Source organism: Humulus lupulus, chromosome 6 (assembly GCF_963169125.1).
Source record: "Humulus lupulus chromosome 6, drHumLupu1.1, whole genome shotgun sequence".
NCBI classification, from domain to species: Eukaryota; Viridiplantae; Streptophyta; class Magnoliopsida; order Rosales; family Cannabaceae; genus Humulus; species Humulus lupulus.
This window is the reverse complement of record NC_084798.1, coordinates 87,916,193-87,988,281: the sequence shown is the minus strand read 5'-3', so window position 1 is coordinate 87,988,281 and position 72,089 is coordinate 87,916,193. Positions and strand designations below refer to the sequence as shown.

Here is a 72,089-nt window from a genome sequence, read left to right as displayed (position 1 = left end):
CCTGCCTATTTCTCAATTTAAACCTTAATCAAACTTTCACCAAATCAATCCCAAAATCACAGCCAACATTTCTACAACATCATTATCAACAAAACCCAAGCTTTATAACACTTAAAACCACACCAAATAACCACTTCTAAAATCAAGATTCTCAAACCTTAAACTAACTCAAAAATAGAGCAAAACCAAGAAACTTCAACTGAAAACTTTACCTCAATGGTTGAACATAACCCTAAGCTCACAAGCCTTAATCCTCAAGTTTAGCTTCAAAATCTCAACCCGAGAGAGAGAAAGAGATGATCGAGAGATGGAAATAGAACTCTGTTTTTGCTGCCTAAACCTCTACAGCCTTCCTAACCTTAAGTATATCCCATGGTCAAAAGACCAAAATGCCCCTAGGCCATTTAAAACCTCTCAAGGCTAGCAAGGGTAAGACTGTCATTTCTCGTTTATCCCGTTAATCATAATTAACATCCTCCAATTCCCATTATTTCCAATATCCTCAAATAATTAATAAACCATATCCCATTACCCATTCATTCCCAGTAATGTACTAAGCATCAAATTACCCCAAACTTACCCCGAGCCTGGTAATTAATCCCATTATGACCAAACCGCTAACTTGCAACCTAGGATTGTCTCATGCTGAATAGCTTGAACAAATCCACATAACAATGTGATCTCACCCATAAACCACAAACATGCACATAAATATACAATTATGCTCTTAACAGGTCAAAATTATGAAAATACCCTTCTAATAAGAAGTGGACCCACATGCATGCAATTATCATCATGTAACGACCCAAAATTGCTAATAAGGCTTAGGGCCTTGATTAGCATGCCGGGAGGGCATAATTGGTTTATATATATATATATGTTTAAATGTTTAAATGCATGATTATGTGGCATGCAGGATTAGTATGGCTATATGGATATATTATATGCATGTTTATGAGTATTAGATATGCATGTGGGCCTACAAGTTAGCCTTACCCTATTATGGGTGGTGGCTTAAAAGTATTACTGGTGCCAATGACAAGACAGGAAATGTACAATAATCACCACTGATGAGGTAAGGAGACCCTAGGATTTCAGCGGAGTTATTGCGCAAGGAAAAACCAATGAAATTATAGTAATAAGATAAGATCTTATCGAGTAAGACTGTCACTCTAGTGAGAGTGTTATTGAAGGATAAAATGGTAAAGGACTATACTTTGAGCTTACGATCAGATGTATGGGATTTGTAACCCAAAGTGTTTGAGTGAATTTCGAGGATGAAATTTTAATAAGGAGGGGATAGTTGTAACGACCCAAAATTGCTAATAAGGCTTAGGGCCTTGATTAGCGTGACGGGAGGGCATAATTGGTTTATATATATATATGTTTAAATGGTTAAATGTATGATTATGTGGCATGCATGATTACTATGACTATATGTATATATTATATGCATGTTTATAAGTATTAGATATGCATGTGGACCCTTTATAGCTTATAAGGGCATATTTGTAATTTTGGCCCGTTGAGGGCATAAATGTAATTATATGTGATAAATTGTTGGGACCACATTATTATGTGGATATATTTGCAGTATATGGCTCGAGACACTCCTAGTAAGTAGATTAGCGAAATAGTCACAGCGGGTTTAATACCCGACTCAGGAAGAGCCTAGGGGTATTTTTGGGAGTTAGAGAATATTTTGGGATTTATTTGATATTGAATAAGTAATTGGTAATTAGTTAGACATGATGGGGTTAAGTGGTAAATAGTAGGAACACTTGAGGATTAGCGAGAACTGGGGAAGAAACGACCATGTTACCCCTAAAGTAATTAAATGGCTGGTATTACAAGGGAGGGCATTTTGGACATTGTGTGGATTAGGGGTAAGGTCAACTAGGCTCTAAGGGTACTCATAACTCACTGAACTTACTAGGTAGGCTCTAGATTCTCTCTCTCTCTCTCTCTCTCTCTCTCTCTCTCTCTCTCCCTCTTCTCATATATGATTTCTTCTTCTCCTCTCTTAAGTTTGAAGGGTTCTTGATGAACTAAAGGACTGAGCTAAGGAAAACCAGTTGAGACCTAGGTTGATTCTTGGCTGGGAAGTCTTGAGGAAATTGAAGCATTCATCCAGGAGTTTTAGCTGGGACTTTAGGAGAATTAAGCTCAAGAATTGAAGGTTATGGCTGAGGGTTTAGCAACTAATTGAGGTAAGCTCTAATCATTGAACTTGTTGAAGGATTTTGATTGTTAGGGAAGAGTTAGACTGGTTTTGAGGGATGAATTTCTGCTGACTTGGGGCAATAGTTTCAGTATAATTGTTAGGAATTGTGTGTTTAAAGTATGTAATTTAAGCCTTGAGTTCATAGCTGAGTTTAGTTTGGATTGGGAGATTAATTAAGGTGAAGTTTCTGGGGAATATTGGCTGGGAGAAGCATGTGAAAAACCCATAATTTATGGGCTCGAAGGGGCACGTCGTGTCACGGGCCGCTAACCTATCTCCTCGAATTGACGGAACGTGCGGCACTTGTCAGTACTCTCAGCTAGCAAGTCATCCTAAAATTCACACCTGCGGCAAACAAGCCCAACGGTTAGCCACGATACAAGTCTCACACATGTAAGGGCAATGATGAAGCATGAGCAAGCACAAAGCAAGCCATTTAAAGGCAACATCCCACACAACAACTAAAGCATACAACATAGGCAAGTGGCACGCGATGGCCCAACAAAGGTAACAAATAAGCAACACATAGACCATAAAGGAAGCATGCACAAATGAGCATGGATAAACATCATTTTATTCATATAAGGCCTTGATAGGGCAAGGGAGTACACAGCTTAAGCCCCTATCTGCGGGTGACCATGGTGCTTCTCTAAGTCACCAGGTCACCTCCCCCTAAGGAGCATTCTAAGGAAATAAAGCCTTCCCAGGAACATATATGATTTTCTCGTGGGAGACATATACATAACTACAAAAGTGCCATCCCCTACCCTTGAGGTTACTTGGTGCAAGACTTGACTAATGATCAAGCACCAAGGCATGCTCATACATACAAAATGGCCCCCTGGAGGTGTGTCATGTCGCAATACGTCACACTCTCCCTCGCTTAAATCTTCGACGTCCTCAACGAACCTGCTCCTTACTAATCTTCAATCTTATGCGTAAGCTTGTGCAAGTCCTCCACCCTTTCCCAGCAAATTTCTTCATCTCCGAGCCCTTTCCACTTCACCAAAAACCCTTTATTCTTCTTTCTGTCCACAACCACGATCCTCTCTTCTAGGATTTATTCAGGTTGTCTGCTGCTTCGTGGCTTAACACTGACTCTTTCTCTGGTAGACTGGTTGCGAGCTGGATCTTTAGGATCTTCATGATACAGTTTGAGGTTGCTGACATGCAAGACCGGGTGTATCTTCATCCATTCTAGTAAGTTGACTTTGTAGGAGGTTAGGCCCACTTTCGAGATGACTAGAACAGGACCCTCGTATTTGCGAACGAGTCTGATGTCCTTATTCCCTCAGAATCTCAGTTATTCGGGCCTCAGCTTGATCATCACTAAGTCGCCTGCTTTGAATTCCAGCGATCGTCTTTTCTGATCTGCCCACTTCTTCATTCTCTTTGAAGCCTTCTCTAGATAGGCTCGAGAAATCTCAATGGTTTTCTTCTAGTCTTTCATGAAATTAAAGGCTCTTGGATTTCTTCCTCGATACCCATCCATTGTGTGGGGTAACAATGATTGCTGGCTATTGACAACTTCAAAAGCGCTCTTGTTCCGAGTAATACTTTGACACCGGTATGAATGTTGCATACTTTGAAAATCTGTCCATGATCACTAAGATTGCACTCAAGTCTCCTGTCTTCGGTAGACTAGTAATGAAGTCAAGCGACACACTCTCCCATGGTCGGCTTGGGACTAACAAAAGTTCTAAGAACCCTGGCATCTTGTGTCTCTCCACTTTTTCTTACTGGCAGGTGAGACAGGCCTTGGTGTACTCCACTATATCATCGCGCATTTGTGGCCAGTAGTACCCTTGCTTCTAGAGGGCATGTGTTCTCTGCCACCCTGGATGACCCGCCCACGAGGTGTCGTGACACTCACTCATTAGTGTCCTCTGCAAATTTCCCATCTTTGGAACATATAAGCGGCCACCCTTGGCCCACAAAAGATCATCTTCCACCCAAAACTAGCGAGTCTTTCCCTCTTTTGCGAGATTCATGATGGTCTTCACCACTGGGTCTTTCACTAGGTTCTCCTTAATGCGCTCTCGGATGGGAGTAGTGACCGCGCTAGACGACATATTTGCTAGCAATTTTAGAGCCGCTAACGCAGCTTTGCGACTTAGGGCATCAGCTGCCTGGTTTAGATGGCATGCCTTATGTTCGAAATGAAAGTCGAATTCTGCTATGAACTCTTGCCATCTTGCTTGCTTAAGGGTAAGCTTTGGATGGGTGAGGAAGTGACTCACCGCGGCATTATCTGTTTTCACCACAAACTTTGACCCCAACAAATAGTACCTCCACACTCGTAGACAATGAATTATTGCGAGAAGCTCCTTCTCTTGTGCAGTGTACCGCCTCTCTACCTCCGTAAGTTTGCGGCTTTCATAAGCTATGGGATGGCCCTCTTGTACAAGTACTCCTCCCAAAGCATAATCAGACGCATTTTTCTGCACTTCAAAGAGTTTACTGACAACTGGTAAGGCGAGGACAGGATCTCACATCATGGCTTCCTTCAGACTCTCAAATGCTTCGACACATCTATCGGTCCACGTCCAAGTTACACCCTTCTTCAAAAACTCGGTCAAGGGTGTCGCTCTTCTTGAATAGTCGTCCACAAATGTTCGATTATAATTGGCTAAACCAAGGAAAAAGCATATTTCCTTGAAATTGGTGGGGGTCTTCCATTCTTGAATAGCCTGCACCTTCTCTAGATCCATGCGAATCCGACCACGTTCTACAATGTGGCCTAGGAACTTGATTCTCTCTTATGCGAAGGAGCACTTCTCTTGCTTCACATAGAGTTGGTTCTCTCTCAATTTCTGAAACACTTGAGCTAAGTGTCGTTGATGTTCTTCTATTGTGGAGCTATAAACAACAATGTCATCCAAGTAGACTACCACGAACTTATCTAGGTACTCATGGAAAACTTGGTTCATCAACGTACAGAATGTGGCTGTTGCGTTTTTCAACCCTAACAGCATGACTCGGAACTTGAATGCTCCATACCGAGTCACACATGTTGTCTTCGGCTCATCCCCTTTTGCTTTCCGCACTTGATGGTAGCCCAATCTCAAATCCAGTTTTGTAAAGAATTTCGCTCCACTTAATTGGTCGAACAAGTCTATGATTAAGGGGATGGGGCACGTATTGCGCACTGTCACCTTATTGAGAGCCCGATAATCAATACACAGTCTCAAGCTCCCATCGTGCTTCTTTTGAAATAGTACGAGCAAACCAAATCGTGCCTTCGATGGTCTGATGAAGCCTGCCTCTAGTAATTCCTTCAACTACTTCTTCAGTTCTTCTAGTTTAGGAGGCGCCATCCTATAGGCCACTTTTGCGGGTGGTTTGGCTCCCGACACCAGTTCAATCTTGTGATCAATCCCTCTTCTAGGTGGCAAGGCTTTGGGGAGTTGATCCAGGATAACATCTCCATACTTCTTCAAGAACATTTGAATCTCTGGTGGAATGACTTCATCAACCGTATCCTTGTATACTGTGGGTAGGGCAATATAAGTGGGTTCTTGTCTTTTCACGCCCTTCTTGAATTGCAAGGCTAACAACAACTTCGTTTCTAAGGGCTGCTCCACTTTAGCAGGCACCACTACAGGTGTCTCTCCCATTATGAGTAAACTTCGTATAGCTGGGATGGGAATGGCTCCCTTCTCCGTAAGAAAGTCCATACCCAATATCATATCAAAGTCGTCCATTCGCACGACCACCAAGTTATTTTTCCCCTCCCACGAGCCGATCTTTATGTTCACCTTCTTAGCCACGCCGGTTGTGGCTAAGGCTTCTGAGTTAACCGCTTTAATACGGCCATAGTCCTTCTCCCATTTCAGTCCCAGAAGTTTAGCTTCGATCTCCAAAATGAAGTTGTGAGTGACGCCCATGTCGATCACCACGCTTCCAGCCATTTTACCGTTTAGAGTGGCATCCACATACATGAGTCTTTTTTCGAGTTTCTTCTTCACTTTCGCACCATGTTTCTTGAGAGCATTTAGCATCCCAAGGGCACCCATTTGCGTATATTCATCATCCTCCTCATCGTTGGCTTGTTCCCCTTGGGCAAATGATGCCTGGAGGGCACTCATCTTGGATTTGTGAGGACATTGTGTCGACTTATGCGGTCTGGCACAAATCCAACATGTAAGAGGCTTCTTGAATGGAGGGTTACTACCTTTGTTAGGAGAGTTAGACTCCACACTCCTCTTCTCTCCTCCCCCACTCTTCCTCTGCCAAGACTTTCCCGACTTTCTACCCCCAACGTTGCTTCCACTTGGTGAAGGATTAATCTTCTTCGATTGAATGTTCTCTAATGAGTAATTGGTTAGTCGTTCGGCGGCAGCTTGAGCAGTGGCCAGGTTAGCCACTCACTGTCTCTCAAGCTCTTACTTTGCCCAAGGCTTCAAACCTTCCAAAAATGCAAAGAGCTTGTCCACTTTAGATATGTCTTTGATATCAAGCATCAACCCAGAGAATTTCTTCACGTATTCTCGGATTGTTCCAGTGTGCTTCAGCTCTCTCATTTGGTGTCGAGCTATGTACGCAACATTTTCAGGGAGAAAATGCGTCTTCAATTCTTTCTTTAGATCTTCCCATGTTGCTATGGTGCATCTGCCATTCTGAATGTCATCTTACTTCGTCCTCCATCACACTTTGGCATCCGCAGACAAGTACATTGTTGCATGGCGACCTTGCCATCTTCTGATTCAGCTCTCACGGCTCTGAAGTAATGCTCCATATCAAAGAGGAAGTTCTCTAAGTCCTTTGCATCTCTAGCCCCGCCATAAGGCCTCGGCTCAGGCACCTTTACCCTTCCATATTCCATGCCAATGGGCCCAGTTGCAGGCTAATTCCTGACTGCCCTCATGGTAAGGTTCAGCTTAGTGTTCATCTCCAACATTTCATCCTTCAATGCCTCAACTGACCCCCTACAATTCTCTACAAGGTCATTTAGTGTTTCTTGTAGGTCTTTCATCGCTCATCCCACTGCCTCAATACGTTCCTCCCTCTGAGGACTATTGGATGTACTTGAAAGGTTCTCTTTTCGCTCGATTGCATTTATGCGGGCTAGTAAATTGGTCGTATCTCTCTCCAACACAGCCACGCAGTTTTTTGTGTTGTTCGTCTCCGGTTCTAGCCTAACAGAGCTAAGATCCCTGACCCTCTTGTCCAGGCCATCTAGCTCTCCAACGCGCCTCTCCAGCGCTTCCACCCTTTGAGTGTTGCTCACCATCATGCAGGGTCACGAAGCTTTCTCTAACCTGGCTCTAATACCAACTGTCACTGGCTGCCAACTTGACTCCTCGAATTGACGGAACATGCAGCACTTGTCAGCACTCTCAACTAGCAAGTCAGCCTAAAATTCACACCTGTGGCAAACAAACCCAATGGTTAGCCACGATACAAGTCTCGCACATGTAAGGGCAATGATGAAGCATGAGCAAGCACAAAGCAAGCCATCCAAAGGCAACATCCTACACAATAACTAGAGCATACAACATAGGCAAGTGGCACGCGATGGCCCAACAAAGGTAACAAACAAGCAACACATAGACCATAAAGGAAGCATGCACAAAGGGACATGGATAAACATCGTTTTATTCATATAAGGCCTTGACAGGGCAAGGGAGTACACAACTTAAGCCCCTATCTGTTGGTGGACATGGTGCTTCTCTAAGTCACCAGGTCACCTCCCCTAAGGAGCATTCTAAGGAAATAAAGTCTTCCCAGCGAACATATATGATTTTCTCTTGGAAGACATATACATAACTACAAAATTGTCATCCATTACCCTTGTGGTTACTTGGTGCAAGACTTGACTAATGATCAAGCACCAAGGCATGCCCATACATACAAAATGGCCCCCTGGAGGTGTTTCATGTCGCAGCACGTCACACGCCGCGACCCAGTTCTAGGGCGCCGCGGCGCGTGTGGCCAATTGGCCCTGGAATTCTCTCTGAGATGGGGGCACACCGCGACCCGCGACCTACTAAGCCAAGTCGCGACCCGCCTCCCCTTTGGCTTGGGGTTCTCCTCTCTGACTTGGGGGCAAGCCGCGACCCATTAGGCCAGGTCGTGACCCGCCTCAGGATTTTAGCCTTTTAGTGGTTTCAAGAATTGGTAAGGCTCGGGGGTTCGAACCTAGGTGCTCGAGACAATTTCTACTACCCGGTTTAGTAGAAATTGGGGTCCCGGAGGCTAGTTTTCATCTCCTAAGTTTTTAATTGAATTGGAAGTTGATGATTATCCTTTGGCCACTGTGACTAGGTTTATCGCCAAGGCTCGGGATTAAGGATCATGCTCAGGACCATCTCATTTTCTCCGTTCAGAATTCAAGGTAAGAAATCTGCACCCTTGTGTGGTTGTGTTGGGACTGAGATTCCCTGTATTTGAATACATATATTGTATGACTGTGATAATGCCATGTAAGCATGAAATAAACGACCTAAGAGAGTCGGGGCTTATAATTTGCGCAAAGGATGCGGCTCGGCCACTGTGAGCCAAGGTCAGCTAGATAAATACTGGACTTGGCCTAAGCGAGCCGGAGTCAGTGGAGTAAACAGAGGGCACGGCCTAAGGGCGCCGCCCTTGAATTTTGCATATTGATTGAGATAAATTGTTGAACGTGTATGCTTACTGATATTAGTTTGATGACTATGACTTATTGAATATCTGAATGACTGTCTTATGTTTGATTGGATGCTACTGTTGCTTTTTATTGGGATTGCTGCCTATAATCTATTGTCAGTAGAATCTGGTAATTTATAGCATCTGTCTTTTTACTATTGCTTAGTTATGCTTGTTGTTTTAAGTTTTCTTGCTGGGCTTTGGCTCACGGGTGCTACATGGTGTAGGTAAAGGGGTTGATTGTTGGACCAGCCATGAGTTGGAGAGCTTCACTGGCGGTATGTACATATGCGGCCTACTCGATCGCCACGGTCGGAGTAGCTTAGGAGGAACTAGGGTTAAACCTTGTTTTTGCCGCTTAGGCGACTAAATTGTATATGTTTGTCTTTTATTAATCTGTAAACTGATTTTTGGGATCCCGTGTACGAACTTAATATTTTAATGAAAAATAACCATTTTGTTGACCAAATCTTTTATTACTTAACCTTGACTTAGTTTTAATTACACATTTAAAGTTCAAACAACTTGCTTAATAGGTTAAGTACTATTTTAAACACACAGCGTAACGAACTTGGTTATCCAGGGCGTTACACATCATATCTTAATATAATTCACATAATCATGCATATAATCACATAATTGCATATTAAATTGAATATGGCCCTCCCAGCCCCCTAATCCAGGCATTAAACCATATTAGGGAATTTGGGTCGTTACAAGATGTTCTCTTTCTAGCTGCTCAGGTTGTTGTTGTTGTATGGGCTTGTCAACATTTTGCCCACTGGTCGCATACCTAGCAACCTGAGGATCTGTAACATATCTGTGTCTGGTTGTCTACTTGATCCTAGCCTTATTTGAAAAAGAAAAAAAACAAAAAGCAACAGTTATGGCCTCTTCAACAAATGAAGACCTGCTCGTTGCCCTCCCTCTAGTAAAATTATGACCGGGAATTGACCAATAGAGTTAGGATGTACAATAAAAGTCCAATTATTTGGAAGGAATTTCCTTATTCCCTATTCTAATTGCTCGATCATCCAGTAATATTCCTAATCAAGAACAAAATGAAAATCATATTGAGAGTGTTCACCAGATTTATCATATGGCTTTGGAATATCACGATTGAGGTCAACAACATGATCAAGGGTAATCTAAGACCTAAAATCATTTTACAACTCCTTAAATAGACATTTTCCTATAAAATCAGTGATTTTTGACCTAAAAAATCAAGAACATCAAGAACTCATAGATATGAAATCTCCAAAAGATGCATGGAAGTTATGCGACAAGTAACAAAGAGTCATGCAAATACAAAAAGTGAAGTGAGAAATTTACTGTGATGAAAATTTGGTTGAAAGATTGGGAGAAAAAGAGGATTTTTGGAAGAGGAAATGAAGAGCAAGGTCACTGTTTGAGAGGATTTCAAAGAAAAAGAAAGCTTGGCATATTTTAAAAAGTTAAGAAGAAAAGGTTATGAAAAGAACTATTTATAGGTAATGACTTAGAAGCAAGCAGGTGACGTCATCTCAAAAAATTCATCATGAGTTTCTGGCATGATGTGATGTCATGTGCATGGGTTGGTGAAAAAGTGCCTCATTTTTCACTGAAAGAGGCAATGATGATAGAGTGGGAAAGTGTGCTAGATGCTTAGGAAACCCAAAAGCCATCAGTTGCGTATTCAAGGAGGCGTGGACATTGCATATAAAAGAAAATCTATGACTTGTAAAGTGATATTAAGAAGGTGAATAAACACTTACCTGGTCAAAGATTGGAATTTTATCCAGTGCTGGTCGCCCTTGGATAAACTTGGGGGGGCAAATGTTTAATCCAATTTTGGACTTGATGACATAGCATCTAAGAAAGAGACACGTGACATTACACCACATTAAATTCAGAGAGCTGGCCAGAAGGAGTAGTTGCTCGAGAGGACTACATCAAAATACAAAAGCTTATTCAGCAAAGTTCAAGTAACCTGCTCGATAACGAAGCAGGCTAGTACCATTCCATGAAGTTGCTCGGAGTGCAAGATCTGCTCTATGAGCATGACACTTTTACCCGAAGATCCGAATTTCACGAGATACCAACGAATATCCCAAGATATTCGTGTAACTAATATTTAAATTGTATTATTCTCATGTTATTTTGAATTTGTAACTGAATGTTCTGATCCCATGCCTACACGTGTAGGGCCTAGATTTTCTTGTAAGGGCCCATTGCCCATGAAGACTCTCTATAAATAAGGGGTTTATTCAATCATTAACACTAAGTGAAAAGAGGAGAGAAAGAGCTAGATATTTCTTTTGTAAGAACTTTACAGACAAAACCCTTCGAAGTGTATTCTTTCGTCAGCTTAAGAAACTCGGTTGAACCCTGTTTCTTCTTGATCTTAAGTGTGACGCTTTTTTCGATAAATAAAAGTGCAAGTGGACGTAGGTCATTACTAACTCTTCAGGTCAAACCACTATAAAATTATGTGTTGTTTTCTTGATTTCAGTTCGTTTAATTCTTATTGTGACATATAAAGTGACTCAGTGTCGTTGACCAAAACATTGGTCAGTAGAAGCTGAAATGGAGCTAACTTCACAAAATTTAAGAAGTCTATAAAATACGAACTCAATGGGAGGAACACGCATAAAATTTAAAATTTGTCTTGATCCCGTGGCCCCACATTATTTTATTCACCTGAGGAATCAAAATTATTTGAGAGACTATCCTCTCGGCCTTATATAAAAACTATTGGCATTAACCTCGACCTCCCTCTCCACCACTAGTCCAAAGGAGGGGATGTGGGTTTCAATGACATGATGGCCTTGAGAGGAGGAGCCCGCTACACATTTGCCTTTTTGGTTGCTCATTTTAAAATGGTTAAGTTTGCATGGGTACAAAATAGGGCTAGCTGTTAGAGGCGACCTACGGATGTAACCTAGGAGAAGGATCATGGGAGAACACGACCTAAGAATTGAAAGCTACATTCCTCAAACTAAAACTTCTATGGGCTAAAGCATAATTAAGGCCTTCTTATGTGTATCCACGTATGCCCCTAAGTCACGCACCCTAATATCGAAAAGTACTACCACCTCGGAAATCACATGTCAGAACCTTGGTTTTGAGAGGCAGCTTTAATGCAAAAACTGCCCAGGAAACATGGCTCTTAAGCTACCTAGTTTTAAGACAAGAAACCTACATTTTTTGCTTACATTCTTATTCAAACAACCCTCAAAACCTACTTATTTTTGCCACTTTTTCAAGCATTTGGGTTCTATAAAGGGGTCCTATCTATTTTGGTACACAAACCCAACCAAAGTCACTTACAAAACTGTAAGAAAACAAGAAACTTCACAAATACACAAAGAAATGTGTAAAAGAAGTTTAAGAAAGAAAAAATATGATCTTACAGTTTTTTATCAAAGGAATATGTACCCCTATATATAAATAGTTGGGAAAGAATCAAAGCCACACGATCAAGGCAGTTCGAGATCGAAAGGCTAAGATTAAATGAACCAAACGACGGCAAAAAGTTGACAAGACAACTGTCACTGTACTCAAAATCCAAACAGATGCATGTAAAACACAGACACGAGTCCCACACTCGAGTGGGTAGGTGGGCACGTTCCTCATAGTGAAAGTAGAAAATCCCCTACTGTGCGTGTCAGGGGTGACGTCTTACACGAGCAGAAACTTGGGGGGCCAATGTTGTACCTAAAAAATATGGGCTTAACTGTCTTGTTCGAGGTGCAGTTGGCAAGCAATAAATGAAGATTACTAAGCTCTGGGGATGCTATACTAGCTTCAGGATGAATAGCTCTAGTTTACGTCAACCGAGGTTAGCTATCAAGAGGCTCCCCAGATCGCACTAGATAGGTGTAATGAAGGTTGAATGGAATCATTCCCAGATTACCTTCATCAAGCTATGAGCATCTCTCTCAGGTCAGATCGCCATAACATACAACTTCCAGTTCGAGGGATGCATTTAGATCGTGACAGTCCATAAAGCGTACAAGCTTGAATGCCAACTAACTCTGAGACTTTATATGCGTAATTAATGTATTGCAATCCTTGCTTGATAAATGTGCAATATAAGGCCATCAATGTATTTAAGGAATTTATTTATGATTGGGAAGTTATCCATTCTTGTAACTTACCAAATATTGGTCGATTACAAAAAATTGTCCATCGAATCCCTATAAATAAAGGGGCCATGGATAGTAAACGGGACAGAATTTTGTATGCAAAAACTTTGCATAAATTATCTTAAACAATTTCTCTAGATAGCCTAAATAAAATAACATAGGCTCGTAGGCTAGGTGTATTTTAATCACTTAGATTTCTTAATCTAGTGTTGGCGAAAAACCGCATCAACACATATGTAAGAAGAAAATCCAAATTTCTACTATGCAATGAATTTGGATGAAGAAGGGTCAATGTATTTGAAGAGTTTCAACATTGCATATTATGATTTGAAGGATACATTAAAAAAATGTGTTATAGAGAATAATTCAGTGAAGAACTCCATAAATCCTAACTTTGAGTTGCATGATGATCTTAACAAAGAAAGCGTCGATAGAAATCTAATGCATAATATTTCACTAACCCTATGTTTGGTATGAAGGAAAGAAAATGGGAAGGAAGGAAGGAAAAAATAAAGATGTGAGAAAAAGTGAAGGAAAGAAAATAAATGCATTTTTTTTTTTTTTCTTGTTTGGTATAAAGAAATGAAAGAAAACTATTTTATATCTTTTGTTTGGTATTTGTGTTAAAATTGTGAGGAAAGACATGATTTTGGATATTTATACCCTTATATTAGTATTAGATGCTTATTTGTATATTTATTTTAATTTTAATTTATTACTTATTCTTTAAAAAGTATAATTTTATTATAATTATCATAAATATTTTTTTTTCAAACTTGTTAAGAAAATAAGAGAAATAGTTGGCAATATATATAATAGTAAATATAGTATTGAAAATAGTGAATTGTATGTGTTTTATTATTTATGATTGCAGGCATATTGTTGAGATGCCTCGACATTCATCTAGACTCTGTGGCAGTAGGGCCGAGGATGACAACTAGGGTCAGGACCCTCCACCTGCCCCACAGAATTGGCAACAGATGTTTACTAAAATGGAAGCTAGACTGTATCGAACAGAGGAAGAACTTCGACAGCTGAGGTAACAGTCCCCTCCTTAAGCCATTGGGTTGTCAATTCAGCAGGTTGTGGCACCAGTGCCATTTCAGCTTGTTATGGAGAATAGGTGGGAACCTTTGTATGAGAGGTTCAGGAAGCAGCATCCTCCCACCTTCGAGGGTGGACCAGACCCACTGCGGGCAGAGCAGTGGATGAATATGATTTCCTCTATCTTGGATTTTATGAGGGTGGTAGGAAACGAGAGGGTAGCCTGTGCCAGCTACATGTTCAGAGAGGATGCCCGCATCTGGTGGGATGTAGTGACTCAGAGAAGAAATGTTGCAGTTATGACTTCAGAAGAGTTCAGAAACATCTTTAATGAGAAATATTACACTGTTGCAGTCCGAGCTGCGAAGGTTGACGAGTTTATCAACCTGACTCAAAATCGGTTGACAGTTACTGAGTATGCCTTGAGATTTGACCGGCTGGCAAAGTTCGCACCGAATTTGGTGCCGACTGATGCAGCTAGAAGGGATAGGTTTGTGCGGGGGTTGAATGTTATGATCGCCCGTGATGTTAAGATTACTTTGGATCCAGAGACTACTACATATGCCCAGGTAGTTGACAAGGACCTCACAGCTGAGGGAGCCGAGGATCAGATATGGAGAGAGAGCGTTGTTAGGTGCGATGTCAGAGGATGGTGCCTCCTTTTACTGGATCCAATCGAGGTAGTGGCCCCATTGAACAGAAGAGAAAGGCCCCAGATTCTTTTGTTCCTCCTAGCTCGGATAGGAGGGTACGGGGTGCTTTTAGTGGCCTTCAGGACAGAGGTGACAACTGGAGGAGTTTTCCAGTGTGTCCTCGATCCAGACGACGACATCAGGGAGAGTGCAGGATCAGGGCCTGCTTTATCTGTGGGAGTATCAATCATCTAAAGAAGGATTGCCCATAAGGCAGGAAAGAGGAGTCGAAGTAGGGTGACAGCCTCGCTCCTGCCAAAGTATTCACCTTAACTCAGACTAAGGCAGAGGCTAGCCCCTCGGTCGTGACATGTCAGATTTCTAGTGCTGGTTCTTCTTATACTGCGTTGACAGATTCGAGAGCTACCCATTCATTTGTGCCTGCTAGAGTGATAGATCAGCTATGTAGACCTAGTGATTTGTATGATAGGGGTTTTCAGACTTTGTTGCCAATTGGGGAACTGGTGGTCTCTAGGAGATGGATTAGATCATTGCCAGTAGAGATAGACGGAGGGAATTGTCTGTTGATCTGATTGAGCTAGTAATGGATGACTTCGATATGATTCTAGGGATGGATTGGTTATCAAAGTATGGGGCGAAGATTGACTGCAAGCGCAGGATGGTGACTTTTGACCCAGAAGGGGAGGTACCCTTTGTATTTGTGGGGACAGTCAGTGGACCGTGGGTACCTATGATTTCAGCACTGAAGGCTAGAGACCTGATGCAGGAAGGTTGCATAAGATTCCTAGTGAACATTGTGGATGCCTCTAGGGTTGTGTCGGTTGGACCGAGTGAGACCAGATTGGGATGTGAGTTTCCAGATTTATTTCCAGTGGATTTTCCAGGGTTGCTGCCACAACAAGAGATCGAGTTTGTTATAGAGTTGGCGCCAGGGGCGGAGCCAGTATTTAGGACACCTTACAGAATGGCTCCGGCAAAGTTAAAGGAATTGAAGATTCAGATGCAGGAGTTACTGGATTTGGGGATCATCAGACCGAGCTTCTCGCATTGGGGTGCTCCGATGTTGTTCGTCAAGAAGAAGGATGGATCTCTTAGGATGTGTATTGACTACAGGGAGCTGAACAAGTTGACCATCAAGAACAAGTACCCATTACCTAGAATCGATGATTTATTTGACCAGCTACAGGGAAAGACAGTGTTTTCTAAGATTGATCTCTGGTCAGGTTACCATCAGCTAAGGATTAAAGAGGAGGACATACTAAAAACCGCTTTCCGCACAAGATATGGACATTATGAATTCCTGGTTATGTCCTTTGGATTAACCAACGCCCCAGCAACATTTATGGACATGATGAATAGGGTTTTCAAGGACTATTTGGACAAGTTTGTGATTGTGTTTATTGATGACATACTGGTGTACTCTCAGTCAGAGACAGAGCATGAGCAGTATCTACGTTTGGTATTGCAGTGGTTGAGAGAGCATAGGTTATATGCTAAGTTCAGCAAGTGTTAGTTTTGTCTATCACAAGTCACATTTCTAGGCCATATTGTCAGTAAGGAGGGGATTCTAGTTGACCCAAGTAAGATTGAGGCAGTGAGAGATTGGCCTAGACCGAGCAGTGTTCCTGAAGTTAGGAGTTTTCTGGGATTGGAAGGGTGTTATCGGCGGTTCGTTGAGGGGTTTTCCCGGATAGCCACACCATTGACTGAATTGAAAAGGAAGAAGACAAAGTATGTGTGGATGGACAGGTGTGAAAACAGTTTCAAGGAATTGAAGCAGTGACTGATCACCGCTCCAGTATTGAGTCTGTCGACAAACAATGAGAAGTTTGTGGTTTATTGTGACGCTTCCAGACAGGATTTAGGGTGTGTGCTGATGCAAGCCAGAAAGGTGATAGCTTATGCATCAAGACAATTAAAGGAGTATGAGCAGAGATATCCCACACATGATCTGTAGTTGGCAGCAGTGGTATTTGCACTTAAGGTTTGGAGACACTACTTGTATGGTGAGAAGGGCGAGATATACACCGACCATAAGATTTTGAAGTACTTCTTTACTCAGAAGGATCTGAATATGCGCCAGAGACGGTGACTGGAATTGGTAAAGGATTATGATTGTGATATCCTATACCATCTTGGGAAGACTAATGTAGTGGCTGATGCATTGAGTCAGAAGGGCCCAGGACAACTGTTCAGTTCGAGACAGATATCTGATGAGTTAGCTAAGGAGATGACTAGAGCGGGTATAGAGTTGGTGGTTGGTCGGTTAGCCAACATCACTCTTCAGTCTACACTCCTTGAGAGGATCAAGGAAGCGCAGGGGAAGGATCCCCAGTTGAGAGGGCACAAAGAGAGTGTCTTAGTCGGGGCGGCTAAGGACTTCTCTATCTCGAAGATGGGATTACTGAAGTACAAGGGTCAGATCTATGTTCCGATGGATTCTGGTATCCGGCGAGAGATCTTGGATGAATCTCATGCCACTCCCTATTCTTTACATCCAGGTATGATGAAGATGTATCAAGATTTGAGAACCTTGTATTTGTAGTCAGGAATGAAGAGGGACGTGGTGGATTATGTGGCTAGATGCTCAACTTGTCAGCAGGTAAAGGCTGAACATCAGAGGCTGGCAGGGTTATTACAACCTCTAGGGATTCCAGAGTGGAAGTGGGAGGATATCACCATGGACTTCGTGGTTGGTTTGCCAAAGACCGTGGGACAGCATGACTCAGTGTGGATGATTGTGGATAGGTTTACCAAGTCCGCCCACTTTTTACCTGTTAGGACGACTTATATTGTGGAGCAGTATGCCGAGTTATATGTGAAGTAAATTGTTCGACTTCATGGGGCTCCAAGGTTGATAGTATCCGACAGGGACCCCACCTTCACCTCCAAGTTTTGGGAGAGTCTGCAGAAGGCTATGGGCACGTAGTTGCGATTTAGTACCGCTTATCATCCTCAGACGGACGGACAGTTTGAGAGGACGATTCAGATACTGGAAGATATGCTACGAGCCTGTGTGATGGATTTTGGGGGATCTTGGAGTAAGCTTCTCCTTTGATTGAGTTTTCATACAACAACAGTTATCAGGCGACTATCAGAGTAGCTCCGTATGAGATGCTATATGGGAGGAAGTGCAGATCACCTATTCATTGGGATGAGATGGGTGAGAGGAGGTACTTAGGTCCTGAGATGGTTCAGAGGACCAATGAGGCGATTAAAAAGATTAGAGCTGGAATGCTCACCTCCCAGAGTCGCCAGAAAAGTTACTTAGACTTGAAACGTAGGAGCATAGAGTTTCAAGTCAGTGACCATGTGTTCCTTAGGGTTTCACCTTTGAGAGGAGTGAAACGGTTTGGTCTTCAGGGCAAGCTGAGCCCTAGGTTTGTTGGTCCTTTTGAGACTCTGGAATGGGTTGGAGAGGTAGCTTACAGGTTGGCGATGCCTCCAGCTCTATCAAGGGTTCATGATGTTTTTCACGTGTCCATGCTCCGGAAGTATGTAGATTTGACACATGTATTAAGTTATGAGAACTTGGAGCTAGACCAGGATTTGTCATATGAGGAGAGCCGGTTCAGATTCTTAACAGGATAAAGTCTTGCGGAGCAAGACCATCGCTTTGGTGAAAGTGTTGTGGAGGAACAGCAAGATTGAGGAGGTGACGTGGGAACTTGAATCAGATATGCAGGAGTAGTATCCCGAGTTATTCAGGTAATTTTGAGGACGAAATTTCTGTAAGGAGGGGATAGTTGTAGCATTCCAAATTTGCTAATAAGGCTTTGGGCCTTGATTAGCGTGCCTGGAGGGCAATAAGTGATTTATTATATGAATATATGAATTTGATGAGTAAGTGATTAGAAATGCATGTTTAAGTGAATTAAATATGCATGTGGGTCCCATTTGGTTATTAGGGGCATATTTGTAATTTTAGCCCGTTGAGGGCATAAATGCAATATTTGTGATTATTGTGAATATTGTGATATATTTGTGTTGCACGATCCGAGACAGTCCTAGGGAGCGGTTTCGCTAGAAAGTCACAACGGGGTCGAATACCCGACTTGGGGCGAGTCGGGGGTATCTCGAGCATTAGACATTTTATTGGGTTATTGGGTTATGAAAATAAATATTTGGAGATATATTTGAAGTTAGAACGTTTAGGAGGGATTATCTGGGAAATTTACCATTTTGCCCTCGGGGACGTTTTTGGTACCTCGAGTCTTGGAGGTAACTTAAGAGACCAAAGTTAAGTAAACAAAACTTGGAAGCATTCAGAAACTTAGTGAACCGACCCTCTCCCTATCTTGGAGTTTTCTCTCTCTCTCTTTGGAAGCTTGAAGACTTTGATCTATTAGAGAATTTGGCTTGCTTATCAAGAGAATTGAAGCTGACTGTGATTGAGGATTAGCTCAAGGGCAAAGCTATCAGTTGAGGTAAGGATTCTAGCACTTAATTAACTAAATTATGCTGAGTTTTGTTGGTGTTTCAAAGTTATGCATGTGAGCTAGGTGGTGGATCACTCTTGAGTATCTAGATGAGGTTTGGGGTTAATTCTTGTTAGGTTTTGTTGATGAGATTATAGTAGAACTTTTGTGGTGAATGAATTGGATTGTTAGATTTATTTTGGGGTAAATTGGCTTGGTTTTGGTGGTGAAAATGGATGATTTTTCTGGGTTCGAAGGGTCGGGCCGCGACATTGTTCTTGCTGAGCCGCAGCCCTCTAGAACAATTGGGAGGCCAATAAGAAGGGCGGGTCGCAGCACACCATAGATTGGGCCGCGGCGCGCATGGCCTGTTTTGGGGGTTGGGGTTTCTAGTTGAGGCGGGCCGCAGCATGGGATCTTGGGGTCATGACGCTTAGTGGCTTTTTAGACCCCAAGGAGGTTTTAGGCTCGGGAATCTAAAAGTTAAGGCTTGGGATGGATTTTATCACCCGGATTGATAGAATTCAAGGTCCCAAAGATTAGAATTATAACCCAAACTTATTTAATGGATTAGAACTTGATGGATGGATGTTGTTGATGCGTTGTGACTAGGTTTTCAGTGAGGCTTGGACTAGGGGACAGTGCTCGGGATATCGGTGCTCGGAAAGCTTGGGACACAAGTAAGAAAACTATTATAACCATAGAACAGGGTGTGGCCCTATAGTTTGTATTGCAGGGCACGACCCTATGTGATTATGATGCAGGGTGTAGCCTTATTGTGTATGCTTGTATTTTTTTAAGTGTTTGTTAAGTTTATGTTATGTGTTACATATCTGTAAATGTACAGCGAAGGCCGAGAATGGCAAAGGTCGAGAACGGCCAGGGCCGGGAACGGCAAGGCCGAGTACGACAAGGGGTCGAGAGCAGCGTTAAGCGCGCGGAGTGCGAGTTTCCAGGGTGAGACCCCTATTGGATACCTAGGATATCCTCACGGTGTAGACCGCGAACCCAGGGCCTGGTAAAGCGCCCGGGACGGCATGGCCATATGTGTTTAGCCTATTGGTGGTTTTATTATATGCTAATTGGTAGCTATGCATATGTTGATTGCTTGTGTGGAGTTTTCTTGCTGGGCTTCGGCTCACGGGTGCTCTATGGTGCAGGTAAGGGCAAGGGGAAGATCGACCAACCATGAGTACGGAGAGCGTGAAGTGACGTGTACATGTTTGGCCTAGCTGGTTGCCACGGCCAGGGGTATTTTTGGAAGATGTTTTGTATTGGTCCGAATTTTTTCGTTTAGTCGACTTTAATCATATTTTTGAGTTGTAAATATTTCAAACAGTATTTTGGGGTCCCAAATGTTTAAGGCTTATAATTTTTCAGTGAATGATTACATTTTCAAGTTATATGACTTTTACTACAGTTTAGCTACACTTTTAATCTAAAACCTCAGTTAGCGAGTTAATTGCATGTTTTAAACTCACTTAGTAACGGCTCTAAGGCAGTAGGGCGTTATAATTGAGCTTTATGATGAAATTATTATTAGTCTTTCCAAATCTCGATTGTTGATAGTTGAGCTCTACTCATGTCAGTCGAGCTCTATGCTGGAATATTTATCTATCTTTACAATGCTCGACTATCCTTGGTCGAGCTCTACTCACGCCAGTTGAACTCTATGCTGGAATATTTATCATCTTTACAAAGCTTGACCATCCATGGTCGAGCTTTACTAACATCAGTTAAGCTCTATGATGAAGTTATTACTGGAATATTTAACAATCTTTGCAAAGCTCAACCATCCATGGTCGAGCTCTACTCACATCAGTTGAGCTCTATGATGAAGTTATTATTAGTATTTCCAAATCTCGACCGTTGACGGTCGAGCTCTACTCATGTCAGTCACGTTCTATACTGGAATATTTATCAATCTTTGCAAAGCTCAACCATGTATGATCAAGCTCTACTCATGGAAGTCGAGGTTCATCTCAAGTAAACACAAGAAAATTTAAATTAATTCAAATACAATGATATAAATTAACCATAGTAATTCAAAACAAGCATATGCATCAACAATTACATTTTAGATGTTGTGGCTCGTAAGGGGCATGTTTTTTTGGAGTGACCAAGTTGCCCGCATAAATCACACCTTTTTATCCATTTTTTGCCCTCGCCAACTGATGGGATTCTTTTCAATTTTGCTCTACCACGCTTGATTGGGACATTTGGAGGCAATACCTTCGGCAATAATTCAACTTCATTGATATCCCAATCTTCTTGTTGAGGGACTGGATAAATGGTATCAACATAAGCCAACGACCAAGCTTCCAACTTATAATAATTAAAGCACAAATCATACACTTCTATTCCAGCTTGCTCATATGATGCTAATGCATGCACACATGGAAGTTGATCAAGGTCAAAGACACGACATGATCATTGTCTTTGACCTAAATCAATTATGGCATCATTTTCTTTACCTATAACCTCATACTCAAATCGGTTAAGTTGTTTCACATTCATTTCTGATGCTATCTTGAATCTTTTTCGAATAATATTCTCTGCCTTTGGAGTTAAAGGTGTACACTTTGTATTGATAGATTCCACAATATTGCGGCAATTGTTGAACCACTCAGAGACTTTTTCTTGCATAGCTCCAACAACGCAATGATGGGGTACTTTATAGGTTCCCTCAGTGCTGCATTAATAAATTCTACACCATTCGTAGTCATAATATTGTACCGATAGCCTGTAAAGTGAGATCTCGCCCATTTACTAAGTGTGAGATTTGATTCTTCAAGATACTTCACTGCTATGGGATATTTATTCTTTAATTCATCATAGAGTTTGTTGAAGTCAAAAACTTTATAGGCATTGGCAATTTCTTCGAATAATTTTATGACACCTTTAACTCAGACATGTGCTTTAATATTCTGAGACAGATGCCACCTACAATGCCCATGTTGTGACTTCCTATAAATATTTGACACCCCATTGATGATGCTTTGATTTCTATATGAAATAAAGACTAAATCACTATCATCCGGTATAAGTTCTTGTAACTTTGTAAGGAACCATGACCACGAAGCATCATTCTCTGAGTCAACCACAGCCCAAGCAATAGGATATTGATGAAAATTATCATCTTGTGTTGTTGCAATGAGCATTACACATTTATACTTGGTCTTCAACCAAGTCCCATCCACCGCAATAACCTTTCTCATGCAATGAAATCCTTTGATGCATGCTCCATATGCTAGGAAAACATATTTGAATTTAGAATCTCCATCCACCTCCAAATGCGTGATCGTGCCTGGATTCATCTTTCGAACCATGTATAAGTAAGCTGGAAGATTTTAAAAACTTAATTCAAGTGAACCTCTGAGAAGGTTGTTTGCAATTTTTTTCCCCTTCCAAGCTTTCTAATATGTTATTGGCATGTGGTTGTTCTGCATGATTGTCATTATTGCTTTTGGCTTTGGTGTCTCTTTTTGACCATTGAAACTTAACCTCACAACATTAGCAACTACTGCAGCACTTGCTTGACGATGCTTTCTTTTCCGGCTAATAAGGGAACAAGTGTGAGTGTTACAATAAGTTCGTATTGAGAAACGCTCTGAGTTGGTAACTTTTGCTGCACGCACTACCCAAATGCATGACTTGTCAATGCATTTTGTCACATATAATGACTTGGTAGATTTATTAATTTCCATCTCAAAGCAAGCCTTTATTGCAATATCGTTCAACTTAGTTTTTACCTCTTCTTTGTTCTTGAATTCTTGACCAATTGCCAAATCTGACCCATTTGGGAAACTAAATGCGTCTTCACTAGGGACATAATTTTTTTCATCGTGGTGGTCCAACGAATCATAGTAGTTGGGTGGGTCAATGTGATTTGGAGTTGGAGATGATGATGTTGTCCTTTTGTTAAGAAAGTCCACAGGTTCACAACCCAGATTAACACCACTTTCGTCTGGTGCAGAAGTAGCATCACAAATATTATTTTCAAAGTAATCATCTACTAAAATTTTTTCATTTTCTTTCATGCCGCGTTCAACTTCCATGTCACATATATCTTCTCTCTTAATGAGCTCCACACATAGTGCAACTCTACGATTGTTCTCTCCACAATCCAAAAGATAAGCTGCAAGACATTCATCCCCTCGTAAAATGAGTGGTGGCAAATTTTCTCCCGCAATGATAGGTAAGTAACTTATTTTCAATTCGATATCATTTTGATTCACCCCAATCTTCTTATACAATTTCACCAATAACACCTCAAAAGTAATATTGGAGTCATCAACAATGATAGATATAACTTCCTTATTCTTTGGTGACCATTTATACAACCCTTGCTCATCCTTCCATTCCCCATCATATTGAGCATAGATTACCACTCGAGTCATTCCTGTAACGAGAATAGATTATTAACATTAGAAAATATATTTGATGTTAAAATTATAATTAATAAGTTCAAAATTAAAAATACGAATCTTAACCAAGTCTAGTTAGGCTCTACTAGTATCTCAACCCACTATAGTTGAGCAACAATTGAGCTTTACTAATATCTCAACCAGTTGTAGTTGAGCAATAGTTGAGCTCTACTAGTATCTCAGGCAACTATAGTTGAGCAACAGTTGAGCTCTACTACTAGAATCAACATATCGATTGAATTTATTCTTCTTCTTTTTTTTTTACAAAGAATGTAATCTCTCTTTTTGACAAAAATGTTGATGGAACAATTTTATAGATTAAAAATATAAATCTCAACCAAGTTCAGTTGAGCTCTACTAGTATCTCAACCAACTACAGTAAAACAACAGTTGAACTCTACCATTATCTCGAACGTCTCTACCTAGTTGAGCTTGATTGTTCCAAGGCAAGAATTAAGCAATATCATCTTTTTCATGAGTTTCACTTTGCAAAATCACTATTTTTAACTCAAAACCCACAAAATGGTAATGATATGGGTTGCATTATACTTTAATTGTTATTTTTACCACATATTTATGAAGAAACAAACTTGTAAGCAAACAAAATACAAATATTTAGTTCTAACATTCAAATCAAGAAATATTCAGAATATAAAATACTAATCTCGACCAAGTCCAGTTAACCTCAACTACTCTCTTAACCAGCAATAATTGAGCAACAGTTGAGCTCTACTAGTATCTCAACCATGTTTGGTCGAGCTCTACTGTAACTGTCTTCTCGACTAAACACAGTCGAGCTCAACTGTAAACTGTCGAGATCTGCGCATCATCTTCTTCGCGAGTTTCATTTCAAAAAATCACCATTTTCAACTCAAAAACCACAAAATGGCTATAATATAGCTAACAAGGTACTTTTATAGTTATTTTTATCACATATATATATATATGAAAAAATAAACATTTAAACAAATAAAATACAACGTTCTTTGTTTTCATATTCAAATAAAAAATTTAAAAATTAGGGTTTCTCATGTACTTACCTTAATCTAATCATTTTTTTCTAACAATGTCACTGAAATCAGTATGTAAATGTGTCATAAAATAATATTTTTATACATTTGGAGAGATTTGATAGGATTTGAATAGATTTTGAAAAAGAAATGGTGGATGGAAGAATGATCGAGGGCTGAACACGTTTTTGTTATTAATTTTTTTTTCAAATCTAATTTTTTATTATTTTAATTAAAAATAAAAGGACATTATTTGGATATAAAAGTTTATTTAAAGGAAAAACTTAGTGCGGATAAATTTTGAAAAATGAAAGTTACACAGTTAACATATAAACTCAAAAACACCTTTATTTTTCTTGACGTTGATTTTTTTTAATATTATTTTTGGAACCTTAAACCCTACATCTTTATTCTTAGGGGTTTCCACCAGTTTTTCCCGGCAAACAAACAGTGTTTGCGAGAGAGAAGAACAACTTTCCCTGACACTTTCTCTATCTGTTGACGATATCTCTCCTCCTTTCATCCTTTCTCTTCTTCCTGTTACCTCGCCAGGCTTGCCTCCCTTCTTCTTCTTCTTCTTCTTCTTCTTCTTCCCCTCACCTCTGAGAACACCTCAAGCTTGCTGCTTCTCCACCGTTGTTCATCATCGCGCCCCAAGCAGCCGCTACTCCTAAGCGGATTGTCGACAACAGTGTGCCTCAGTCACCAACTCACCGTTCCTCCACTCAGCTATCACGGTAAATATCTCTTCTCTCTCTTTTCTTTTTTCTGGGGGCTGAATTTCATTCCATTTTATAGCTGTATTTTGATATTGTGTCATAGTGTTTTAGTTGATAAATATAATGTTTGATAAAATGTCTGTGTGAAGAATTGGTTATAGTAAGGGCTAGTGATGAAGCAACTTTTTTGTACTTTGCAAGTGATAAAATGTCTGTGAAGAATCTGCATGAGCTTCTGTCTTTTCTTTTTATATTTTTGAATGTTATGATATTCCAATAAGTAAAAGGATAAGTAAAGTAAAAGATGAGATGATTTGAATTTTTTCAATTAAAATGAACCAAATACACCCCACTTACTCTCTCTAATTGAATATATATCTCTCTGTATGTATACATTTCTGCTCTCAATTGTACTGGTGTGGTTCTGGGCTTGTTGCCTATGAGATGGGACTGCAAATTGTTTGCATCTTCTCTCTTTTTTGTTATCGTACATTCTTGTATGTGTATGGGTTGTGAAGCTATAGCTATGCCACAAGCTAGCTTTGCAAGTAATCGTTTGGAAAGTAATCATGCCAATGGCTATTAATCTTATATATGGGCAGTGCTAAGGAATGGAAATTGTCAAAGCCTGATTGATGTCATCTTTGTTATATGTATAGACATTGATGAAAAATCAACTTGGTTCATGTTATTCTACATTGTGTTTAGAATATTGAAGAAACTTTCTAGTTTCTAAGATGATATAGTATTTGTACATGGACATAATAATATATATGAGTTTATTTGATTTTATCTACAATTTTCTATAATAAAAATTTATGTAAAAATTGTTTAAATAAAGAAATTATTAGAGATGATATTTCATGACAAATGTGGTATGGATTTTAATTAAAAGAAATGTATTAAGTTTAGGTTCCAATTATAAAATAGTTTTTATATTCAATTCTACCAATCACACTCTATTTTTGTTATATTTTCAGATTGTCAATCAATCACAAATTCATTTTTTTTTAAATTAGAAAACAATTGACAAACCATGCAACCAATCATATTTTTAGAAACATGTTTAAAATACACAACAATCGTGTATCGAAGTGCCCAATGGCAAAATTTTAGAGAAACAGAGACAAATTAAGGAAATAAGGGAGACAATCTTTATTGAATATCAGAAATTAACAGCCCAGGATATTCAAGAGACCTGGTTTCTCTCCCAAGAGCTATTGCTCAATTACATAAAAAATCAGACATCCCTCACCTTTCTTTCTCATCCCATTTATTTCCCTAAACATACCAAACATAACAATGAGCAAAATAGAAACAGCAAATAAATAAAATTACTAATTCCCATAAATAACCAATCCCAAATCTGCCCACTAATTACCAGCAGATCACCTAGCATATGTGTAACGTATTGATGGTCTATCAGTTTACAGACACTAAATTTATATTTTCATTTCAAATTCACATTTTTTTTAAATTACACTTTTTCCAATCGCTATCCAATTTGTCCTTAAGAGTCACGAACTGATTTCTGAAATCCCATTGATTCTTTTTTAAGGTAATTTCGGTTTTCGTTCTAATCAGTCGCAGTTTGAACCTATATGGTCTGTTGAGTGGGGTCTAAACATCTTTGGTTCAGTTTTTCATTTCTTATCAAAGAGGGTTCATTTGGTTCTACCTGTGGTTGTATGGTAACAATAAGATAAAATTGTGCCTTTTGATACCTTTTTTTCTACAAAATTTTTTAATTTGTACAGTTTAATGATTTCTGTGGTGATTCTTGCATTTACATTCTCATTTAGAAGTTTTATCATTGATATGATATGCCATTTCAATCTATTAGATTTTGGTCTTAGTATAAAATTTTTAGTTATGTTGATTTTATATCTTAATTTTCTGGCCCTTTTCTGTCTGTAATACATTGAAAATTATGATAATTTATTACGTGTTGTTACTAGTGCATCATTTAGTGATTCTGCAACCAATGATAATTAAGTTCAATTTTCCTGTCTTCAAATTTTCTGCTTGTCAAAAAAGCTGGGATTTTAATTCCGATAGTTTAACTAATGGGGGGAATGAATGTATTGCATTGTATAAATATAAATTGTGGTTCCCAATTCCATTTTATGAACTAATCTTATTGTTTTCTCCTCATATATCTATCTATTTGTAGGACCTTTGAAGTGCTTAAGAGAAACGAGTTGATCTTGTCTTGCTAATCTAAAAGTAAATGGCCATGGCTGCTGCTTCTTCTCTGTTTACATATTCATTTCAAGAGGGCATGTGCTCTCAAAAAACAAAGACATGCTCTAAGAAATTCATGTGCAATTATCAAAATCTTACGCCTAATCAACTGGGTTGCTCTATGTTAATGTATCTCAAACATCCAAGATCTTTGCACAGTGAGAAGTCCTTGATATTGGAAGAAACTGAAAGATTATCAAAACATAATAGAACTCTCTGCCGTGCGCTAGAAATTGAAAATTCACCTTCTTTTACATTGGGAAATAAGTTTCAACTCGATGATGTGATTGAAGCTCAACAATTCGATAGAGATATTCTTAATGCTATATTTGAAGTTGCTCGAGATATGGAGAAAATTGAAAAGAAATCACCAGGAAGCCAAATCCTCAAAGGCTATCTAATGGCTACCCTCTTTTATGAACCCTCTACTAGAACTAGGCTTTCCTTTGAGTCTGCCATGAAACGGTTAGGTGGGGAAGTTTTAACAACTGAAAATGCTCGGGAGTTTTCCTCTGCAGCAAAAGGAGAAACACTTGAAGGTAATCTCTCATTTTGTCTTTACTGAGTCCCTTGATGTGATTTTCCCTAAGTTGCTTGTGATTTTGATCTTGATTTTCAGATTCTATAAGAACTGTTGAGAGTTACTCGGATATAATTGTAATGCGGCACTTTGAAAGTGGTGCTGCTAAAAGAGCTGCTGCCACTGCTGGCATCCCTGTTATCAATGCAGGAGATGGTCCTGGACAACATCCAACTCAAGTATGGAGAAAATTATCCTTGCATTTGACTAGTGAACTAGAAGACTTAATACTTAGGCCACCATAGCATGATCATAACATGTCGATTTAGTAAGGTCACAGTAAGATTAAATCTTGATTGATTTTTCATCTTTTGTTGATGTGCTTCTGTGATTTTTGTATGAACAGGCTCTTTTAGATGTCTATACCGTTGAAAGAGAAATAGGAAAACTGGATGGAATTAAAGTTGGGCTTGTTGGGGATCTTGCTAATGGAAGGACAGTGAGGTCACTTGCTTACTTACTTGCAAAGTATGAAGACGTGAAGATCTACTTTGTCTCTCCCGATGTGGTGAAGATGAAGGTGCTAATAGACTTTTTTACTATGTTTTTGTTCGTTTGAATCTAATACGAGAGTGATCAATCTATGATCCTTTAACACTTTCATTAACTTTTTTTTTTTATTTCAGGATGATATAAAAGATTATTTGACATCCATGAACATTGAATGGGAAGAAAGTGCTGATTTAATGGAAGTAGCTTCCAAATGTGATGTTGTTTATCAAACTCGCATTCAGCGGGAACGATTTGGGGAGAGAACCGATCTTTATGAGGAAGCTCGAGGCAAGTACATTGTTGATCGTCGTGTGTTGGAGGCAATGCCAGAACATGCTGTAGTCATGCACCCTCTACCTAGGCTTGATGAAGTAAGTATATGGATCTGTGATACTTACGAGTGATATGTATAGCTGTTGAAAAAAAATGCTAGTGTTAAAATACCACGTAACACCAGTTGAGCTATCCATATTAGAATGGTAACATGATCAAATAATTGACAACTAACTAAACAGGTGATTTTTAGCTGTATAGGGGGATTTAGCCTAGCATTTTCAGATTACTGTTTTAGACAATTGATCTTTCTTTTTCAATCATTAACCATTTCAGATTACTGTTGATGTTGATTCGGATCCAAGAGCTGCCTATTTCAGACAAGCAAAGAATGGCCTCTATATCAGAATGGCTCTTCTGAAACTCTTGCTAGTTGGTTGGTGAGGCAAGACATTGCCTTTTCATCAAGCTTTTACATCAATGATGAATTTGCTCGAGTTGTTTGAACTTGTTTTGTTAACTGTGAATTTTTGCCTAAGTTAATGCGATGCTCAATTATTAATAAAAGGTTTTTTTTTTTCATTTTTATGAAATCTATACCTGTTAAAACTATGTATGACAGATGCATGAAAAGAAAAAAGGAACTTGTATACCAAAACTGCTTATAACTATTCATACATGTCCAAATATGAAACTAAAAAAATGTAAGCCTTTTTAGTAACATTGTTGTCTATTGACAAGTGCCAATAAGAAGCAAATACACTAATACATAGGCAAGTTTGGATCCACATCCTTGGCCCAACCCTCCAGTCCCCCAATGATATCCTTGGCTGAAGTAAAGCCCAATTTGTGAAGTGACTGAACAGCCCTCTGAGAATCATTACCTCTTCTACACATTACATATAATTGGGCACCTGAACCAGACCTTGTTTTATTACCCACTTCCTCTAAAGCTGAAGAGATTTCAGGCAGTCTGGCCTCCAAATTTCGGAGTGGGATGTTCAGGGACCCTGGAAGAAAAACAATCTTGAAATGGTGTTCTGGACGAACATCGACCAGTACATAAGTTTCACCTTTGACTATTTTCTCCTTTAACTCAAAGGTGCTTATTCTAGAATCTTCCTCAAGTAGGTTTAATTTCAATGGTGACTGCAAAAATTGAACACCCATATTAATGTCAAGCTCATAGATAGTAATTACAACAAAACTTCCCTGTGTTACTATATTGGAATAATTCACATATATAGTCATAAAATTTTTTAGTCCAGACCAATTATAAATAATAATATAACTTCCACATTGTAATAAATTATAATATTTCTTAATCCCGCCTTTCGAAAATATGCCCCGTCTTAATATTAAATATATTTATATATACGGTCTTATATATACTAAAAATTCATGATAAAATTAGTTATCAATTTAAACTTTGCATATTTTCAACATTATATAAATATATACATCAACTTTATGTCATTTTCATTTATCACTATACATTAAATTTGACATGTTTTATCAATTATTATTTAATTTAGATTCAAATGTGTATATTTACAATATTTTTTAGAATAAATAACATTTTTGCCCCCTGATCATTATATGATTGTGTCCTCTAAATGATTTACAATGTTAAAAATTCTCCTGAACTATGCACGTTACTGAAATATGGGACTTCTGTTAAATTTTGTCCTAAGTGGCTAACAGATTGATGATGTGATATTTTGACTGTTTCTGTGGCACTGCCATGTGTAGAATAATTAGCAATTTTGTCCTCAAACTTTGACTGCTACCAAATTGTGCCCATTTTATTAAAACTATTTTTTTTAAAAAAACCCCATTTTTTTTCTTAAAAATAATAATTATATCCTTAAAAATAAATAAAAAATATCATTTTAAAAGATTAAGAAAATAAACAATACTAAAAGTTTCATACTAATTAAATAAGTTTTTAAATACTCAAAAATTAAAAATCTAATTAATAACAAATAATTTTTTTACTTTTTCTTTTCTATTACAATATAAAATAAATATATGTTAAAATAAAAATTAAAAATAAATCCTAAAACAAAGTTTGGTTCCTTCCTCTTAAATTAAAAGTTTTTTTATTTAGCCCTTTGTCATTCGTCATCCTCTTTAATTAAATATTTTTTCTTTGTTTTAGTATTTATTTTAAATTTTCATTATAAAATATATTTATTTTATATTGTAAAAGAAAAGAAAAAATAAAACTAAAAATGAGTTATTTGTTATTAATTAAATTTTTAATATTTTAAGGATTTAATTATTATTTTTAGAAAAAATAAATAAATTTTTTTAACAAAAGTATTATTATTTGGTAGAGGTCAAAGTTCGAGGGGCAAAATTGCTAATTATTTTACACATCCACATCAATAGAAAAAATGTCACATCATCAATCCGTTAAACACTTACGACGAAATCTAACAGAAGTCTTATTTTTAAGTAACGTGCATAATTCGGAAAAAAAATTTAACAACGTGAATCATTCAAGAGGCACGTTCATATAGTGGTCATAGTTCGGGAGGTAAAAATACAATTTATTCTATTTTTTATAGACAATTCTATTAAGTTATAACCTCCTCAAAGTAATAAAATATATTGGTCCCAATATTATTACTATAGAGAGGTTTTACTGTATTTCTTTTTAATAGACAAAAGGGAAAGGTCAATTGTTGTATAAACAAAACATAAAAGAGGGGTCTCAAGTTTAGAAAAAGTACCGGAGACAGTGGAGTCTGAGTGAACTTCTCATAATCAAATTCCTTAAATTGTTGGCTAGTGAATGATGCATTTTCACCACAGACTTCACATTGTAATGACCTTCCTCGGATTGTAACCTACATAGCAAAATACACATCATAAGTTGATAGACCTAAGAAGAGAATCACAGTACTTGAAAGAATTCTTGCAAGGTATCTTATTGATATTCAGAGAGTTACAAAGTGTTCCAAGTATTCAAGACCTTCGATATCTCCACACAAGAGTATTACTCTTCACAAAAACAATAATCAGATGCCTAAACAGTGATCTAGCTAGCTATTTATAGGTTCAGTTCTAACAACCCCTTGACTAATCTTACTTAGTGACCAATCAGATTAAGGGTTTGACACATCAGCTAGCCTAATGACAAAGTAACTAAACATACAACAATTAAAGACTGCTGGCCTCTGTTCCTTTTTATAGGTGGTCTAACATAAGTACATATAACACAAAAGAGAAAGATCTGACAAATGAAGGGATAAATAAAATATGATAAAAGTCAGTTGTTTGATTAGAACATAATGTAGGAGGGAACAAAATGAGGCCACAGCCAAACCAGATCATCCCAACCAAACTTATTTAGCAAAGTTACTCCTATTCAAACAATTCTTTTACAAGAAGCAGTTGCACTTTGTTTAAAATTCAAATTTTACCAAAGAAAAATTTTGTGAGGGAAAAATCATGGCAAAGATGGAGGAAATTATTTTCCTAAAATTTTATAAAACTTTTTGAATATTTTTCTTTTTAAATATATCTATAAAAGTCTAAATTTTATAAAGTGACACCAAATTTAACTCTCAAACTTTTTTTGAAAAAATATAATCATGTATTGTTTTGAATCTTAACAAAAGAAAATAAAATGTCTTGGAATATATTATTTTCCTCCCTAAAATCCAAGTTCCAAGCAAAGAGTTAGCGGTTGCCATTTGTTAAATTCAGCAGCTTATAACAATTAAAAGTTGTATCTTGCCTGGTTTTGCATGTCACGCAAGATATACTCTTTCCTATCATACATGCACTAGATAATCATAGAGATTTTTAACTTAAGAAAAAATTAATAAGCAAGAAAAACATACAATTCTGATACGTGCTGACAATGCATCAAGTAGAAGCATCCTTCCTGAGAGAGGTTCACCAACTGCACTTGCAATCTTAATTGCCTCTAGAGCTTGGAGGCAACCAATTACACCAGGCACTGAAATAAACATAAATGTAAGCTTCCCGGATCTCAAAAAGATTAAAATTAAATTTAACAAAATACACTTGCATGATGTTGAAGCTATTAAAATGTGCCCAATTTCCTTGTCTCAATCACTCATGCACTAATGCAACAAGTTTGGAAACTATGTCATAAATATTTTCCGCTCCTGGTTGGTTATTCATTTCATGAACTCATTTACTTTACAATAGTTTCAAGTTCCAACCTCACTTTATCGGGGACAGAAGATATCAACAATAAATCTGTGAAATAGTGTCCAATGACTCACCAACTCCCAAAACACCACTGTCAGCACATCTTTGGCATGCTGTTGAAGGTGGTGGGGTGGGAAATAAGCATCGGTAGCATGGACCGCCATTGTAATTGTACACAGTGAGCTGCATAATATATATGAAAGAGTTGTTATTGGAAATTTTGAGAAGATTTCATGAATAAATAATTACAATTTAAAGCAGTCCTAGTTTATAAATAATATTTTAAGAGTTTTAGAACAAAATACAAAGCTTGCTGCATCACGTACCTGACCTTCCAGTCCCAGTGCAGCACCAGATACAAGAGGCTGCATCCAAAAAATTTACCAGTTTAATACTCTAGGAAAATAATTAGGACTTAGATTCTTCTCTAATATTAAAAAAAAAAAAAACAGGCTTTAGATAAAGCAATGATGCTAAATTGTACAACAGCATTTGAGTTTCTGCATTTTGGAAGACAAACTTATTTAGTTATTTTAATATTTGCAGCAACAAGGGATATTCAGTTATTCAAGTGTAAAGCTAGGTTTGCTACAAATATTTGTCACATTATCTTCTATATATGTATATGGCCCAAACTACCACAAGTTAAAGATCCCAATAAACTTTGGAGCAGGACCAATGGCACCTCTCTCAGTTACAGGCATTCTGGCCATAGGTCCAAGTGAAGGAAATAAAGCATGGATCTTCATTATCTGTTTATTTAATCCTAGTTGATAATACATATTAGTAAATCAACCAAGGCTTAAAAGATTACAAAAGAATAAAATTTACCTTCCCTAATACCACACAGCAATCACTAATCATGTAACGGCTAGGTGCGTTGTCAGTTGCATCTACTACAATATCATATCTGAGAAATGTCATTGATTAGGGATATCACAACTTTCAGCTGCTTGGGATAACATTTTAAAACAAAGTAACAACTCATAACATGATGGATACTGGCTAAGAATTTCCAAAGCATTGGAGGTGCGTAAAGCTTCTTTGTATTCCACAATTTTAATAGTAGAGTTGACCCTGAGCGAAGACAATGTCAGAAATCATGCAGGAAAAGGCATACCATGAGCTCGAAAAATAAAATTCTGCAACTTAAACATTAAAAGGGAGGGAGGCCATAAAAAAAACATACGATCGACAAGCAGTAGCAGCTGATTTTACTTTTGGCTGACCAATATACTGTTCAGTATGAATAATCTAAAGAAAAACAAAGTAGAAGTTAGCCTTTTACAATCGGTAGCCCAAGGGAATGCAAACAATTCCTTTCATGCTTTAGCAGCATAACGAAATCATGTCACTGTAAAAATAATAATGAATACAAACTCTTCACTTATGTAAAGAGCTAAACAAGAAAGCATTCCCGTATGGATGGAAATTATCACCCTCTCTTCCAAAACACACAAAACAAGTGCAAGTATGAAACATCCCAACAGTTCTGGAGGCTGCCAATTTGTACCTGCCTGTGCATATTATTAAGCTCAACCACATCATGATCGACGATTCCCAATCGGCCTACAAATAACAGCCGAAAGAGAAATGAGTGCTTGATTACTCAGAAAGGTTCAAATTGCAACAATTACAGTGTTAATGAATGCTATTAGATGTATATTACCAAAAGGATCTTCTTTTCTAACTCCCTAGATATAGAAATCTTACCAACACCACAAGCAGCAAGATATAGCAGCGCAGGCGAGCCCAACCCACCAGCTCCCACCACTAATATGGATGACTTTAAGAGATTCGACTGCCCTACAACAAAATTGAGAACTACCCATTAAGACATTGCATTTAAAAAAAAAACTTGCTGATAATTTGTGTTGAATTAGTAATTTATATCAATTATTGGAATTTGAAAGGTTCAATTTTAATCAGTGAAGGTTCATATTGTACAGTGCATACATACACATATATCCATGTGAATTATGTAAATGTAGATTATATGAACAAGAACCTTGGACTCCGAACGAAGGAAGCAAGAGGTGCCGGCTATAACGATAAATCATATCGGATGATAACTCGTGACCGAAACCTGAAACAACAGTCGATATTGGGGGACAAGAGCCATTGGAGACGGCGTCCTTCTCATGACTAAGGTTAATCTCGTGAAGCTGAGCTTCCAGAGCTGATATTCGACTGTCTATGTCAGTTCTAGTGGCTTTGAGAGTTTCTATTTCGCGGAGAATTTGAGAGGCGTCTCCACCGTTGAACTCCATGGACGCACAGAGATGAATGAGCTGAGCCTGAGAAAGACTGTACTGGTGGAGTTTTAAAAAACCCTAACTCAATACGACAGTTTCAACACGCAAGGATTTTTCTACGTTGAGTACTTTTGGTGCAAAAACGTCACTTTTGACCTTTGAAGCTTAGATCGTTGAAACGATTTATGACCATGTAGTTTTCAATTACTTTCAGCTAATTCATTTTGGGCTCCAAATTGAATATTAAAGACATTATACAGCTAAAGAGGTTTTTTCTTTTTTGAAAAAGAGACAGACCCCTTAGTGAGAGACTGACCACCTCTCAATGAGAGCGTCATTTTTGGTTGAGGAATAACGTAGTTACAAAACAATCACAAAAAACAAGCGACCAAAACCCCACAACCTATATCCACCCCCAACTTTAAGGCCAAAAATTGCCCCATTCTCTATAAAGATCCAAAAAAAAAAAGCCCAAAAAACTTGGTTATGTACACCTAAGTTGCAACTCAAAACTTAATTTTATCTCAAATAACATCAACTGAGTTAAAGATGCCTTTGAAAATTCTGCTATTCTTTTCAAGTCATAAGGCCCAAAAATTCATTAGCAAGGTAGTCTGCCACAATCGAGACACCCTTTTGCCAAGAGATTTTTCAAAAATACATTTTTTCAATAATAATAAAAAAAAATGTTTTATATAAGGTAACAAGGAATAAATGTTGTTTTGTGTAAAAATCAGCTCAATAGAGATGTTTCTATTCATTGATACTATATAGTGGTAGAATACAAAGGGTTTGGACAGGTGTCCAACTTTCAATGGTGACTACAAAATAAAAATCAAATAAAGGAATGGACTGTTTATGCTACATATGAGTACACAGTAAATACTATACACTAGTCATTTTGATTGTCTTGGTTATTATCCCCCCTCAAGCGAACGGGGCAGTGAAGCACAGTGAGCTTGATTTGCAGAGCATGAAATGTAGTAGAAGGCCAAGGTTTAGTCAGAATATCAGCAAGTTGCTCATGTGAAGGAGTGAACACAACCTGCAATTGGCCTTTGACAACTTGATCCCGAATGAAATGTTAATCAATCTCCACATGTTTAGTGTGAGCATGAAGCACTGGATTAGCATCAAGATGAGTTGAACTAACATTATCACACAGTAGAACAGGAGGTTGGGCAAAGGAAATATGCAGCTCAGACAACAGTTGTTCAATCCAAATGATTTTGGCAGCACCATTCACTAAGGCACGATATTCTGATTTTGTGCTAGACCGAGAGACCACCTTTTGTTTGGTAGACGACCAAGAAATCAGATTGGGGCCAAGAAAACAACAAAAACTGCTGGTACTTTTACGATCGTCAGAGCAACTGGCCCAATCAGCATCAGTATAACAGTGAAGTGTAAGGTCAGAAGTCGGTTGAAAGGTGATGCCATGAGTGATGGTGTGCTTCAAGTATCTAAGAATGCGCTTCACAAGCTACCAATGAGAGGTGGTCGAATTATGAAGAAATTGGCACACTTTGTTGACAGAGAAACAAATATCAGGGCGTGTAAGTGTGCAATACTGAAGGGCACCAACTATGATGCAGTACTCAGAGGGATCATCAAGAAGAGAGCCATCCAAAGCTGAAAGAGAGGCAGTTGACTACATAGGATTGGCAGCAAGCTTGCAATCAAACATAAAGGCTCTATGTAACAAGTCAGTGATATATATATGTTGACACAAGTGGACAAAATGAGGAGTAGCAGTGACTTGAAGACAAAGAAAATAGGAGAGTGAACCAAGGTCCTTTAGTGCAAACATATCATTCAACCGAGAAATAAAGAGATGTACTTTAGTAGAATCGGAACTAATGATGATAATATCGTCCATATAGACTAAGAGAAAAATATGAAGTGTGACAGTCAGTATCCCGTGATCCGTAGGGGGAAAGACCGGGTAAAGTTGTGCAATCCCACACCGCTTGGGGAAGGTTAAGTATGATGATTCTAAGACTGTGTAGGTATGGGACTACACAATTGAAGATGACTTAAATGGATTGATGGGTACTACCTATGCCAACAAGATGCATCTTCTTTTCGGTAGCCCATCACTTGAGAACTCCAAAGTTAAGCGTGCTTGACCTGGAGTAATCTAATGATGGGTGACCTCCTGAGAAGTTTTCCCAAGAGGCGTGTGAGTGAGGACAAAGCACGCTGGAAAGACTCGTGTTGGTTTGTGGGGCCAGTCGTCGTTCTAGGAAGCAGCCATAGGGACGTGGGGCATTACATGAAGAGACCCATGATGAAGATAAAATAGGGAAGTATCACATTGAGAGCTCTTAAAGCCCCACTGCAGTAAGCAAGAACTGAGTTTATTGTACTAGGCACGGGGGCTTTGTTTGAGACCATCAAAGCCTTGTGAAGCTTGCAAACATGAGTGAGATGGACAGTAGAAATGAAGCTTGGAGGTTGGTCCATATATACATCTTCGGAGAGATCACCATTCAAGAAACCATTATGCACATCAAATTGCTTGAGAACCCATTGCTAACTAAAGGCTATAGCAAGAATCACACGAACATTAGTGGGCTTCACAACGGGGCTAAATGTCTCAAAATAATCAAGACCTTGAGTTTGGTGAAAGCCTTTGGCGACGAGACGAGCCTTGTACCATTCAAGAGTGCCATCAGGTTGAAGTTTGACTCGATATACCCATTTACAACCCACGAGAGTGCATGTAGGTGGTCGTGGCACAAGGGACCAAGTATGATTCCAAAGAAGGGCATCATATTCAATGGACATAGCTTGCTGCCAATGACAATGTTTGATAGCTTGACCAAAAGACTGAGGCTCAACAAGAGAAGACAAGGGTACAACAACCAAGTATGTCTTAAGCTTGAGGATTCCAGCCTTGGAGCGAGTAACCATGGGATGCGTGTTGATGGGAGCAACAGGTGGTGACTGAGAGGTACCTGGTAAAGTGTTAGTAACATCAATAGGAAAATCAGACACTGGTACATCATGTTGAGAGCTTTGAGGTGAAAGAGAAGGAGGAGATGGAGTGGGAAGAGATGAAGAGGCCGAGAGAGGAACAAAATAAGAGGAAGGCAGAGAAGAAGGTGAAGGAGAATGAGGTGACAGATAGGAAGAAGAGGGAATCAGAGGAGAGAAGGTAGGTGAAAAGGGAAATGCATCAGGAGGAGAAAAGGGAGTGGGAGGACTAGGAGAGGAGAGAAAGGAAAAAGGAAAGTGAGACTCATTAAAAACCACATGGCATGGGATGTAAAGGTGATCTGTTGCAACATGAAAGCATTGATATCCCTTATGATGAGAGCTAAAGCCAAGGTAAACACATTCAACAGAACGAAACTGTAATTTGTGACGATTGTAAGGGTGAAGGAAAGGGAAACAAGCACACCCAAACACACGAAGAGATGAGTATGAAGGAGCTTTGGCATAAAGACACTCATGAGGGGATATATGTTGAAGAAGAGGAGTAGGGAGGCAATATATAAGGTAGACAGCCTGTTGGAACACATAAGGCCAAAACTTAGGAGGAACATGGGATTGAGCTAAGAGAGCCAGAACTTTTTCAACAACATCCCAATTTTTGAGTTCAACACGACCATTTTGTTCAAGGGTATATGGACAAGAAAGCCTATGATGAATGCCTTATTGATTAAGAAGAGTTTTAATAGGTCGATATTCCCCACCCTAATCGGTCTAAAGTGTTTTGATTTTAGAGGCAAATTTAGTTGCAACCATATTCTTAAAGAAAGAAAGAGTGGCATCTTTAGTGGCTAGTAAATAAATCCAAGTAAGCCGAGTATAATCATCAATGAACAATAGAAAATAACAAACACCTATTATTGCCATTTCAGGGGTAGGATCCCATAAGTCAGAGTGTACAAGCTCAAATGGTACAGATGCTCTAGAAGTAGAAATAGAAAATGGAAGTTTGTGGCTCTTGGCCATTTGACAAGCATTACAGAAGTGAAAAATGGACCTAGTAGAGACATTACAAGATTGTAAAACATGTTTGACTATAGGTAAAGAAGGGTGGGTGAGACAGTAATGCAAGAGTTGAAGTGGATCGAGATGAGCAAGAAGAGCGTGAGCAGGAGCGATAGAAGACAATGAAAGGGGAGTAGGAGATGATGAAGCAAGTTTGTAGAGGCCATTTTCAAGATGACAGTGGAGAAGGATGTGCTTCGAAACCTGGTCCTTCATAAGAAAATAAGTAGGTAAAAATTCAACAAAAGCACGATTGCCAGAACATAATTTGGTAACAGAGATAAGTTGTTGAGCAATGGAAGGAGTATGCAAAACATGAGTGAGATGGATAGATCATGCAAAACTTGGCAACATAATAGAACTAGTGTGAGAAATTCTGATGGACTTACCATTACCTACCATAACCTGATCAGGACCATTGAAAGGTTGAGCATCATCAAGAGCACTGAATTCGGGAGTGAAATGGTGAGAGGCTCTGAAGTCCATGTACCATGAATAGTTGGTAGAGGGCAGAAGTAAGGAAGCAGACTGAGTGAGCATAGCAACAGTTGTAGGGGAGCGAGGAGGATGAAAGTTTGGAGGAAAGTTGGGGCAAAATGAGGAGAGATTTGTATGGTGATAACAGTTGAGGGAAATATGGCCTAGTTTCCCACAAATTTGGCATTAGGGTTTAGAGTAAGATGGGGAGTTTAACCGAGGAGACCAAGGGGAAGGAAACTGAGGTTTACTAAGGACACCTGAGGAAGGGGCGGCACGAAAAGAAGATTGAGGTTGAGGAGAATGAGGGTGGGAGGAGTATGGCGATTAGATGGAGGTTTGGAAAAAGAAGGATGAGATTTAGGCAAATGAGAATGGTTGGCCTGAGGAAATTGAAGTTGTTGAGAGGCCAAACGAGAATTAAGGCGATAATAAAAAATGAGGAGAAGGTTATGAACTTCATCAAGGGAGGGTTTATCAGGTCATGTGGTGATGGAGGTGACAAAGCTATCGTACTCCTCCCTGAGCCCTTCAAGAATATAAGTAAGTTGATCCCTGTAAGACAGAGGCTCATCAAGAGTCGGATACTTGTCAAAAACCTCTTTGTGTTTGGTAAGATATTCAGAGATAGAGATACATGATTTCTTGATAGTTTGGAGCTAGGTCCGAAGACTAAGGATGGTGGCCATGGATGGAGACTCATGGATCTGGTTAAGAGCAGACCAGATGGCGCGGGCTATGAAGTACTACACGATCTTACCCATCATGGCTGGGGTGAGGGAAGAGTAGATCCAACACATGACAAGGAAATTTTGACATTCCCAAGCAGTATAGAGATGATTGAGCTATGTTCGAGCGGTATCAAGAAATTTCTCTGGAATGGGTGAAGTACCATCAAGAAAATCTTCGAGGCCATTGGTGATGACCATTGATGGGTGTCGTATGCTGTATCAAATTATTACTCACTAAATTATTAGTAAAGTGGTAGTAAGGGTCGAATCCACGAGGACTATTATTCAATTTATCATTCAAAATAAAAACAAGAATTAAATAGGGGATTTTGTTTCAAGATTTAATAACACAAAATAAAGTACTAAACAAAGAACAATGGATAATACGATTTTAAAGAAACAGTTAAGAATTATTCTTCACCTTCGACAATCAATCTATCAACAATGATGAATAATATTCCCTACTCCCAATTAAACTATTAACCCCGCAGATAACACTTAAGCAGTCAATTATCCTAGTTTCCCTAATATAATTAATTAAAGTTAAGCGCTCTTAATTAATCCTTTTTACCAAGCAATAAACCCATTAAGCATGTGATCTATTTAATCCAAGAAAAGCATTACATTCAATGGAAACAAGTTAATCTAGGCAACAAATTCTTTAAGCATGCAATTCATTTAACCTATGTTCTATTCTTCATCATAATTAAAATGTCTGTCACAATACTCTAATTGTAATTTATCACTCTACTTAGAATCCTAAACTATTAGGTGAATAGAAATCCTAAGATGATAGTAGAACAATGCAAAACCCTAATTAGTAGCCATCTAAACAAGATTTTACAAGATTCATAACATTCAAATAGAAAAATAGAAGTAATTTAATATAAGGGAATAGAAGGAATAAAATTCATCAATGCATTCAAGATCTCATGCCTAGAGTTTTGAAATAATCCTCAACTACAAAGAAAACTACTCCATAATCACATTCATATTCACAAACATAAATATTCAAAGAAAATAAAAGAGTTTTGAGAATAAAGAAAAACTAGATTGAAGAATGTAGACGATGATGTCTTTTCCCCTCCTCTGCTGCTCTAGCCTCTAAAATTCGCAATCCAAAGTTGTATTCAAAGTTAACCCTAATCCCTTTTATAGCCCACCAAAATTTACATTTAAAAATTGAAATTTAAGGAAAAATCGATCACCGCCCGCGACCACTGGAACATGTATTTTCCAGAAAATCAAGCTTCGGCTGCAACCTGGGACATTGCTGGCCGCGACCACTACGTTCTGTCCACCAGGCCACGGCCGTAGCAATTTTTCCTGTTTTTTGGTTTTCTTCTACTGTAGTGATTGAAAGTATTTTAAGCATAACTTCCTTGATATAACTCGAAATTGGACGATTCAAAAAGATATGAAAAGCTAAGAAAAATATATAAAACTTATATTTCTAGGTATATTTCCAAAAGATTATTTTAAAATTATCAAAATCAAGTGTAAATTTTTAGACTTGTAATTCCGAGCTTAACTATTGCTTGTAAAACATCCCAAATTCATTCGTTTTCATCCAAATGTCTTGGAAATCCTAAAAAAATAAAATAAAATAATTAAAAATATATAAATAAATAATCAAGTGCATAATCATAGAAGAATAATGAATTAAAAATAGGCAAATTCGGTACTTATCAAATTCCCCCACACTTGACATTTGCTCGTCCTCGAGCAAACAAAATAAAAACTAAACACATAAGCAATGGTTTTGTTGAAAGTGTTAGTTGTCTCAAAAATTGATCAAACAAATACTTCATAAGAAAATCTGAATTCCACATTCCTTAGAATATCAACTCAATGCCAGTTACCACTTAAACTTGATCTCTTATGATTATACACAATCAAACTTACCAAAACACAAACATTCGAATGAATTTATACATGCCAAAGTATGTTTTAAAGTCTCTTGTATAGTAAATATTTTCATGAAAAGCATCCACTCCATAGACATTAACCAATTATTCTCCACTAATGTAAACACACATAATCAAGAATCAAAAGGTTTTTAAAAGCTTGTAATGTGAGGCTAAGGTTAAAGGCAGATGAAAAATGAATATTTAAGCTTAAATCACACCATAGCCTATTTTTTTTCTTCTATTATCTAGATCTTCCCACAAACTTCCCATACAATTCAAGAAAATACATAATCTTTCCATTTTTTATTTCCACATTGATCTTACTATTTTCCCCACACTTATACTTTTGCAATAGTTTTTTTTTCATATTTCTCAGTGCATATTTTTTCTCTGTTTTTTTTTTTCAATTCAACTCATTGGAAGAAATAGTAGATCATATACTTTCACATTATAATCCAACAAACCAATACAACTTCCCATTCTTACAATCCATAACCCAACCCACCAAATCAAACAATCATATAAAACTATGGTGTAATGGGTCACAGAAAAAGATAAAATTTTTAGGCTACAAAGGTTTAGATATTGACTTATAAAAGAAAAAGATTAGTCATTATGGCTCAAAAATGGGAAACTAGGATATTCAATTTCATAGGTAAGCTTGAAAGGCTTAAACGATCCAAAGAACATGCCTTAATCATCTTCCTAATCATGTGTAATTAGGATTTCGCCTCAAACAATTAATCAATAATTTCTAGAGTAGAGAATATATATAAGTAATAGCATGCATATATATCTCCAAACAATAGTGAAAAAGTAAATCGAATTGTACACACATTATGTTTAAAAATCTAAGAACAAGCTTAAGTAACAACCACACAAGAGTTAAGCCCACAATTCATGCAGAATTCATCAATTTCCCAGACATATTCTTATCTCAATCAGAAGTTTTATCATTGGCAGACAAATTTCAACATAACCATGCTTATAACAACCTAAAAGCAAATAATTAAAAAAATGACACTAGAAACAACTAAACAACAAAAAATAACTAAACAACAAAAAATAACTAAACAACATAAACACAAATAACAACTAAAGAAATAACAAATAAAAATAAAATAGACAGTTTTCCCTTCCCCCACACTTAATTTAAGCATTGTCCTCAAGGCATATACTAAATAAATAATAAAAAAATCAATGCAAAATAAAAAAGATAAAGGGTAAGAAAAAATCCCGCAAGTTTGCTTTGTTTAACGTCGTTAGCTCAACTGAATGCTGCTCTCAAGATCTTTATGTTGGGTATTTTAATGAAGTCTCCTTCCCTTTGATCTTACCAAGAGAATCAAACACATTGAATTTGATAACTTCACCATCAAAATCCATTGTCAGCATTCCTGCTCTAACATCTAGCTTTGTATTTGTTGTCGTCAAGAATGGCCTCCCAAATAAAATCGGCGTTGGATTGGGTATTGATGCATCCCCCATTTCAAGTATATAGAAACCTGCTGGAAAGACAACTCTATCAACCTTCACCAGCACATCTTCAACTACCTCTAAAGGATAAGCATTAGTGCGATCAGTCAGTTGAATAATAACTCATGTCTCCTTTAGTGGCCGAAAATTTAAAGAAGCATATGTTGAATATGATATGACATTAATCGATGCTCCCAAATCTATCATACACTGCTCAATCCTTTTATTCCCAATCATACACGGAATTATAAAGGTTCCAGAATTCTTGCATTTTGGTGGCAGCTTCTTTTGGAGAATAGCAGAGACGTTCTCCCCCACACTTATCTTCTCATCACCCTTCAATTTCTTCTTATTCGTGCACAACTCCTTCAAAAATTTAGCATAATGTGGTACTTGTTTATTAGCATCAAGTAATGGAATGTTTACCTCAACTTTGCGAAAAGTCTGAAGAATTTCCTTGTCAGATTCCTCTTTCTTAAACTTTTTCAATCTGCTTGGAAAAGACGGATGAGGGACATAGGTTGGCATAGTTGGTTTATGTGATTTTTTTTGTGTTGATGGTTCATCAAGGATGGAGTTGTCTACTACTTAATTTTGCACTGGAGCTGTCGATAAAGGTTGTGTGGGTGGCTCATATTGTATACCACTTTTCAGTGTTATCGCACTTATATTTGCTCTTGGGTTCCTCTCTGGCTGGGGAGGTAATCATTCAGAATTTTGAGTTTCAAGCTTGCTCAGAGATGTAGCAATCTATCCTATTGTGTTCTCCAAATTCTTGAGAGACACTTGAGTACTCTGAAGAATTACTTGAGTTTGTATATTGGAAGCTACCAAAGTTTTAAGCATGTTTGATATTGATGGTTCTTGATCTTGTGGGACTCTAGTAGGAGGTTGTTGATGACAAGGTACATAGGCTTGTTGAGGCCGTTGTTGAGAATTAAACCGTGGTGGTGTAGTAGGTGCTGCTTGTTTTTGGTTTCCATATCTTATATTAGGATGATCCCTCGATCTCTCATTATAAGTATTTGAATAGGGATCATATTGTTTTCTTGGCTGCCCAGGGAACCCACCAATGACATTTACTTGCTCAATTTGTACCTCTTGAAGAGTGGGACATGCATCAGTAAGATGCCCCATCAACTGGCATATGCCACAGGGTTTCACTTGTTGACCTAAAGCCATTTGTTGAACCATACTAGTTAACTGCGCAAGTTGTTGCTCTACTTTAGAGTTTGTCTCATTTACTCCCTTAACTGAACCCTTATGACAAACTCCAAATTGTTGGGAATTGGCTGCCATATTAGAAATTAAACTCCTAGCTGCAGCAGGAGTCTTGTCCACCAGTGCTCCCCCACTTGTTGCATCAATCATGCTCCTGTCCAATGGAAATAGTCCTTCATAAAAGTATTGGATCAGGAGTTGTTCACTTATTTGGTGGTGGGGGAAGCTAGCACGTAGCCTCTTAAATCTCTCCCAATACTCATATAATGACTCCCCAGTCTGTTGGCGAATACCACAAATTTCCTTCCTTATACTACCAACCTTAGATGTTGGGAAGTAATGCTCCAAGAACATTGTCTTCATTTCATTCCAGGTATTAACAGTTCCAAGAGGAAGGTAATAGAGTCATTCCTTTGCACCATCCTTCAAAGAAAATGGAAATGCTCTTAATTTAATATACTCTTCAGTTACCAACACTAGTTTCATACTAGAGCAAACTATGTTAACTCTGTCAGATGCTTGTTCAGGTCCTCACCTGGTAGCCCATGGAAAGATGGTAGTAAATGTATGAGGCCCGACTTGAGTTCAAAGTTAATGTCCAACTCCAGATATTGGATACACAGAGGTTGATGGTCTAGATTCGGCGCTGCCAACTCTTTCAACGTCTTTTCCTGCGCCATCTGAGACTTAACTGATGTTTTAGAGTCAGAATCATCGTCAGATGGTAATGGTATTTGTACTGGATTGACTCTCTTTGAAGGTTGAAAGAGTGGATTGTCAGTGATAGTCCTTGAAGAGTGGGACGACGATGTCTCAAGATATTGCTTTATGGCTTGTAGTCTTTCTTGAGTATCGTCGCCAGACATATACACCTACAATTAAAAAAAATTAAACTAGTGAGTATGTAGTTAATTAAATTGAATAATAAAAATGGCTTACAATAGTCCCCAGCAACGGCGCCAAAAATTTAATGGGTGTCATATGTCGTATCAAAATTTAAATATATTTATTCCTTATTACTCACTAAATTATTAGTAAAGTGGTAGTAAGGGTCAAACCCACGAGGATTATTATTCAATTTATCATTCAAAATAAAACACAAGAATTAAATAGGGGATTTTGTTTCAAGATTTAATAACACAAAACAATGGATAATACAATTTTAAAGAAACAATAAAGAATTATTCTCCACCTTTGACAATCAATCTATCAACAATGACGAATAATATTCCCTACTCCCAATTAAACTATTAACCCCGCAGATAACACTTAAGCAGTCAATTATCCTAGTGTAACTACCCAAAATTTCTAATAAGGCTTAAGGGCCTTGATTAGTGTGTCGGAAGGGCATAATTGGTATTTATGTGAATTATTGGTTAAATGGCATGCATGATTAGATGAGTATTTGGATATGGTTAGATGCATGTTTATGAGTATTAAATATGCATGTGGGCCCTGTTTTGTTCATTAGGGCATGTTTGTAATTTTGGCCCATTGAGGGCATAAATGTAATTATTTGTGATAAATTGTTGAGACCACATTATTATGTGGATATATTTGCAGCTTGTGGCTCGAGGTGATCCTAGTGAGCGGTTTAGCGTTATAGTCACGCTGGGGATTTATACCTGGCTCAGGGGAAGCCTGGGGGTATTTTTGGGAATTTGGGAAATATATTGGAGATTATTAGGAATTGGGGAAAATAAATGGCGATTAGTTAGATGACGGGATTTAAGTGGTAAATGTTAGGGACACTCGAGGAATTAGCGGGAATTAAGAGCAAATGACCAAAATGCCCCTAGAGTGAGTAGAGGCTTGGTTATATTTGGGAGGGAAAAAGGGTATTTTGGTGTTTTAAAAGAGGATAAGGTTATTATGCTTTTTAGAGTTAGTGGAAGTTATAGAAAAGGGTAGAAGCTGAAGGAAAGAAGAAAAAAATAGAATATTTAACTCACCTCGTTCTCCTCCACTCGGTTTGCCTATTCCTCACCATTTCTTGTGGGTTTTAGAGCTGGAAACTCACAGAAGGTCTAGGAAAAGTCTTGAGACTTTGATCCTTGAAGTGGCTAGAAGTTCAGCTGGAGTTAGTGTCCAATTAAGGTAAAATTTTCTAAATTTTCTGACTTTGATGAAGTTGTTTCTGAATTTGAGTTTAGGATGGGAATCAAGGGGCTTGAGCTTGGGGATTTGAGGAACTAAAGGCTGGAAGGGCATAGAAACAACCTAAGGTCGAATTTTCTCAGTTGATGTAATTAATTCTAACTTTGAAGTTCTGGGATTCTGGTTTTTCTGATGATGTTCTTGAGCTTTTGAACTCAAGTTTGGTTTCTGTATTTGTTGGTGCTTTTAGTTAGGCTTTTGATGTTGATGGGTTGTTTTGGTTGAGTTATAGTGGGTTGTAAGGTCAATTTTGAGGTTGGATAAGTTTTGGAGTGGTTTGGTAGAGCTTTAACTCGGTGAAGTTCGAAGGAAAACCCAGAAAATTCATGCATGGCTGGTTGTAGCGCTGTAGCGCTAGCATTGGAGTGCTACAGCACTAGGCTTCATTTTTTGGGGGGATTTTTTCCCTGTCTATAGCGTTGTAGCGCTACCCTACCTCCAGAAATGGGTTTTGGGTATTTTTCTTAGGGTTTTTGCTTAGAGGCTCGGGGGTCGATTCCACCACCCCGTTTGGTGGGATTGGGCTTCTCGAGGGCTTGGGTTATGAAATTAAGATTTAATGAGGATTCTATTTTACGTTTGTGACTATGTAGAGTTCCATAATATTTACTTAGCTAGCTAGATAGTAGTAGTAGTTAGTATTAATTGTAGTATGTTAGTTACCGTGGATTTTGGTTCAATCCGGGAATTAGTTGGACACTCATAGCGACAGTTATGGATTTTATAAGTTTAACCTATAGTTTAAGAATATTAATTATAACATAAGGTTTGATTAATATTGCTGGTCATAGAAATATATTTATTATAACCTAAAGTTTAGATAGAACCATTAAGAGCATGACACTTGTCATAATCATGATTATTAAGGCATTAAGTATTTTGATGAATAGTTTTTATAAAAGAAAGATCTAGAAGCTCTAGAACCTTCCAGAAACTGTTAGGATCGTATTATGACTCAGTCAAAGCTGTTTACTCAATTCGAAATATGCTGAAAAAGTGCAATTACGTGTTTGATATATCAACATATGCCGATATATCGCAGCTATAGGGGTTGATATATCGCCTATGGAAGATACGAAAAACACGTCGACTTTGCACGAACGATCGAAAGGGGCTCGGGAATATAGGGGGAGGCGATATATCGCCTATAGGGGGCGATATATCGGCTCCAAGCGTGATTTTTTAAAAGTTTGTGATTTTGAATTTAAAAATACCCTTAACCACTAAGACATGCCTTTGAACGATTTTACCGAGTTTTGGGCGTCTGTTGAACGAAAATTCAAATCTTTTTCATTTTATAATCATTTATTTATTCAAATTAAAAGGGGTTAGTTTCACTCCTTGAACTCTATAAATAAGACCTAGTACTCAGCCATTTTCTTCATTCTTCAAGCAGTCTTTAGAGCCTCCAAGTTGCTAGTGTTACTATAGAGAGATACACTTGGGTTTTGGGTTAAAGCTTTATCATTCTAAGCTTTTCTAAACACTTGGGAAGTGAGATATAGTGTGATTACGGTATTGAGGTTTAGATCAATCCATAATATCATTCAAGGTATTCTTATTCCTAAGTTCAGTTCTTTGGTTTTCTTTAGTTTCTTTAGTTTTTTTTTACTCAGATCCTAACTCTTGTGTTATGATTCTTGATTAGGTATTTAAGTTTCTTGAAACTTAAGGTTCTTCTTGGTAAGTTTCTTCTTGATGGTTTAGTTCTCGTTTCATCTTTATTCTTTAGAGGTACTCACTATTTTTACTGATGGTTTATAGGAGTGTTCTAATCCCGTTCTTGCTCCCAAATATCCCGGCTGTTGGTAAGGAAAATAGGATAGATTATATGTGCTTTTATGTTTATGTTATTATATGTTTTATGTTATGATATGTATATTTAAGAATATGTCTTGTAGTCTTTGGGGCCTATAGTTGCTTAGCTAGCAAACCCCAATGTTTTTATGTTGCTTGGGGCTTATAGTTGCTTAGCTAGCAAACCTCAATGTTTTTATGTTGCTTGGGGCTTATAGTTGCTTAGATAGCAAACCCAAAGATTATTTATCATTTTCATGGTTTAGAGTTATGATTTACCCTACCTCGACTAGTAGAGGACCTAGATGGGTTATCATATACTACATGTGATCTAACCTACCTCGATTAGTAAATAGAGGACCTAGATGGTTTATCACATGCCATGTTAATGAGTTAATGGTCATTAATATTGTAGTCCTATATGATATATGTTTTTTTTTATAGTATATGTTTATGAAATAGTCTTATGTTTATGATATACGATGTATGTTTTTAGTAGATTTTCCTTGCTGGGCATTAGGCTCACTCCTTTATTTTTAGTGTGATGCAGGAAAATAAATATGGAAGGCAGAATGATTCTTGGTAGCTTGGCTTGTGTGTTAAGGATGAATGGATTGAAGGGACTGCGTGTCGATCGAGGACGACGTTATTTATTTTAAGTCTTTTAAATCATGTTTTGATGTAATCTTGCAAATAGTATTTAAACAAATTTAAAGTTTATGTTTTATGTTTTATAAATAATGGGATCCCATACCATATTACATCTTATTTTATATTTTTACCTTATTTTGTATTGGTACAATATTTTGGGTTTTAAATAAAGTTATGTTCTTTCTTATGTATGTTTCCCAAAATAGTAGCTATGTCTAGTAGTTTTAATGGTCCAAGGTCTTAGAAATAGTTGGGTCATTACAGACTAGGTGTACACTAGGGCTCGGACGGGATCGTGCTCATGGGTCGTTTCTATTAACCAAAGCCCTCAGAATCAAAGGTAAGAAAATTACACCCGGTTATGTGATTATGTTGGGACTAAGAGTTCCCTATACTTGTATGTGATGTCATAAGATCGTATTATGCCATGGAGACATGTGATAAACGACCTAAGAGTGCCGGAATCAATATTTGTGCACAGGACGCGGCTTGGCCACTGGTAGCTGAGGTTAATCAAATAATCACTGAGCTTAGCCTAAGCGAGCCAAAGTCAGTGGGTTGAACACTGGGCTTGGCCTAAGTGAGCCGAAGACAGTGACTTTAACAGAGGGTGTGGTCTAAGGACGTCGACCCTAGATATTGTGTGAAATGTTTATTGATGTTAATCTGATGATTGTGGCATGCTCATTGTCTGAATGGTTAATTATTGGTTTGTTGACTGATATTACTGATTATGTGATCGATGCGGTCTATTGAGTATTTGATTAATGATTTGTGAGTTAGTTGATTACTATTTTTGATTATGCTATGCATTATAGTGTTCTTGCTGGGCCTCGGCTCACGGGTGCTACATGGTTCAGGTAAAGGCAATGGTTTGATGGTTTAACCATGAGTTGGAAAGCTCTGGGGGCGAGGTATACATTGTCACCTGGTCGGCCGCCACGGTCGAGGGTTTGTACAGGGATGGAAACCTAAAATGTATATTTTGCCATTAGAGTGGCCATGTTTATTTATAACTTTTGGAATTTTTGTAAACATGTCTTTTAAACCCTGTTTTGGGATCCCATGTACTAAACAATCATTTTAATGAAAATTATCTGTTTATGACCAAAAATCTTTTAAACTTTACCTGTTTATGACTATAGGATCATGTTTTCATTTGAAAGACTTGATTAGCAAGTCCTGCACTATTTTAAACACACAGTGTAACGGTCTTGGTTTTCCAGGGCGGTACACCTAGTTTCCCTAATATAGTTAATTAAAGCTAAGCGCTCTTAATTAATCCTTTTTACCAAGCAATAAACCCATTAAACATGTGATCTATTTAACCCAAGAAAAGCATTACATTCAATGGAGACAAATTAATCTAGGCAACAAATTCATTAAGCATGCAATTTATTTAACCTAGGTTCTATTCTTTATCATAATTAAAATACCCGTCACAATACTCTAATTATAATTTATCACTCTACTTAGAATCCTAAACTATTAGGTGAATAGAATGTTATATTATTTTATAATATAATGTAATATTATATTATATTATAATATAATGTTTTAGATTAAATAAATGTGACAAAGAGTGTCACATATTGTAACATACAATAGAGAGTTACAATATTTAGATATATGAGATATATCCAAATAATGTAACATATTTGGTGTTATAAATTTGTAACTTTCAAATATTACCCTTTATTGTGTAAATTTGTTGTTACACAATATTGAGATGAATTTCATAAAGCCATATGTGATATGGCTGTTAGAGATATGATTTAAACCCCAATAATGTGTTTTGGGAGTTACAAAATCATTTGGGAGGGTTTGGAACCGTTTGGAAAAACAGCACATTTTTTAGTACTGAAAATGGTCGGTGGCCGCGGCCACTGAATGTTGGTGGCCGCGGCTTGTGGGACAGAGGCTAGTGGCCGCGACCACTAATGTCTCTGGCCGCGGCCACAGGCTAAAAACTGACCATTTTTTCAGTTTTTTCAATCTTTGTTGAACGGCTCAAAAAATCCAAATAACTCCCAAATCTAATTTTTAATTCCATATTAATCCAATTAAACATTGGTAACAGCCATGAGGGTTGGTGGAATTTGAAATTCAAAGGGTGTCTCTAAACTCTATAAATAGGAGCCTATAGCTCACTTGTAAGACACAACATTTTCTATCTATTAGAGCACTTGGCTAGAAACACCTTGAGGCTTGATAATTCCAGAAAACATTTCCTATAATTTGTGAGAGATCCCTTAGTGCTTGAGTTAGGGGGAAATATGCTTTTGGACAAAGGTTTCAAACCTTGTTCAAGTTGGTGATCCCCAACACTCTTCACTTTGGTAGTGTGAGTGAGAGTTGTTTATCTTTTGTTTCTTGTTCCTTTCTTTCATTCTATTGCTTTTCATCCTTATATTGTTCTTCTCTATTTACTTGTATTTCTTGTTCAAGAGTTGTAATCTTTTTTTTTCTTTTGTTTCAAACACTTTACTTTATTTGTAACCTTTTGCTTAGAGTTGTATTTTGCTATTCTCTTCTTCTTCATCACCTTCTTCATTTTCTTTGTTTATTTGTAATTTTCAGTTATAGAGTTGTAACTCTTTTTAATCAATCATTATTTATTTGTAATATATTGCATAGAGTTGTAATTTATTATTATTTCCATTGAGGCAAAATACATATTTTCCTAACATTCAAATGCTTATCCCTTGTTTGTTTCAATGGAAGGTGAGACCATCAAGATCATGAACCAAGACCTAGTGAGGTTGGATAGGTTTGATGGATCCAATTTCACTAGGTGGCAAGACAAGGTGAAATTCCTTTTGACAACACTCAAGATAGCCTACATCCTTGAGTCATCCTTGGCACCTCTAGCCGAGTCATCCGACAAAGACACTCCCGAGGAGGTGGAGAAAAGAAGGAAGAGAGAAGAGGACAACCTTCTTTGTAGGGGTCATATCCTTAATGCCCTATCCGATAGGCTCTATGACCTCTACACCGAGACCAAATCGGCCAAGGAGATATGGGATGCACTTGAGAAAAAGTTTAAGGCGGAAAAGGAAGGTACCAAAAAGTTTTTGATATCTCAATACTTTGATTTCAAATTTTTTGGTGATAAACCTATTCTTCCTCAAATGCATGAATTGCAAATAATTGTTAACAAATTGAAAGTGTTAAAGATTGAGCTTCCTGAGGCCTTTCAAGTTGGTGCTATAGTGGCTAAATTACCACCAACTTGGGAGAGCTATAGGAAAAGAATCCTTCATAAAAATGAGGATTATTCTTTAGAGGAAATCCAAAAACATATTCGAATCGAAGAGGAATCGATATGTAGAGATAAACTTATGGAGGGGTCTAATGGAGAGACTTCCAAAGCAAATGCGGTTTCACAACCAAAACATCCCAAAAACAAAGGGAAAAAGGGTAATGAGAAACCTTTGGGTCCAAAAACCAACCCAAACAAGTTTAAGGGTGAGAAAGGCCCTTGCTTTGTGTGTGGGAAAAAGGGTCACTATGCTAGAGAGTGTAGGCATAGAAAAGACCAACAAGGACCTAAGGTGAACGCAACTCAAGAGGAAAACATAGTTGCTACCCTTAGTGAGGTGAATGCGGTCCAAGGCAAGGTGAAAGGGTGGTGGTATGATACATGTGCCACCGTCCATGTCACCTATGAAAAATCATTGTTCAAGACCTTTGAAGAATCAAAGGGCAACCATGAGATACAAATAGGCAATGAGGGCAAATCCAAGGTACTTGGCAAAGGTACTATTGAAGTCTACTTCACCTCCGGCAAGAAAGTTACATTAGTGAATGTACTTTATGTTTCTGAAATGAGTAGAAACTTGGTAAGTGGTGATTTTCTTGGCAAGCCCGGCATTAAAACCGTTTTTGAGTCCGGTAAACTTATACTTACCAAATCAAATGTATTCTTGGGAAAATGGTACTCTTGTGAGGGACTGGTTAAATTGTGCACCAATGATGTAACTTTCAATGTTATCAATAAAAATGCTAATTCCGCCTATATTATTGAGTATGATTCTTTATTTTTGTGGCATCTTAGACTATCGCATATATGTTTTTCTACCATGAAAAGAGTAGTAAAATGTGGTGTGATTGCATGCAATATTAAAAACTATGGTAAATGTGAAACATGTGTTAAGGCGAAAATGATTAAGAAACCATTTCCTAGTGTAGAAAGATCATCTAATTTACTAGATTTAATCCATAGTGATCTTTGTGAATTAAATGGTGTTTTAACTAGAGGTGGTAAAAGGTATTTTCTTACTTTTATATATGATTTTAGTAGATATACCTATGTGTTTCTTTTAAAGCATAAAGATGAAACTTTTGATGCTTTTAAATTGTATAAATTAGAAGTTGAAAATCAACTAAATAAAAAGATCAAGGTGCTAAGAAGTGATAGAGGAGGAGAGTACTTCTCTAAATAATTCAATACATTTTGTGAAGAAAATTGTATAATTCATGAGTGCACTACACCTTATACACCACAACACAATGGTGTTGCCGAAAGGAAAAATAGGACTTATCTAGAGATGATAAATTCTATGTTGGTGTTTTCTAAGTTGAACTTCAACTTATGGGGTGAAGCGCTTTTAACCGCTTGTCACATTCTTAATCGAATACCGATAAAGAAAAATGAGATATCTCCATATGAGTTATGGAAAGGAAGAAAACCCAACATAGGGTACTTCAAAGTGTGGGGGTGTTTTTCATATTGCAAGAAAAACGAACCTAATAGAACAAAGTTAGGTTCAAGAGCCATAAAGTGTGCTTTTGTTGGTTATGCCAACAATAGTAAAGCTTATATGCTATTAGACTTAGAGTCTAATGTTGTGATTGAATCTAGAGAAGTTGAATTTTTTGAGAATATGTTATGTGACAACAATTCTTAAGCTTCAACATCTCTAAAGGAGAATTTGTTATATGAGAAAAATTCTCAAGCTTCTACGTCCAAAGTTGATTCTCAAGAGGAGAATTCTCAAAAGGATGTAAAGCAACCCTTTGAACCTAGAATAAGTCAAATGATTAAAAATCATAAAAGTCTAGTAGTGGATGAGATAGATTCTCAACGAATTTCATTTTACATGGTAGAAGGAAATAGAGAGGAAGTCATTAGGAAAATTCCTATTGTACTTCTCGTTGAGGATGATCCTAAGACTTATAGAGAAGCTATGCAATCGAGAGATAGTGCATTTTGGAAAGAAGCCATCAATGATGAGATGGATTCCATTCTTTCCAATAACACTTGGGAATTGGTAGACCTCCCACCGAGGTCTAAGCCAATTGGGTGTAAGTGGGTATTTAGGAGAAAATACCACACTGACGGCACTATCCAAACCTTTAAAGCTAGATTAGTAGCTAAAGGGTTTAGGCAAAAAGAGGGTATCGATTATTTCGATACCTATGCGCCTGTTGCAAGAACAACTTCTAACAGAATTTTATTCGCTCTAGCTTCTATACACAACTTGTATGTTCATCAAATGGATGTCAAAACGACATTCCTTAATGGTGACCTCAATGAGGAGGTCTATATGGAACAATCCGAAGGGTTTGTCCTACCAAAACATGAACATAAAGTGTGTAGACTTGTAAAATCCTTATATGGATTGAAACAAGCTCCTAAGCAATGACATGAGAAATTTGATCAAGCCATCATGTCTAATGGGTTTAGACATAACAATGGAGACAAGTGTTTGTATTCCAAAACTTGTAAGGGATATGTGATCATTGTTTGCTTATGTGTGGATGACATGCTTATTTTAAGTAATAGCATGAAAGGGATAGAAGAAACGAAGAGGTTTCTATCATCAACCTTCATGATGAAAGATCTTGGAGAAGTTGATACCATACTCGGTATCAAAGTAAAGAAACATAGTGAGGGTTTTGCGTTAGGGCAAGCCCACTATGTTGAGAAAGTATTGAACAAATTTAACCATCTCAAGGTTAAAGATGCCAATACTCCATTCGATCATAGTGTAGAACTAGAGAAGAATGAAGGAAGAGTGGTGGCTCTATTGGAGTACGCTAGTGCTATAGGGAGTCTAATGTACGCTGCCCAGTGTACTAGACCTGATATAGCATTTGCGGTAAGTAAACTTAGTAGGTTTACAAGTAATCCAAGTGTGGATCACTGGAAGGCAATTGGAAGAGTCCTAGGTTATCTTAAGAAAACCAAAGGACTAAGCCTTCACTACTCAAAATTTCCTTCGATTTTAGAAGGATATACAGATGCAAGTTGGATATCCAATCTTGGGGACAACTTGTCCACAACTGGTTGGGTATTTACACTTGGTGGAGGTGCAATTTCTTGGGGTTCCAAGAAACAAACCTGTATATCTCATTCCACTATGGAAGCAGAGTTCATAGCTCTAGCTGCTACCGGCAAAGAGGCCGAATGGTTAAGGGATCTGTTGATAGAGATTCCCCTAATCAAAGATAATGTATCTACTATATCGATACATTGTGATAGCCAAGCGACATTGGCTAGAGCATACATCGGAGTGTATAATGGGAAGTCTAGACACATTAGTCTAAGACATGGATATGTAAGAGAATTGATTCAAAGAGGAGTCATCTCAATATCCTATATGAGAACAAGTGAAAATTTGGCGGATCCTTTCACTAAGCCACTAACGAGGGATTTAGTGGCTGGATCATCTCGAGGGATGGGACTTAAACTCCCTAAAGAGATTCACGATTGATAGTAACCTATCTTAACACTAGTTATTCAACTAGTGTTAGGTTCAATAGGTAATAACAAGTCAATTAAGTGAATATTAGTTGTACTCAAAACAAGTCCCATCTGAGATATTGAGTACTTGTGTGTTACCAAGTGGAGGGTTAAAACCGAAAGGTTTTTTAATAGAATTCAGTCTTGTAAAGACAAGTATTTTTGGTAACAAAATATTGTAAGAATTCTACCTATATGGACCTAGGGGTGGTGCCACCTCTCATGAGAATTGGTAGTATTCTCAAGAACGTCCATGAATGGAAAGTGCACATGGGCATTAACGATGCAAAGCGAGACATAGAGGTCTTAAGTGAACATCGCAAAGGTGTGTGTGTTATCACCGATTTGTCATCATGAAAAGATGGTTCAATGCCTAGTGCAACCTAATTTTCGACAAATTTTGTGATAATTACACTATAGTAAAGTTCAAGTTGAAAAACACTTTACTTTATGCACTAATGCAATGACTTCTATAAGAGAGAGTTCTTATTTAATCAAGTAGGGGATATGTTATATTTCAAAATATAATGATTGATTAAATAAGTGTTACAATAGATAACTATTTAATCTTGTGGGGGAATGTTATATTATTTTATAATATAATGTAAAATTATATTATATTATAATATAATGTTTTAGATTAAATAAATGTGACAAAGTGTGTCACATATTGTAACATATAATAGAGAGTTACAATATTTAGATATATGAGATATATCCAAATAATGTAACATATTTGGTGTTACAAATTTGTAACTTCCAAATATTACTCTTTATTGTGTAAGATTGTTGTTACACAATATTGAGATGAATTTCATAAAGCCATATGAGATATGGCTGTTAGAGATATGATTTGAACCCCAATAATGTGTTTTGGGAGTTAAAAAATCATTTGAGAGGGTTTGGAACCGTTTGGAAAAACAACACAATATTTTGTGCTGAAAATTGTCAGTGGCCGCGGCCTGTGGGTCGGAGACCAGTGGCCGCGGCCATAGGCCAAAAACTGACTAAATTTTCAGTTTTTTCAATATTTGTTGAACGGCTCAAAAAATCCAAATAACTCCCAAATCTCATTTTTAATTCCATATTAATCCAATTAAACATTGGTAACAGCCATGGGGGTTGGTGGAATTTGAAATTCAAAGGGTGTCTCTAAACTCTATAAATAGGAGCCTATAGCTCACTTGTAAGACACATTTTCTATCCACTAGAGCACTTGGCTAGAAACACCTTGAGGCTTAATAATTCAAGAAAGCTTTTCCAATATCTGAGAGAGATCCCTTAGTACTTGAGTTAGGGGGAAATAAGCTTTTGGACAAAGGTTTTAAACCTTGTTCAAGTTGGTGATCCCCAATCCTCTTCACTTAGGTTGTGTAAGTGAGAGTTTGATTGTGTTTCTGTTCTTCTTTTTATTCTATTGCTTTTCTTCTTATTCTCTTGTTCTATTTACTTGTATATTTTGTTTAAGAGTTGTAATCTTTTCATTTGGTCTAAACACTTTATTTTACTTGTAATCTTTTGCTTAGAGTTATATTCTCACTATTCTCTTCTTCATCATCATCTTCTTCATTTCTTTAGTTTATTTGTATTTTCAGTTAAAGAGTTGTAACCTTATTTAATCAATCTATATTTACTTGTAATATTATTGCATAGAGTTGTAATATTTTAATCATTTCCATTGAGGCAAAACAATATTTTCCTAACACTTGGGGTTCCAAGAAACAAACCTGTATATCTCATTCCACTATGGAAGCAGAATTCATAGCTCTAGTTGCTACCGGCAAAGAGGCCGAATGGTTAAGGGATCTGTTGATAGAGATTCCCCTAATCAAAGAGAATGTATCTACTATATCGATACATTGTGATAGCCAAGAGACATTGGCTAGAGCATACAGTGGAGTGTATAATGGGAAGTCTAGACACATTAGTCTAAGACATGGATATGTAAGAGAATTGATTCAAAGAGGAGTCATCTCAATATCTTATGTAAGAACAAGTGAAAATCAGGCGGATCCTTTCACTAAGCCACTAACGAGGGATTTAGTGGCCGCATCATCTCGAGGGATGGGACTTAAACTCCCTAAAGAGATTCACAATTGATGGTAACCTATCTTAATACTAGCTATTCAACTAGTGTAAGGTTCAATAGGTAATAACAAGTCAATCAAGTGAATATTAGTTGTACTCAAAACAAGTCCCATCTGAGATATTGAGTATTTGTGTGTTACCAAGTGGAGGGTTAAAACCGAAAGTTTTTTAATAGAATTCAATCTTGTAAAGATAAGTATTTTTGGTAACAAAATACTGTAAGAATTCTACCTATATGGACCTAGGGGTGGTGCCGTCTCTCATGAGAATTGGTAGTATTCTCAAGAACGTCCATGAATGGAAAGTGCACATGGCCATTAACGGTGCAAAGCGAGACATAGAGGTCTCAAGTGAACATCGCAAAGTTGTGCGTTTTATCACCGATTTGTTATCATGAAAAGATGGTTCAATGCCTAGTGCAACCAAATTTTCGACAAATTTTGTGATAATTACACTATAGTAAAGTTCAAGTTGAAAAACACTTTACTTTATGCACTAATGCAATGACTTCTATAACAGAGAGTTCTTATTTAATCAAGTGGGGGATATGTTATATTTCAAAATATAATGATTGATTAAATAAGTGTTACAATAGATAACTATTTAATCTAGTGGGGGAATGTTATATTATTTTATAATATAATGTAATATTATATTATATTATTTATAATATAATGTAATATTATATTATATTATAATATAATGTTTTAGATTAAATAAATGTGACAAAGAGTGTCACATATTGTAACATATAATAGAGAGTTACAATATTTAGATATATGAGATATATCCAAATAATGTAACATATTTGGTGTTACAAATTTGTAACTTCCAAATATTACCCTTTATTGTGTAAATTTGTTGTTACACAATATTGAGATGAATTTCATAAAGCCATATGTGATATGGCTGATAGAGATATGATTTAAACCCCAATAATGTGTTTTGGGAGTTACAAAATCACTTGGGAGGGTTTGGAACCGTTTGGAAAAACAACACATTTTTTAGTGCTGAAAATGGCTGGTGGCCGCGACCACTGAATGTTGGCGGCTGCGGCCTGTGGGACAGAGGCTAGTGGCCGCGGCCACTAATGTCTCTGGCCGCGACCATAGGCCAAAAACTGACCATTTTTCAGTTTTTTCAATCTTTGTTGAACGGCTCAAAAAATCCAAATAACTCCCAAATCTCATTTTTAATTCCATATTAATCCAATTAAACATTGGTAACAGCCATGGGGGTTGGTGGAATTTGAAATTCAAAGGGTATCTCTAAACTCTATAAATAGGAGCCTATAGCTCACTTGTAAGACACAACATTTTCTATCCATTAGAGCACTTGGCTAGAAACACTTTGAGGCTTGATAATTCCAGAAAGCATTTGCTATAATCTGTGAGAGATCCCTTAGTGCTTGAGTTAGGGGGAAATATGCTTTTGGACAAAGGTTTCAAACCTTGTTCAAGTTGGTGATCCCCAACACTCTTCACTTTGGTAGTGTGAGTGAGAGTTGTTTATCTTTTGTTTCTTGTTCCTTTCTTTCATTCTATTGCTTTTCATCCTTATATTGTTCTTCTCTATTTACTTGTATTTCTTGTTCAAGAGTTGTAATCTTTTTTTTTCTTTTGTTTCAAACACTTTACTTTATTTGTAACCTTTTGCTTAGAGTTGTATTTTGCTATTCTCTTCTTCTTCATCACCTTCTTCATTTTCTTTGGTTATTTATAATTTTCAGTTATAGAGTTGTAACTCTTTTTAATCAATCATTATTTATTGTAATATATTGCATAGAGTTGTAATTTATTATTATTTCCATTGAGGCAAAATACATATTTTCCTAACATAGAAATCCTAAAATGATAGTAGAACAATGAAAAATCCTAATTAGTGGTCATCTAAACAAGATTTTATAAGATTCATAACATTCAAATAGAAAAATAGAAGCAATTCAATATAAGGGAATAGAAGGAATAAAATCCATCAATGCATTCAAGATCTCGTGTCTAGGGTTTTGAAATAACCCTGAACTACAAAGAAAACTACTCCATAATCACATTCATATTCACAAACATAAATATTCAATGAAAATAAAAGAGTTTTGAGAATAAAGAAAAACTAGATTGAAGAATGTAGATGATGATGTCTTTTCTCCTCCTCTACTGCTCTAGCCTCTAAAATTCGCAATCCAAAGTTGTATTCAAAGTTAACCCTAATCCCTTTTATAGCCCACCAAAATCTACATTTAAAATTTGAAATTTAAGGAAAAATCGATCGCTGGTCACAGCTAGTGTTTCTTGGCAGCCGTGACCTCTGGAACATGTATTTTCCAGAAAATTAGGCTCCGGCCGCAACCTGGGACATTGTTGGCCACGACCACTACGTTCTGTCCTCTAGGCCGCGCTCTAGAATAAGGCTAGCCGCGGCTGTAGCAATTTTTCCCATTTTTCAGTTTTCTTCTACTGCAGTGACTGAAAGTATTTTAAGCATAACTTCCTCGATATAACTTGGAATTGGACATTCAAAAAGCTATGGAAAGCTAAGAAAAAGATCTAAAACTTATATTTCTAGGTATATTTCCAAAAGAGTATTGTAAAATTATCAAAATCAAGTGTAAATTTTTAGACTTGTAATTCCGAGCATAACCATTGCTTGTAAAACATCCTAAATTCATTCGTTGACATCCAAATGTCTTGAAAATCCTTAAAACACAAAAAAAAATATTAATTAAACATATATAAATAAATAATCAAGTGTATAATCATAGAAGAATAATGAATTAAAAATAGACAAATTTGGTACTTATCAACCACATTTAGAAATCTGGTTCTTCCGTAGAAGGAGGTTAGTTTCATCAAGCTTGATAGAGAGAGGTGCATGAAGGAGGGAAACGTGGTGGTAGAAGAAGAGGCAATAGTTTGAGATTGATTGAGGGATAAGGTAGCAATGGAGGGAGTAGGTGATGGAGCTAGTATAGGGGTAGTAAAGGTGTCAGAAGGAGTGTTCATAGTCGGCAGGGGTCGTACAACACTGATACCATATAAGGGAACAAAGAATAAAGGTTATTTTGTGTAAAAGTCAGCTCAATAGAGATGGTGCTATTCATTGATAATATATAGTGGTAGAATACAAAGGGTTTGGACAAGTGTGCAACTGTCAATGGTGACTACAAAATAATAAATCAAATAAAGTAATAGATCGTTTATGCTACATATGAGTACACTGTAAATACTATACACTAGTCATTTGGATTGGCTTGGTTATTATTTTATAACTTTTTTCAAGACATTATAAGCCAAAGATTGGATGTTCGAAAACTGGCGACCCTTAGTCTTTTCAAGAATGGCCCAACCCGCCGTCAGCTTCGAAAAGAAGGCCCAAAAATAACTAGTATTTTTGAAAGCCAAACTGATGGCTCGTGTGGCAAGAATTGAGACAACATTCAAAGAGTTAAGTCCAAGCGTTGCAATGAGGCCATCTCAACCTTGACCATAGTCTTTGTGGCCTAACCTTGATCGTCTCAATAGGTCCTTTTCCCTTGGGCTTTGTACACTTCTCCTAGAAAAGTATGCGAGTAGCATAATATTTTGGAAGACGAAACACCACCTTGAGTGATAGAAACCTAGTTAGAATCCTAACATTAGGCTCGAGTGTTACGACAACTTCTCTGGTAAGACCTTGACCCACATAATGATCTTCTGTCCAAAGATTTCGGGTACTCCACTCGTGGATGCCTGAAGGCAACATTTGAGTCCAAGAAAAGGTAGGCACTCGACTTGGTTAGCCTAACCATTCGATACAGTCAAAAACCATAAGCTTTGCGACCTGGAGGCCCACAATTGGACTTGGTGATAGGCCCACGAAAAGTAGGTGGCCCAAACTCAGAGTGAGCCTAACCCTTATACTTGTCTTCAAGATGGTTATTTCTAAATAACCTCTCATGTGGCCTGTGAGATAAGCCTGGCAAGGAAGTTTACACGCAGTGAGCCTTGTTTACCTTAGTGGCCCCCAAGTACCCCGACGAGGGGAAAACAAGCCCGAGGATCTTGTAGCCTTGCCTAGTTTTGACTTCTATTGTAAGAATGTCATCCCGCAGAGCCCCTTGAACCTGTTAGAGTGCCGACATTTGAGAGACTCATCACATCGCTCTAACCTTGAGCATAGGTCACCACCTTTGTAACGCCCCAACTCCAGGGACCGCTACAGTGCACATTGAAAACAGTGCTAAACTCGCTAATCGAGTCGTTTGGCCATAAACGTGTAACTAAGTATGATTAGCGGTTTAGGGGTTAAAAACTTTGGTTAAGATATAACGTTTCACTAGAACGTTTACTGTATACATTGGGATCCCAAAAACATAATTTCAGAGTTTATTACAAGAAAGTGTTTACAACAGGCCGTTCTAAGCGGCAAAATAGGATTCAACCCTAGTTCCACTTTCAAACCTCGCCCAAGTATTGGATGAGCAGCTGCATATGTACACGTCATCACCTAAGCTCTCCAACTCAAGGATGGTCCAGCTTCCTTTTTCCTTTACCTGCACCACAAAGCACCCGTGAGCCGAAGCCCAGCAAGAAAACTCATATGCTCATAAGCAGTCATATCATGATTTCAAGTCATATCTGGCATGCCTAGCTATCATAGCTCTATTCAGCATGCAAACGAGTTCAAACAGATGCTAGGGTATCCAGGATAAGAAATCCTGGCCTTCTGATTGGAGGACTATCAAGTCAATCCTAATCAGATGAGTGACTGCCAAACAAGTCACTAACCAAATGGAAGAGTGGCTGCTAGGTTAGCCACTAGCCTTCAAGCGCTTATAATATTCATCAAATGAGTGTCGCAACACTTGAGGTTCCGATAAACCACGCTGAGTGACCGACAAGCGAGTCACTAATTCAAATGGAAGGGTGGCTGTTGGGTAAGCCTCTAACCTTCAATAGGTTCTGGTAAACCATACTGAGTGACTGACAAGCATGTCACTGATTCAAATGGAAGGGTGGCTGTTGGGTAAGCCTCTAACCTTCAATAGGTTCTGGTAAACCATGCTGAGTGACTGACAAGCACGTCACTAATTCAAATGGGAGAGTGGCTGCTGAGTAAGCCACTAGCCTCCAAGCGCTTATTTCATTCATCGACCCTCGGGGTCGGTCTGGCATTAATGCTCTTTGAGTCATTCAATGCTGATAGTCAAATAGACCTCATCTTTGATGGCTTGCGTGATACACGCTAAAACCATTTTGACTAATGAGTCAGTACAACGTGACTAGTGCCCAGTACCACTGCCGAACTTGACTAATGAGTCACAGCTTCACAGTTGATACTAACACCTTTGCCAATTCTGACTAATTAGTCAGTACCATGCACAAGTAAGCAATGCTATCAATGTGTAACATATGCCAATTCTCCAAGGACAGGGCATTCAGCATGCTTACTAAACAGTTGCTAGCATAATTATGATCATGCACAAACTCAGAGACTCAAGCTCTGACCAATCTCATATTCATCATTCATGGCATGCCCTAATCACATGTTTCTTGTGCATCACATGCATCACATTTAATCATCCAGCATGCCTCGACAATAATCATATGCAAATGGGCAAGATTGCCAAGCATTCATTATACTATCAATGTTTACATTTAAACATTCAACATGCATCAATCATAACCATGCATGTCACATATGGGGTGCAGTTTTCTTACCTTAGGTCCAAGCATAGGTTACCAACAAATGAGCCACAAGCACGATCCTGATCCAAGCCTCTAGTGTTAACCTAGTCACAACCACAAATGGTGATCCAATGAGTTCAAGTTCTAAAACCAACCCTTGAACTAAAGCTTAGCCTCCAAGACATCAATCCTCACTAATCCGGGTAGTAGGAATGATCCCGAGGCCTAAAACCATGTTTCCGGGGTCAAAACGAGCAAACGGGGTGAAAACAGGGCAAGGGCTGCGGCCCTAGCACCTTGGGCCGCGGCCCCCAGGGTTCTCTGATGCTAGGGCCGCGGCGCCCTCCATCAAGGGCCGCGGCGCCCAGCAAGGCCAAATCCTGACACCTGCTTCTTCGAGCAAGGGCCGCGGCGCCCAAGAACAGGGCCGCGACCCAACTTGGGGGCAGCCATTTTTCCTTCGTTTTAACCTTTTAAAACCTCCAAAAAACATGTCTAAAAATTCCCAAATCATTAAATCAAAGTTCCCAAACTCCCCAATGGTCCAAAACCACCAAAACCCGAGGTTCAAACAACCTAAAAACTCAACGATTCACAAAGCTCAATTCAAGCTTAAAAACTTTTAAAAAATTAAAACTTAAACTTGAATTACCTCCGATTGAGTTGTTTCCAACTAAATCCTCCGGCCAATAAGCTTCTAATTCTCCTTAGGATTGCTATGCCTCGATCCTCGCTTGATTCCGAGTCCTAGAACTCAAGATACCTTCGAAAATGCGATCGGGAACGAAAAGGGAACTTTAGGGAGAGAGAACGTACAGATCGTTCTTTTTATTTTCTTAAAAGGTTACTTCAAGCTTAAGTAGCTTCCAATAAAACCTAATGCTCGGGGTCCCGAAAACACCCCTGGGGACATTATAGTCAAAACTTCCAGAATTTCCCCCTGGTCTTACTAACTCCCAATTTATCACCAAATGTTACTTCCCATTCCCAATAACCCGGTAATGCTCTAAATACCCCTTGACTTACTCCAAGTCAAGCTTAAATCCCGTTGTGACTTTCCCACTAGCTTACCTCCTAGGATCGTCTTGTGCTGGGTAACCCTGGCATAACCAGATAATAACAAAGCACCACGCCCATTTCACATATATGCCAAAAATGCCCGAAATGGCCAAAATATGAAAATCACCCAATTAATCACAAATGGGTTCACATGCATATTTAATACACCTAAACATGCATATTACCATTAAATAGCATAATAAAGCAATTATGGCCCTCCTGGCCTCCTAATCAAGGTCCTAATCCTTATTAGGGAATTTGGGGCATTACAACCTTGGCTAGGGATAGATGTCGAATGTGATAAACTCCCAACCTTGTCTGCCATGCTTGAAGGGCAACTGTTGGGGATCATCTCACCATGCAAAATAGTGAGGCTCAAAAGTGTGTTAGGATGACTTGGCCTTAACCTTTTCGCGTCCTATGGTTGATCCTGCATGCTTATGTGGACACCCTAGGTCTATGGTATTGAGATTACCAGACTGTCACATAGGGTTCCCCCACACACTATGAGAAGACACCAAACTCGTTCTTCCTCATCCTGAGTCACTCTCCCTCATAACTTGATTTTCATGTTGCTAACCAACTAACCCTAGGATATGTTGGGTTTTATGCCCTTATAAAGCCACATTTCTTATATAATTCATTCATTATCAATAAAGTAGTAGAAATCATTTTGTTCAATCAAATTTCTTTGCTTACATGGTTAATTAATATTAATGCAAACGTTTATAAAATCCCGAACATATGTATAGTTACAATTATAATGACTTGGTCATAGTGGATTATAATTGTAATTATATGTTCAAAAGGATTTTGTCCTAAGATTAAATCAGTACACTGGATTTTTACTAACTGGGTAATCTATGATAAGATCTACTTACACAATTGGTGTGATGTCATATCCAGGACATTGATAAAGTAGATAAGATTGAATGTATTTTGTTGCATTGGACTGGATCGATATTGATTATTGACAAGATAAGTAAGTATCGTAATTATCTAATCTAACCATATCACAATGTTGACCATAGGTCAATTCAATCTTAATTCTGAGTGATTAATATTCTGCTAATTGTATTATTCAAGTATTTTGATTTGTTCGTTACCAGCTTACCCTACGAACTAGCTCATACTTACATATTGGAGATTTGGTAGTATAATTGAGTGAGAGTATTTATCATAGATATGAAATCTATAGCTTCTATTTAAGAAGTGAAACGATGATTTCCTTATAGCTTGGTTCAAGTGTTAAATGATAGAGTACTCATTTCTGTAATTAAATTTACAGAAATATCATTTACAAGGAACTTACTGGGAGTTAAGGATAAAATACCAATAAGAGGTAAAACGGTAATTCAAGAGTGCAATTCTGAGCATAAAGTAGAGTCACGAGGAATTAATAAGGTAGTGAGATTATTTGTTATAAATAAACTCACGGTAACTTATTGGAGCTTGAGTTTGTGGATCCATGGTTCCTATGTCATCTCTTATCAAAATGAACCTAGTAGTTTTGAATAATTAATTTAATTATTAATTATAAAAATAACATATTGGCTAGGTCAATGAAAATAAATAATGTTAAATTATTTATTGATATTTTGTGAGAAAATAAATAGAAGAAACTTTAAGGTTTTTTATTGCAAAGTCTCAAAACGAGAGTATTATAGCTAATTAGGGCAATTTTGTTAATATTGATATATTGGTATTAATATTAATGTTTACCGATTTTTCCGGAAACTAGAAATCTATTAACAAGTAAAAGCTGAAAAGAAAGAATTAGAGATGAACAATCACAATTTTTACGTGGTTGGGGCGTTAATGAGCCTTAGTCCACGAGTCAATAGTATTAGGCTTTAGAAAGTTTTCTTCAAGTTTTGAGCAAAGCTTTTGCTTACAAGAGAAATTCTGGGATCCTTGCTACAGTGCACAATTGGCCCTATTTATAGGCAGTCAAGCACATTGGGTCGGACTAATCTAAGCCCAATAGGATGTAATTATAGCTTGCTCGCTAATGGAGCCATAATACAAAGAATGTCACATAATAAAATGTAGTTAATCTGGGCCCATTGCGTCAGCTTAGGTGTGGCCAAGCCTTACAACTACCCATTGTATGTTAGCACCGACTGGTCCACGTGGGCGTCTAAGGGGATCCTGGGGACAAGATCTGTCAGAGTAGTGGCAGTACTATTTCCTAGGAAGAGTGTACGTTCTGTGCGTACCCTCTTCTGCAGGTTAGTTGAGGAGACCAACAGTCGGATTTCATGGGGACAGGTCATCAACGGGGAAAGCTAGGCTTGCTCTACCCAGACGTTTGGTCTGGGTTCGTTTACTAATGTCCCAGAGCACTTACCAGAGTCCTGGTTCATTTACCAGGAATCGGGTTCATTTGCCAAGATGGACATCGTGACACTAAGTATCTCCCCTGGATTCTTGATAAGGTCAGTCTCCATCAACCAGTTAGTTTGCCACCTCAATTGGCATCCCAACGTCTCAGACACATGTCTCCAGGTTGATGGTGCGTCTGCGCCACTCGCACCCTAAAAATTTGGAAAGAATCTTTTGATTGCCCCAGTGACCGATGGGTGTCAATGCAATTCTCGAGACGTTCCGTCTGAACGAAAAAGGTTATTGGGTACTCGAGTGGGCTGTTTAATGATTGTGCACTATCTAGAACCATTAGATGGGGGTAGTCTTGAGATCTTTAACATGGACCGTTGGATGAGGTGGGTGCGGATCGTGGATTGAAAAATCCATGATCTAGTATTCGATTAGGCCAATAAATGCCCCCGCATCATCTGGGACCGTCAGATGGGGATAATCCTGGGATACCACTGTGGACTATTAGATCAAATAGTGGATTTTTACCCTATAAATACCTCGATAGGCTCATTTCCAGACTTTACTCATCCCCTATATTCAAACTGGATAGCAGAGAAAGCTTTGTATGTCCAACATTACCGACGAGATTCTCCAGCGACTGATACACCTTCGTGTCCACTTATTTCCGACGAGACCTCTTTTCGTTCAACCAGTAGAAAATCCTATCCTGGTTCACACATCTAGGAGTGCCGACGAACTGCTGCATCATCTTCTTAGGTTCAAGACCGAGATTTTGCGGACGTTTTTGCCTGAGATTCTACAAATTTCAAATCCAATACCTCACAATAAGTTTTTTGGTCATTTTCTCATCTTTTTATTCCTTTTTAGTTGTTTTTATTGTCACGCTATTTCTGCGACCATAAAACTATTACGGTCATGACCGCCGTGTAGGGTGGTTCTAGGTAGGATAGTGGTGGATATGAGCCATAGATTTTCTAGGCGATAACTCATATTAGTTTGGTTGTCCTGGATCAATTCGGATGCCTCAAGAATGTATGGGGTGAGTTAGAAAAACCTTTGGCTTTTAGTTCCCGACTTAAGATCCTGGGATATCTATTAGTCTCGGCTCTGGGTCTGGAGGGGACCTCTCCAAGCAGTTTTAGGAGTACCCTCGTACCTCAACCAGTTTTCTTTTGTTTTGGTGCTAACTGCTTGGTTCTCATTTTCTTTGTCGCTTCCAGGTCCCTGATCATGAGTCGCAGTGTGACTTTATACATGGAGGACGTTGTCCAGGTGGGCCCCGTTGTCCTGGAGGGGACCAAACTTCCCATTGGAAACACATGAGAAATGGACAAGAAGAAGAATGAGTTCTGGAATTACCGGATGTTACACAAGTTGGAGAAAGCCTCAGAGTGGAGTCAACTTTGGGACTTTTCTATAACCAACTGGCCCGGAAGGAGGAGAAGGCACATACATGCGTGGGCATGTTCGAGGCTTGGAGCATAGGCCATATCAACGCGGGAGCTACTCTCCCACTCCACAAATATTTCATGTGGTTCCTCAAGTTTGTGGGGATCGCGCCCTTCCAGCTTCTCCCCCAGGCGTACAAACTGCTCGCAGGATGGCGCATATTCTGGGCGTCGAAAGAGATCCCGGCACCCACTCCCGCAGAAATGCTGTATTTTTACAAGCTGGAGCTGCAATTGAACTCAAAAGACAAGACGCGGGACGCTTTTTAAAAACTGAATGCCCATGACATCATTCTAGCTCCATTCAGCACATGGAAGCACCCCCCGGATGTTAGGCACTATTGGTTCATGACACCCGGGTTCCTCCTAGAGAAGAACCCCACTTTGGTGTTGGACTTCTAGTGTGTGGGTAAGTCATTCTTCTTCACTTTCTATCCAGTCTTTAGTTTTTTTTATTGGACACTCATTATCCTGGAAAACAGGTCCATATGCTCAGACCCGGCTCAGCGAATCGATCTTGGAGCGAAAAAAATTCTATACTACTGAGTGCTGAGGAGCTGGACGTGGGGGGCTTCGTAAGTATGGAGAACCTTCGGCTGCTCAGGTTGATTTCCGCGAACCAGTCGATAAATGCCCATAGCTTCTGGGGGCTGTAGTGCGAGAGGGTTCCTGCCCTGAGGGAGGAGCTGGCCCTCATCCACATCGAGGCAGTGGAGGCCGCGGCCAAGGCAGATGCAGAGAAGGCGAAGAAGGAGCAGGCTCATCAGGCGGAGAGGGTCGAGTCCAAAGAACTGTATGCCCTTCTCGAGGAGAGGCAACCTAACATCAAAGCTTCCAGGGCCAGCATTTTGGGGCAAGGTAAATCGCCTACGATTTTAACTTATGCCCCTCATTTTGAGGGCTTAGTTAGGAATAGGCAACAGTACTAGGATTATTTGACTGGGACTGTTAGCAACATGGGGCTTCCTTGCCCCATTGCTACAGACACGCTGACCCTCATGCACTAGTCCTAGTTCCTCCAATACGGTAACTTTTTGGACCTGGATGACATGGGGGACCAAATTCAATCTTTCGCCCTAGGAGAGTTGAGTCATGCCCATTCCATAGATAAGGGTTTGTCCTAGAGGACTTTAGACTTAAATGTTCCTTTTATATTTGACTGTTACCCCCATTCATTTACTTTATTGATTAGTTTTCTTTTTCTGTCTATCTCAGGTGATCCGGAGATGTCCAATCCTATGGCCAAGATGAAGGAGATGATTGAGGCCAGGGCGGCCGCAGCCAAGGCTTCGACGAAGAGGGCCGCCAAGGGCCTAGCCAAGAAGAAGATCATGGAGCTGATCCTCGGGGATTCAGAGCCAGTCGTGAAGGCTTCCGAGAGGGGTCCAACTGCAGGTTCTGTCCCGATGGTGCATGTCAAAATGATCTCGCCCCAACCTACTATTCTCTAGGCTATTAACTTAGAGCAGGAGCCTTCTGAGGGAGGAGGGACGGACAAGAGGAAAGCGAACTCGGTCATCGTGGAGTCCTCGAAGCGGGCCAAAAGGGCCAGGACCAAGGATCCAACCCTGGCTGAGGAGCATTCCTCTGGGGAAAGTCTCATTGTTACACAGGATGCCCCGGAGGCTCTAGGGCTTCCCGTCAACCTAGTCCTTCCCGAGGAAGGGGACCTAGTCCTCTAGAAGGAGAGGATGAAGATGGTGTCCTGGGCTTGGGACGACGGACGGGACAAACAGGACGAGGTGGCCCGGGCCTTGTACATTCGGCAGAAGGTGGAGTTTGCTGATCATCCGGAGGCCTTCAATGCTCCCCAATAGATCGTGGACCAACTTGTAGCCAAGATCGGGTTTTGGCCTAAGTTGGGGTAGGACATGGCTCTGCTTGCTGTAGATTTGTTGGACCATGTGGGGGCTACCATTTCCATCCTTCAGCTCAAGCGATATGCCACCTTAGCCAGCTAGGATGCCCCTTTTATCTCCCAGGCCATTTTTCATCAGGCCACCACGGTAAGCCATATGTCTGTATAGTCCTTTATTTTACCATCATTATTCCTTGTAAATTTTCTAACTTTGATTTGTTCCAGGATGCCTTGTTGGCCCATAGGAACACAGATCTGGTGGCTGAGATGGCGGTGAAGCTAGAGACAACCCAGATGGATCTGGAGGGGGTCGTTAACTAGCGGGAAGCTACCAGGGAGGCCCTTGCCAAGGAGGCTACTCGGATTGAGGCTGAGCATGAGAAGGCTGCCCGGGTTCGGGCTTAACACGAGGAAGTTTTGTCCAAGAAGGACGCTAAACATAAGAAGTTGGTGGGCAACCTGGAGGCGGAGCTATGTCGTGTTCGTGGCTTGAAGGATTTGATCAAAGCTCTTCTGGAGGCGGCTGAGGCCCAACTTTGCTAGGAGCAGGAGAAGGTGGCAAACCTTGGGTCCCGGAACCAAGCTTTGGAGGGCATGGTCCAGTTGGAGATGAAGTGGAGGGAGGAGGCTCGCCAGGAGAGGGAGCAGGTTGACGAGATGTTGGTAGTCACTTTTGACGAGGCCATTCAAATGGCCTGGCTCCAGGACAAGAACATGAATCTCCTCCTCTATCTAGATCTAGCTGCAAAGAGGGTTGAATTTGAAGCCAAAGAGAAAGTTGATGTGGCGCTCCTAGTTGGGGACCAACAGGGTGAGAATGCTCCATATGTCTCAGATCAGAACGAAGCCTAGGCCTGGGCCTTTGTATTTTAATTAGGGTTTTCCTTTCTGCTTTTGTAGTTGTATTACTTTTATGGACGCGGATGCTTCCAAGACAATTTTTATTATCTGTTTTGTTATATATTGGTTTTCCTCTGCATAATGGTTCCCACTTTGTATTCGTTTATTTTTTCCTCCAAATTCACTAAGTGTTTTATCACTCTGCATGAATCCGGGTTGAATATTGAGTGTTGGTTCCAACGACCAGGACCATTAGGGGAAATAATGTAGAAGGTATTTAACCTATCCTGAAATCCACATTCGGGTCTTAACGACCTGGATCGTCTTGGACTTAACCAA

General features: G+C 38.4%; 3 protein-coding genes across 3 annotated transcripts; 1 reads left to right on the top strand and 2 right to left on the bottom strand.

Annotated features, from left to right (window-relative positions):
* Positions 1 to 24,915: 24,915 nt before the first annotated feature.
* On the top strand, positions 24,916 to 29,420 carry LOC133782351 (aspartate carbamoyltransferase, chloroplastic). The gene is made up of 6 exons (XM_062221620.1): positions 24,916 to 25,267; positions 27,423 to 28,032; positions 28,113 to 28,252; positions 28,420 to 28,593; positions 28,700 to 28,936; positions 29,175 to 29,420. Exons 2-6 carry the CDS (start codon positions 27,480 to 27,482, stop codon positions 29,280 to 29,282), a joined length of 1,212 nt encoding a protein of 403 aa, XP_062077604.1. The 5' UTR covers positions 24,916 to 25,267; positions 27,423 to 27,479; the 3' UTR covers positions 29,283 to 29,420.
* A 45-nt stretch (positions 29,421 to 29,465) lies between these two features.
* On the bottom strand, positions 29,466 to 35,577 carry LOC133782349 (adenylyltransferase and sulfurtransferase MOCS3). Its single transcript, XM_062221619.1, has 11 exons — positions 35,038 to 35,577; positions 34,743 to 34,835; positions 34,543 to 34,598; positions 34,219 to 34,283; positions 34,032 to 34,106; positions 33,861 to 33,939; positions 33,356 to 33,394; positions 33,104 to 33,212; positions 32,693 to 32,811; positions 31,577 to 31,693; positions 29,466 to 29,987 (listed from the first exon to the last, which is right to left on the bottom strand). The coding sequence occupies exons 1-11, from the start codon at positions 35,297 to 35,299 to the stop codon at positions 29,601 to 29,603; spliced, it is 1,401 nt and encodes a 466-aa protein (XP_062077603.1). The 5' UTR covers positions 35,300 to 35,577; the 3' UTR covers positions 29,466 to 29,600.
* A 9,053-nt stretch (positions 35,578 to 44,630) lies between these two features.
* LOC133785278 (uncharacterized) lies at positions 44,631 to 45,464 on the bottom strand. Its single transcript, XM_062224529.1, has one exon. It carries the CDS (start codon positions 45,462 to 45,464, stop codon positions 44,631 to 44,633), a length of 834 nt encoding a protein of 277 aa, XP_062080513.1.
* Between the last annotated feature and the right edge of the window lie 26,625 nt (positions 45,465 to 72,089).

Bases quoted from the DNA above. Each gene is read 5' to 3' on its own strand.
- LOC133782351 (XM_062221620.1), top strand. From the start codon at position 27,480: ATGGCCATGGCTGCTGCTTCTTCTCTGTTTACATATTCATTTCAAGAG. The intron at 28,253-28,419 runs GTATGGAGAAAA...TTGTATGAACAG, and splicing joins CTGGACAACATCCAACTCAA to GCTCTTTTAGATGTCTATAC. The intron at 28,594-28,699 runs GTGCTAATAGAC...TTTTTATTTCAG, and splicing joins CCGATGTGGTGAAGATGAAG to GATGATATAAAAGATTATTT.
- LOC133785278 (XM_062224529.1), bottom strand. From the start codon at position 45,464: ATGAAGACAATGTTCTTGGAGCATTACTTCCCAACATCTAAGGTTGGT.
- LOC133782349 (XM_062221619.1), bottom strand. From the start codon at position 35,299: ATGGAGTTCAACGGTGGAGACGCCTCTCAAATTCTCCGCGAAATAGAA. The intron at 34,107-34,218 runs GTATGTTTTTTT...GTCTTCGCTCAG, and splicing joins GCTGCTACTGCTTGTCGATC to GGTCAACTCTACTATTAAAA. The intron at 31,694-32,692 runs GTATGTTTTTCT...TTTGCTATGTAG, and splicing joins TGTCAGCACGTATCAGAATT to GTTACAATCCGAGGAAGGTC.